This window comes from Amblyomma americanum, chromosome 7, assembly GCF_052857255.1.
Source record: "Amblyomma americanum isolate KBUSLIRL-KWMA chromosome 7, ASM5285725v1, whole genome shotgun sequence".
NCBI classification, from domain to species: domain Eukaryota; kingdom Metazoa; phylum Arthropoda; class Arachnida; order Ixodida; family Ixodidae; genus Amblyomma; species Amblyomma americanum.
Genome location: NC_135503.1, coordinates 105,379,131 through 105,451,219, shown reverse-complemented (window position 1 = coordinate 105,451,219; position 72,089 = coordinate 105,379,131). Strand labels below are relative to the sequence as shown.

Genomic DNA, 72,089 nt, shown 5'->3' with positions numbered 1-72,089 from the left:
GTGCTGTGGTGTGTTGTGTGTGCTGTATTAGTAGTGTGCTGTGTTCTTATGACACAGGCTTTAACCGAATGGCGCCACCACTGTTTTTCGTTCTATCGGACGCGCACTGTAATTGCCCGGTACATATTTTCAATGAAGCCTCATCCTTGTTCATAATAAGCGAGTATTCGTTAGAGCTGCGGTCGGTATCAGTGCCCTTTCTTTACCTCACGCTACACATTAAGCGAACATGAAGAAATTTGTAGAGAACCCATAAGCTCCACTTTAAGGTTATGGTGCGATTGGTTTTATGGGTTAACGCCCATATATGAGGAATTGGTTCTTCTAGATTTTGCACTCATAGATCCCTGAGGGCCCTCGCACCATTCGTGGCGCCGTGGTTTTCAGCGGTCAAGCGATGGCTCTGGGATGGCACACGCTGCCATTAGTGAGGCTTGAGCAATCCAGGTTGCTCCTCCTGGGCAACTTATCGCATCCAATCATTAATTTAACTGCCACGTGCCGCGGTGGTCTGTTTACAAACAATAATACAGTGGGCGCGCTGTAATGACGCCACAAGGTCACGTGAACTAGGTTGATTAGCCGGATTTGGTTAGCTCACAATGGTGACGACGCCAACGGCTATGACGTCGGATTTTCAGCGCAACGGGAGTCCTAACGCTATCGCGTAAAAAACTGGAAGGCGCATTTAAGCTTCCTTCGCCTTATGAGCATGACGCGATAGCGTAAGCGGTTTATATGTGGAATTTACATTCATATTGTTAAGATCGCAGTATCCTTACTCGAGGCTGGTTCACGCCAGGCGTACCAAGTCAGTTGCCGACAGCGTCTAGCCCAGCCAACTTCCACCGGGTGAGTTATGTTGTCCCGAGAGTGGCATGGCTTCAGACGAGCGACATGTGAGAGCTCAGTTTTCTCAGAACCGCGAACGGTTGTGGTGAGGCGAGATCTGATACGCGACGTCACTAATTCTGGCGACACCCACGTAAGGGCCGTCGTAGCGGGCCAACAACTTTCGATGCAAACTGCGGCGCCTGACTGGACTCTAAAGCCAGGCCATATCGCCCGGAGCGTAGACAACATGCCGGCGGTGACTATCGTAGTGGTCCTTGAAGCGATGTTGTGAAGCAATTGATCGCACGTGGGCAATCCAACGAGCTTCTACATCTAAAGACAAGATCTCGGCGATACAACGCATTTTCGGCCAGCAAAATCGCTCTTGGGCTCGATGGAGCGTGCTAGCCGATCACAGATTTCAGGAGGCTAGGTCGTACGTGCATGGCACGCAAAATGGAGGAGCTCAGATTCATTCTAACAAAGAGGAAGTATCGTAGGCCCGCAGGGGAGCAGTTATTTTTCCATAACAGGCCGTCGGGTACACAGAAAGAGCCTGTAACCCCCTGGTTACGCGCGGTGCCCACGTTGGCGCTGGCAAAGAGGGGATGTAGAGAGAGATATTTACGCTGCTTAGTTTTAAACACTCCAACATGAGGAAACTCTGGAACGATGGCATAAATGTATCGGTCAAAACTTCCGCTGTCACATTTTGGGGAAGTGGCATTCCCGAAAGACAGTCTGCTTCGGCGTGTCGCCGTGCACTCATGTTTAAGACATTAAAGCAAGCGAAGGGCCCAGCGCGCGCGGCGGCTGCATGAATCTTGAAGACTGGCGAGCTAGCAGAGGGAGTGATGAGGCTCTAGTGATGATCAGTCACAATGGTGAATGGGCGGCCATACCGGTGTGATCGGAACCTCTCCACGGCCAAGACCACAGCAGCGAGGCATTCTTGTCCGGTAGCAGTGTAGCTGCACTCCCACTTTCTCAGGGACCGAATCGCGTACCTAATAACGTGCTTCCGATCATCGTGGCGCTGAACCAGAAGAGCGCCGATGCCAGCACCACTAGCATTAGTACGAACTTCTGTTGGTGCTGAGCGTTCGAAAAGCAGTAGGACGGGATGTGATGTCAAGCGAAACTTCAGCTAGCCGAAGGAGGCTTCGCACTCAGGAGTCCATTCAAAGGAAGCTTCTTTGTGGTTAAAGCACGTCAGCGGATGATCAATGTCGGCAGCGCGGTGAATAAAGCGCCGGAAATAGGACCATGCCAACAAGAAACTGCGGGCCCCTTTGACTCTCCTTGGTGCTTGAAATGACTCCACAGCCACCGTTTTCTGAGGATCTGGCCGGGTACCCACAGGCTTCTTCAAATGGGTACAAGCCATTCCCCGTCCTGGTGCTCGGCTTCTCAGGGTGCATGGCCTGGGAAAGGAGCCCGCGCCTTCAAATCCCAGCACTGTGTCATGATTGATGATGATGACTTGAGGCTCAATGGCACATGCCCACGGCTGGGGTTTGGCCAGTGGTGCATTGCGGACGGGTGAGCCTGGAACAGGCACTCTTTCTACAACCTGTTCGCTCTGCCGTTGCAATATATCCCTTGTAGTCCTCATACCAGTCCTGGCGCAGTGGTGCACCAGGAGCGATACACCAACCGGTTGAGCGGTACACCACCGCACCAGCAGGTGGCCCTTTCAACGAAAGCCACGAGTGAGTCTTGTGAGAACCGGGTTGATCTTCCCGAGAAACCAGTCCCGATCACTCCTACATTTAACTGCCACCCGCCATGGTGGGCACTTCGCTCACAGTTCTCTCGGTGGATGGTAATTTAAAAATGTCAGGTGAACTACTTGACCTGCCTTTCACCTCAGTGGCTATCTAATTGGCCCAGCTAGATTGCTTTTCTATGGATTTTTTGCTTGTGCTGTCGACAATGACGACGACAACGACTCATGGTCTTCGCTCAAAAGGATTCCTAACGCTATCCAGATAAAAGCACTCTTTTTCTACTTGGATCTGGTATTGCGCAGTCTCATCTGAAGCTATAAATATTTCCGTCAGCCACCTCGTGACCTTGCCTACAATCTCATTTAATACAAAACAACTTAGAAGCCTCGATGTAGAGAAAACTGGGTAACCACCATCGTTTTGGGCATTCGAATTGGCTGGCGGGTAATGTAGTCGCGAGAACGGAGAAGTTTCATTGGCTGAAGGGACGTCATGTCTCCAGCGCGCAGAGATGACTTTGGCTAGAGGAACGTCACTTCACCGGGCTGGTACTGACGTCATAGGGCCAGAATCATCTACAGATTTGAAGTCACCAACTGCCAACTGTGGGGGGTCGCTAATGGTGCACGCATAGTGACTGGTTATGTTTTCAAAGTACCGCGTTCTTTGTCCCCGTACCGCTGTTCTTGGATGAAATATTCCTGCGGCGGCACAGAGTTTCGATAACAGCAAATGTAATGCTTTGCAGTGACCTCCCATAGAACGGCGGGTTACCACAGCCTCTGGAGTTTCCTTTAGGACCCGCATACGTGCAAAAGATATGGCTTCAAGGGGTTAAAAAAACTATTATTCACTTTTTATTCTGAGTGTCCGTTCAAGTTGTCTCCAAAGTTAGCTGTGCTAACTACGGAGGCGTTTAATTGGTCACTTATAGCGAAGGCAGACCCAGGGAACTGGGATGCGATTGCAGGGCTGGCAACGTCAGGCTGGGCCAGCGATGAAGCTTCCGAATTCGGCGGCCGGAAAAGGAGGTTCACGGTGCTCTGAAAACTTTCCCAGTGACTTTAGGGGTGCGAGAAGAGCTCGGTAACAGCGTTTGTCGGGAAGAGTAGCGTGGATCTCAGAAGGCCCAGAGGAACGCGAGGACGTCATCAGATCGGGCTCGTCTGTGTGACGCCTGCCAGCCATGGCATGGGACACGAAGCATGGAGCAAGAGCCTTGTACGGGAAAAACGATCACGAGTTGATTGCGGGTCGAGCTTGGTTGGCTCGGTCGGGATGACACAACCCACGCTATGTGCCCAACAAGTTTGCATCTGGCTGCGCGGAATGTGTGCACCACTCGGTGTCATTCGATAGCTTCGCTTGTCTGTTCCAGGCGCTACTGAACGTTTATCTGCGTGTCAGGGCAGTTCTCCCTAGATATTGCGCACACTGGCAAAAAATAACAGCGATGCGGCCTGTAATGCATAGTCCATAACAAGGAATGCCGCGCTACCTGGCTCTTTGCTCTCACTACCTCAAGTAATCATTACTCAAATGTTGCAGAAGTTTCTGAGCCTGTAATTTACTAGGATCACGCTACAGAGAACACAATTTCACAAAATTGCAGTTTTGATTTAGAGGCCAGCCTACACTGTTAATCTTAATTGGACCCTGACCACTCTCCCTGATTTAGCCGGAGGTGTTTCCGGAAGCTAGATGTTTCAATGTTTGATTTAGTGTTTTTACCTTTACAAAAAGCGGTTCTTCGTCACGTACAAACATGTCCTTCTACTAACACATTTATGTTTCTTGGTGACCGAAAATATCAGTTTTATAAAGCATCTGATTTCTGTGTTTTTCTCTTGCGCCCTGCTCTATGTTCAAGGTCATCTTTCTTCAAAACTTCAGCGGATATTAGAGCTCGAGAGATTACAGATGGATTTGCTGTTTGACCTGAGTGATTACGTTTCAAAGCGAAACTATCCACATTTAATGGAGGTCAGTACTTCTTCATATATATAAAAGCCATGGAAGATGCCTTTCAGGTTATCGCCTATAATGGAGTAAAGATCGGAATATAATATGAAACATAGGTGCGTCGAATTGCATATAATACTTTTTCCAGTAGTAGCCTGCTCGAAATGGGCATAAGACTGTTCAAAAAGGTTGAAATAAAACTTCGGACCGCGATGAAAGTTACACACAAAAAAATTTACTATAATAGCCTGGAAGAGCCCGCAGTGGATTAGGCAAAAACGCGAACTATTGACACTGGAATGAAATTAAGCGTAGAAATTGGACGTGATTAGGACATACAATCCTAAAAGCATATGAGAAATGAGAGTAAGGACAGCCGAATAATTTCTAGACATGGAAAGCACAGAAGGGAGTTGCAGATAGTCAAATGGGCAGGTTAAAGTGCAGTATCTCAAGGTTGCGTCGTCTCCTCTCGCACAGGACAAGGCTAGTTTGCACCTCACTGGACGCGGCCTTTGTTTAGACATAGAAGTAGCCGGGCTGATAAGTGAGCAGTGCAAGCTGCCTTCCTCTTTCCTGAGCAAAAAAGTAAAAGCATATGTTCCTCGTCACCGCGACCAAAATTCTTGCGAAGTAGTCCAAGCTTTTCAAATTAATTCTCTCACATAGGATAGAGGCGGCTGGAACACATGTTCGTTAAATCCGCAAGTTTAACCTTGTCGAAAAATAAGAAAATCACACACAAACCATATGGCGTGGATCGACAACCAGTAGCATTAGTTCCATGGCGCTACCAAAATGGACCTTCACTATCTCTGACCGGATCCAACGCAGATGGAGGAACGAATTTAAAAGGGCAGCAATCATGTACACTGCTTTCACACGTTGCCTATCTGTAAACTTAGTTCACTGTGCTTAGTATTTTGAGAGAAATCACGTTAACTGCTGCTACGTCATAAAATACAAAAATTTCGACTATTTATGATGCATTACAAGTGCGAACGACATAAGTTTATCAATATGGAGCACGTGAAAGCCAACGCCATGAGCTTTCAGATGTGTATCTTTGAAGTTCGATATTTCTAGCCACATTTCAGATAAATAATTTCGCTGTGTAATATTTCCCCTAACATTAGAAATAGGGAGTTTATTCTGTAATTATTTGTAAAATTATCTTGCTCAACAACGTAAATAATGTCCGCCTTGGTGCACAATGTGTATATGCCGGCCGCACCAAAATATCTCTCACGGTGTTTAAAACAGGAACTGAAAACTTTAGAAACAGTCACCGGGAAAACAAAACAAAACACAAAAGGATATCCCAGTCAAATAAATGTCTGCAATATAACTCCGCGTTTTTTTTTTACTGTATTGACTTACTTTATATTACTCACGAATGAATATTTTATGTTATAACTGCTTTCTATAATAGTGAATGAAAACAAACCAGGGCAAAAACAAGTTTCTAGCTCCATTAATAAGCATAAAAACAATGCTTAGATTGTACTTGCGTGTTTAAAATTATACGTGATGACCTTTGCACAATGGAAACGATGAGCCCTCCACGAAAGCCTTTTATTGGTGTAAGTTTGCTACTGATGCTTGGGCGAGTTGGTAACCTGTTTCAAAAAGGAACAGGGCGAGTGTCAGGGACGAAAGGAAAGACGAAAGGTTTGCTACCCGGCGAAAGAAAATTTAGAGTACTAGCATTTGATGAAATCTTCATTCATCAAGGTAGAGTAAGCTTGTAATAAGGAAGTAATTACTCATTGGAGTTAACCGAAGTGCAGCCAAAACGGACCTTTGGGAAAGCTAAGCAGCTTGCATAAAAACTTCTTTTTTAACGAAAAATTCGTCCAGACCAGATGTTCTCTGGAAGCTCTGTATACCCTAGCTTCAATTGTAGCCGCATGATGCGCTTGGGTGGATGCGAATGAGTAATTACTTCCTTATTTCAGGTATACCATTTCTGCCATCAAACTCATGATTACATGAATATCGTCCTCTTACTATTATTCAAAATCCTGATTGTTTTATTTGAGCACTGACTACATATCTGTTTATATCCTCAAACATAAGAAAATATGACACTTAGTAAAAGCGGCAGGTTCATGGTGTATGCAATGCATCCCTTCTCAATGAGCACAATTTTTCTAGGTGGTTTTTGTGACCTAATGTGCGTGTTCGAAGCTCGCATCACTACCTTGCGCTTTCTCGAGCAGGTAGCGGCCCTTTTCAAGGATACTATTGCCTTAATGGACATTTACAATGACAGCATCCTCGACTGCCTTACGGCAAGAAGGATACAGTACGACCCAGAGGAATGGAGCATCCCTTTCCTTTGGAACGTAGCCGGCAGCGGCGGCGAAAGGTGAATCAATGCCTGCGTCTCTTACGCTTCTGGCGTGGAAATGCTTTTAACACGAAAGCATTAAGAAGCTTGTGTCGCAGAAAATCCGGCGTCGTTGACTATGCGCCAAATATCCGCGAAAAATCTCCTCAGAGGCAACCAAGGAGGCAGGTGAGCGATCATGGTCACGTAACGCTCTGGCGTCGTCACAATCTGCCGACCGCACTGTGAGCAAACAGCGCATCATGGCAGGTGGGAGTTCAATCAGTGACTGGTAGCGAGAGGTTGAGCTTTTTTAAAAAGCTCAACCTGGGACCACAAGCCCGACCGACGGCAGCACCTGGCATTGCAGGGAGGTGGCACCGCGCTTAACCGCTGCATCACTGAGTCACATGCGGTACGCTCTAGGGTACTATGAGTGTTAAGTATATAAATAACAATTGTGCATATATGGGCATTAACCCATCACTACTAGAGCGCCAGGCCCTTAAAGCTGATCTTTAGTGCTGCCTACAATTTCTGTTTTCCCCTGCAATTTCAGAATAAGATTTAAACAATCAATATTTGCAGTCAGTGGTGCTTACCTGTCTTTTGGAGGAACCATGCCATGCAACGACACGCAAAAAAGTTTAGAATCAGTGGTAGACCACTACCGAGCAATATGTAGAGCTTTATGCAATATGCTCCCAACTAATACTCCCGTCAAACGTGCAAGAGTGCAAGTCCATTCAATAAATATACCTTTCATATGGACCTCGCGTAACCTTTATACATTAATCCTAGTTTCAAAAATTATTCATGTCCTAGTTATGCGAATTTACTCTGCACAGTAGCAACGATATTGAGCGTGTAACGTCACATCAATGTTTCATATTAAGTGCACGGAAATGCCACCAATCACTATGCATAAGCAATGAGTGTGTCCCAGGGACACTAGATTCCTTATATGCAGACCGAAGGCTTATGAAAGTTTGCTGCGACCGAATAGGTGACATACTGTGGAAGCATATATCCCGTCAACAAAGAGGAGCACCTCATAGGAGGAGGATTATTAAATATAACTGACAAGTTCTGCGCTTAATAATGGTAATAAGCAAGCGCTTTCACCGTACGATGCGAAGCCTCAGTCAATAAGGCTGTGAGTGGCCAAGCGCGAAGTTAATTTTCTTATTTTTACTGAGCAACATGCTCGAGACTGCAATCAACTTCAGTTGGCAGCTACAAGCAACTTGATCAAATCAAAATATCCAGATGCGTTGACTAATGCAAGCAGCAAAGCAAATAAGTTAAAGCCTTAAAACCTTTTTTAGACCCTATTGGGCTAAAATATGCAAAGACCTTATGCTGTGCGGAATGAGATTGATAAATTGTGCAAGAGAAAACAAGCACTGGCTCTTGCTAGTCAGAATGTCTACTCGTCCTCTTGGTGCGGCGACAGGTTTAAAAACAGTTTAAAAACAAATGTCATTGTAAGACGAAAACGTATCATTTGGACAGATATGCCCAAATTTTGTGCATTACTAGACATAAGCTAAAGCCAGTTGTGTTTACATTCTTTGAAGGAAAAAGATCCACTATACCTTCATGTACAGTCGTTGGGAGGGGAACACCAGTGGATGAAAACTTGAATGAGAATATTTGCAGCTTTGTTTGGCAAATAAAACAGACGGAATCATAGGAACGGTCCTAGAACCTGCATCGAACCTAACAATCGAGGGCAGAAGTGGCCAGGACGCCTGCCGACGCCTGCCCACCTACATCGCCGCATCAACACCCCAGCTAAGTGATGCGAGAATGGCGGGTTCCTATCGAGGGCAAAGTGGTGCTACTCTGGAAGTGATGGTGCTGCGTCCCTAGTGCTTCGTGCGATAAGAAGCCCACACGATGAATGGGCAAGCTGGCGCGCTTCCCGGCAAATGGCGCCAAAGGGGCAAAGCGCCGGCACGCTACATTTATTTCTACATTTTACCAGTACATCGCTTCTGCGGGTTGCCGGAGCGTTGCTTTACCACTCCGGAGATATAGTCGCACTGCTGCCCCTCTAGCAGTGATTAACATGGCGATAAAAAAAGAAGACATATCACCGCCAGCTACCTTTTTTTGCGCGGTTCCTTGTCCTGGGCACTTTTATCCGCAATAATACGTTATAAAGTAGGCTGTCTCTGGTGTTACTTGCGCCGCATTTAACGCTTCTGTGTAGTAATTTACTCAGTATCGCATATACTGAGTGAGAGCCGAGACGAACACTGCTCATTTGTACAGAGTATATGCGACCCTAGCTCGCAGGCTAGTTGGGATCGGTACACGTATCACACGGACAGGTAATACAATACCAACAACTGAAAGCAAGATTAAGTAACAAACCTTCCGTAGTAGCAAGATCATTTCGTTTTGTTATTAGTAACCATCAGTAGGGTCGAAAAATATGTGCGTTGATTCAGACGTCTTGACTGACCAATGTAAACTTTTCCACGTGAGAATTGCATTGCATAAATAATCCCTACCTTATACGCAACGTATCTGTCCTGAAGCTTCCTTTCGCGTTCTCTTTCTCTTGTTTTGCCTCCTTTAGGAAACTACCTTGAATATGAATATCCAGCAAAAGTCCTTGTAGGCACTTCCTTCGTGAGCAACTAAAATATACCTTGTCTCAGTAAAATCAACAGACGGCTTATAAGAAAGAATAAATAATGTGTAGATTTAGTTTTAACGCGAAATGTGCAAGATTATCTTAGGTCATTTTAAGAAGTCAAGAAGTGGAATAAATGGTTCTCAGTAGTACCATCAACTCTATTCTATGCTGCGTCCCATTTTTGATTTGTTGCCGTTGAAACATAGAAAGAATCGCAAGTACTTTTTTGGATGAAACGCAACGCCTTAAGCACACTGTTCTAGAGCGAAAGTACAACAGTTAATAAAAATATATAATACCCTCCATTTGAATTGTAAACTGTCTTAAATATCTGCTTTAATTTAGGCAGTAAACATCGTCGTGCAGTGATATTAATTGCAGGTGGATTCCAAATTTATTTACCTACGCTTACACAAACACATGTGTTTTAAGTCTAATTACATAGTTATGTCAGGCTCTGTCGGCATTTCTGAAGTAAATACTATGTAAAGTAACAGTATTGAGAACAATCGTTGTCAAAAATAACAGCCACTGGTTTGTTTATGCCAATGCAGTAATGCAAATTTTGCACCCACGGTGTTGGAAATGCTTAGAAGCCGACAAGAACTCGTCGCCGCTCCCTTTCATCGTATATTCATTAGACATGCATAATATATAACCTACGTGATGTGCTAAAAGTCGCTGTTCCCTTGAAGAACTGCGGGAGAAGTGGATGGAAAGGTATATATTTTTGCTTCCTTTATTTTTGCAGATCTCGCTTTTAAGTCCACCTTTTCGCTCCAGACACGCCTGACACGTTCAATATTACAGCGTGCATAAGTAGGCCAAATTTACCATAATTTGTATACGGCAGATTTCTTACCCCTATTTGACTCATTGTGTCTGCACCAGTACTGAGTTCGAATAAGTTGCAATAGGCATTGCCGGGCTAGTTCGTTCATGTACTGAAGAAGGGTGTCACCACGCGAAAAGGTTAGGACAACATGAAGGAACACACACGGCGCATAGAACCATTTCTCAGTGTTGTGCGTGTTCCTTCAAGTTGTCCTAACCATATCGCGCAGTTACACCCTTTTACAGAGTTCTTATCATTCTCTTTTGTATTTCAAAACGGTGCCGCCGACCACCCATAGAGAACTAAGCACTCGGGCTGCGAATATTTCTGCAGTTGTTGTTGTGATATAGTCGATGAGAGGAACATTTAAATCAGAGGGAGAAAGTTAGAGGCGGCTTAGAGGCTCATAATACTTACCCGCCGCTGTGGCTCATAGGTCAGGGCGCTCGGCTACTAAGCTGGAGTCCCGGGTAAAAACCCGGCCGTGGCGGCCCCGTGAGCTGTGCGATGTCAGGGCACCGTAAAGAGATGAAATTATTTCAGAGCCTTCCTCTACAGCACCTCTTTCTTCCCTCTTTGCCTCATTTACCCCTTTCCTTACAGCACGGTCCAGGTGCCCATCGAGATGTAGGAAAAATACTGCGCCATTTTTTTCCCTCAAAAGGTAATTTTCATTTTCATGTTTCCGCACTAAAACTATAAGACCACTCAATTCCAATGATGCGAAGGAAATGCGATAGCTTCGGTCTTGCACTCGACAATCTATTCCAAATCTGATTCTACATAATGCAATTATGAGTAGATGCCTTTTCATACCACAATATACTCCAGTTCTGACATTATTTCAATTTCGGCTATGGAACTACGAAAAATGTGGAACACAGTTAACCGCGCCTGGTCCTAATACTACTACCGGCGGAGTGGCACAGTTATTAAGCCATGCGTAACTGCACTGGCAGGGAGCCGTTTCAAACACTGCCACCGATGGGGCTTGTAAGACTCAGTTTGCTCTTCCTGAGGAGTGCGAAAAACAGCTTCCATAAGGGCTATTTTGGCGCCCATAATTCTTCGGGAAGATGTGTAATTTACAGTTAGGCCTGGTGTCATCGTAGTTATTTTCCGCTCGCCCATTTTCGTTTTTGCTTAGCCATTATTCCTCCCACGCTTATCGCCTCTCCCCCGCAAATGAAGAGAAGGACAGGAGATGGGCAGGGAGAGCGCGGGACAGTTTATTGGCGGCAGGTGGAGAGACGCCGAAAATACTTCCAGTTCCATGACGCTACTAAACTAAGGAACTGACCTCCTGATTCTCTGGCACGAAGAAACAATTAAAGGATGACGGGCTCTCCCTAGAGGATGGTGGAAGAATAAAAAGTGATGGATTCTCTAAGATGGAGTCATGGTGCTACTGGAGTGTTTGCTGACAATTTAATAACATATCAGGAATGCCCGAACTGAAAATCGGCGCTAGACAACAATTCCAGTATTTCGTATTTTCGTTGTTAGTATAGATAAAAACTTTAAAGCAGACTAGTGTTTTACAGCGCGGAAACATGGTGGAGCGGTACTGAACTGCACCTCCGACCACAGCTAAAATAATGCTATATCGGTTTTCAGTTGACCCATCAGAATCGGAAGAGACTACATGACCCCAAGGTCATATGCATCGCAACTGACAAAATTATTCTTGATTTCGTTTTCTTATTGCGGAACCTGGACAGTTTTTTCTGGGCCACACCTAATACTTTGGCCACATGACCTGAACGGTAATATAAATGCCCCACGTTGGAGACCGTAAGTAAAGGGATAACATACATACGAAGTACTCATTATTGACTGAAGCCACATCCTCGCCACATCCTCTGCGACCTTAATTTTGAAGTCGTTAACATCAAGCGGTGAGATATGTGGACGTCACTCCCTTTAAAAACGTCTTTTCATTTGCATGCAGAGACAGTAAGGCTTTGTTGCAGAATTTTGTGTTTCTTATAAGTGGTACGCCATTATTTACAGTTGAAAATTGTTCCTGTCGAGCGCTAAGCGGTTGGCTGTTTCGATGGAGTTCCTGCCGGAGCAATACCTCAAGTAAATAAATTACGCCAGATGAGCTATCCTCACACGACCACTATTCGCAGTTCTACCGGTCAAGCAGCGCCACGTCTGCCCAAAAAGCGCTTGTTTGTTTTTTTTCCAACAAATGCCTTTTTCATGGAACTTTTAAAACCAGCTGTCAATTTTTGTCTAGGTGCTCCTCTGGCCGAATTGGGTCCGAACACTATAAAGTAAAATCACCGTACACTGTACTGCGGGGCGACTTCAGTGCCAACGTAGGCAGAAAGCAGGCTGGCGACCAGGCGGTAGGCGACTATGGGATATGTTCAAGGAGTAGCAGGGGAGAGATTTTAGTAGACTTCGCAGAGAGAAAAGATTTACGGATCATGAATACATTCTTCCGCAAAACAGATATCAGAAAGTGGACGTGGAAGAGCCCCAATGGCGGCACTAAAAATTAGACATCATGCTATGCTTCATACTATGACGGGTGCAGCGATGGCGTAGAGGTAGAGCGTTCGCCTCGTGTGCAAGAGAACCGGTGCTTGAATCCCTGTGCCGCGCAATCCTACACCAGGTTTGAAAAAAAAAACTCCTCGTTTCGATGGAGTTGCTTAACCAGGCCTGGGGTGGGCCTGATCTCGGTGACCAGAACCGACAGGATTTGGCAAACCTGGTGTAGTATTTGGCCACAATCTTCTGTGAACAAACCCACTGACTCACGGCCCTCATTCCTCAGCGGCTGCCGAGCAACTGACTAAGGCGGCGGTCAGACCTGTGACGCAGCGGAGGGTGCTAAGAATCTCTGCCGCCAAACAGGCCGCCGTTGGAATCGGAACCTGGCAATGTTTAACGCTATAACCTTATCTAGCGAGGCTAGTCTAGCAGTGGTGTTCGAGGAATTAGCGGGAATTAAATAAAATATCATAGAGATCAGTGAAGTTAGGAGGACAGGTAAGGCGTATAGAGTGCTAAAGGAGGGGTACATAATATGTTTTCGCGGATTAGCGGATACACGAGGACTAGGTGTGGGATTCAATAGAATTAACGAGAGGGTGGCAGCTATCGCAATTAGGCTCAGTAGGAGGTACAAGCTGAAGGTGGTGCAGGCCTGCGCCCTGCATCCAGCCGTGATGACCAGGCCGTTGAAAGCTTCTATGAAGATGTGAAATCGGCAATGTACAGAGTACAATCACAGTACACTACTAATGGGAGACTCCAATGCGAAGGTGGGCAAGAAGCAGGTATCGACGAAGTAGTAGGCGCCTATAGGATAGATTTTAGGAATAGCAGGTGAATGTTATTAGTAGAGTTTTCAGATAGGACTAAATTACTGATCATGAATACCTTCTTCTCAAACGAGAGAACAGAAAATGGACCTGGAAGAACCCGAATGGTGACACTAAAAATGAAATCGACTTTATACTATGCGCCCAACCTAACATCATTTAGCATGTGGACGCCCTCCGAAAGATGCGCTGTAGCGACCAAATAATGGTAAGGTTTCGAATCAGCTTAAAACCTGAAGAGGGAACGGAAAAAGCTAGTGGAAAGGGAGGACATTAACGAGTTAGTGGTAAGAGGGCAAATAGACGAATTCAGGATATCGCTACAGAACAGATATTCAGCTTAAACAGAGGATGAAGATCTGAATGTTCATACAATGAACAATAAACTGACAGCAATCATTACGGAGTACGCAGCAGTAGAAGTAGGCGGTGGGGTGGTTCGACCGGATACCGGAAAGCTATCTCAAGAGAAGAAAGATATGATTAAGAAACGCCAAAGTATGAGGGAATCTAACCCTACAGCCACAATAAAATTGGCCGAGCTATCGAATTGAATAAATAAGCGAAAAGGTAGCCGACATCAGGAAGTTCAATATGGAGAGAATAGAGCATGCTCTAAAGAGCGGAGGCAGCCTAAAAGCGGTGAAGAGGAAACTAGCCAGAGGTAAAAACCAGATATACGCGTTAAGACACAAGGAGGGCAATGTCATTAGCAATATGGGTAACATAGTTAGAGTAGCCGGTAAGTTCTACACAAATTTGTACAGTAGCCAATGAGATCAGAACGTTAATGAGAGAGAGGGTAAGGCAGAAAAATTCAGAAAAACCAGAAGGGAAGGCAATCCCCTTCTGTGAAAGTAAAACAGTGGGCGTACTAACACATTCACTCTTGAGATTTAAAATCTTGGCTACTTGCATTATTTCGCGAGTCAGCTGATCATGGAATTTCTTTAGAATTGTGGTTTTTTTCAAACAAGGGGGCGCATTTTTCATCAGGGCCTAATTGTCCGTGCTGGCATTTCCTACACTGGAGAGGAAGGCTCGTAAGTGAAGTTCCAGATAAGTCCGTTCTATTTTCCATTGGCCGTTCGTTGATACATCGGCCTGTTTGGCCGATGTATTTGCCTTCCTATATGCCAGAGGAACATAATACACTACTCCCTCGGCACATGACACCAGCGACTCTTTGTTCGTGCCGTTTTTGATCCCGCTGATTGACACGTGCTTTAATTTCCCGAGTTTTTTTCCCGGTAGGCTGTGGCTCTGAAGGTATATATGTAAGGGTTTTGCATTTCTCCGAAATAAAGTTGCAGTTCAGCGGCCGTTTGTCTTTATCTGTGTCTCTTCGTCCGCGTCTTCTTGCGCTGGTAAAACACCATGGTATTCGCCTTCACGATAAAGACATCTGCAAGGACGTTGACAAAGCAGCGCCTCCTGACTGTTAGTTGAAGTTTGTGCCGCCAATGTACTGCCTGCATAATACCCCTCAAAAATAAACAGAAGTATACTCAAAACATTGCCATCGGCCGTTCCTTGTTTAGGCTTGGCCTCACAAATGTTTGCTGTATTCTACTGACCTATTGAAGATAGCTGTCAGTCTAGTTTGTTCTGGTTATGCGTAGGGTTTCGCGTAGTGGGGCCCCTCTAGCATTCGCGCAAGTACTGAGCTTTGCAGATGCGATTAAAAATCCTCTCTTAAAACATCCAAACTATTGACAAACGGAAATATACAGTCAGTATGACGACGAGATTCATCAGACGAACAGCCAACCACAGACTGGGCGCCAAGGAAAACGATCTTTGTCGTCCGGTTCAGGTGTTGGTTCTAAACAGAGTCCTATAATCTGTTGCCTACCTCCGCCCCGATGCAGCGGAGAAGAATAAAATGGATAGTATCATCAGACAAGCGTACAAGGCCGCGCTCGGCCTACCGCGTCACACGTCAACAGAGAATACACTGAACACACAAAAGCAAACATGTGCCAAAATTCGGAGACAAAAACCTTCTGCCGCGAACGGTTCAAATTAAGGAATCAACTTCTCATCTACACGGCCCCGGCTGCATTCCTATGAGTGCCCTTGTCATTTGGCAGCACGGCAACATGACACTCTTCATTGCTAAGTCAATGGCAAAATAACCTTTATTCAAGTTATAAGAAATTACAATTATAGTCGATCAACTCCGAATCGTTAGCACAAAATAAAGTAGCCTTTCCATCCCCGATTTTACACAACTAAAGAAGACGAATAAAAAAAACGGTTACTTAGAATGGCTACGCGGGGTGAAAGCTGACTCACCACCCACGTGTTGAAAGGATTAGACTTTTAGACGCGTCCGCCGGGGTCGCGCTCTGACTGATTGCCCTGCTGCCAAGGCTTGACAAAAAGCTACTGAAAAAAGCGATTCCTGATCGCCACTGTCATGTCCACAAACCCTAGACGCGCTCAGAAGGCCTTGGTACCGCATGCAAAGGCGAGAGCACACTGGGTAACATGCTGTGACCAGCGCGAGAAGCGACTCTTTGTTCTCGCCCGAAGCCCCAAAATCGGTCCTGCGCGCTTCCTGGAATACAGTGCCGCAAGTGAAGGACCCATCTTCTCAATTGCGTGCGCCAGACAAGCCTCTATGTCTGGTCTCCGTTGCACGATCCCTACGTTCGCATGCGCCGAGTGTCGCGAAGCCCACCGCCTTCTGATCTCTCGGGCCGGTTTGCCTGTTCTCGCTCCGGCTTTTTGTAGGGATAGATACACTACGCCAGCCACTTCGCGAAGTCAGCGTGGCTGCGCGCTGAGCCGTGGCACCACTGCTCCGCCAACTGTGCGCATGCGCGGAGTGACGCACAGCCCGTAACTGGTGTGCGCGCCGCGAGCCTCGGGCTGCGCCGACGGCGGAGCAGACACCGCCTGCCTCGTCGGTTGTGCCCATGCGCGGAGTGATGTCAGAACACGCACCCGGTGGGAGCCGCGCGCCTATATTCGCTAGCATTTCGAAACCGAGTGGGGGAGGAGTGGAGAGGGAAGAGAGTGAATCCACGTCCGAAGACCAAGATGAAGAAGGAACGACCAGCGAAACACAGCGGCGAAAAACTTACTTTGCAATTCGACTGAGCGAGTTCCACTCGGCCAGCTATAGCTATCGCGTCGCTCCAGGTTTAACCAGACCTACATCATAGCCATCTTTTCCACTAAAAACACTTCTAACAGTTCGTGCTCGTGCCTGTGAAATCCGCTGCATGCTAACGGTGTAAAACAAAGCTGAGCAGTTTTGGCGCACTTTCACATGTATGGCCAGGTTGCACCCTGTACTAGAATACAGCGTCCTGCCGTGTTCCTTCACGGTTCGTCGAAGCACTGCCCAGTCTGCCCTATCTAATTTTTTTCACAAGAGCTTGGTGTAGAATATACTTCCCTCACTGCAGACTGTGTAACCTTCGTTAGGTGCTTTATTTCCCAGGGCGGTTCTTGTTTAGAGCTGGAGATGCGGACGCAAAGACCGGAAAGCTTGGGGGGGGGGGGGGGGGGGGGGCAAAAACATTATAGTTCTGAGAAACTGTTTTCAGCCAATGCGACGTTCCATGTTAGTAGGGGATCACATGAAGTTTTTTGTCCTGTCTATTGAGTGGACGGTATTGGCAGGAGGCCTCTTCATTTTCCCCCTAAAGTTTCAGCGACCGCCAACAACGAGGAAGGAAAACCAGAAGCGTCTGTTCGGACCACCTGCTCGGCAAGACTGCTGCAGAGCGGGGGGGGGGGGGGGGGTGTAACTTTTTCTGAGCGCATCGAGAAAAACAGGTTGGCAATGCCACGTCTAACCAGCTTCGAATGAGCGGAAGCATAAGGCAAAAGCGCCTTTTGTGACCGAGAAGCAGATTTCCACCAAACGTGTGCGTCAGCAAAAATCCTGCGTTCTAAATCTTGAGACCTAATGGTGTTGTCAAAGGGTAAGATTGCTGTGCCAAACCATGTACTTGGAACAGGCATTAAAACATTTAAAACCTGGCCCGCCAAAGGGGTTATCTGGTCAGTTGATGATAAGTTTAAAATGATTAAAATCTATCCCCATATCTAAAAGCTTTTACACTACGCGTGTCGTGAATAGCTTCCAGCATCGACGAATCAAACTTGGCTAACGTGTTACACAACACAGGCGCTACTCTCAAACCTATGGAAATGTCTTGCTTTTGTGCAACATAGTTGCCAAAGTGCAGTACAATAGTGGTCCTTAGGTACACACTTTCCAGTGATAGGAAGGATTCGAGTGCTATTCCGAATCTGTTCTTGAAGGCAGCAATCTCTTTGGCCGCAATGAAATCGCGCAGTGCTTGTAGAAGCACATCCCGCGGTATTGAATAACACAAGTCCTCGATGTCGACCGAGAAATCAGCATTTGAGCTAGGAAAACCCTCGCTGAGGCTCTTCACCAGAAATGTCGAGCTCCGAACTTGAATAGGATCAGGCGGAACAAGTCCGTTGAAGTCACACTGCAAAAAAAAAAAAAAAAGTGGCACCATAATCTGCCAAGAGCCGTGTTCAGTAACAATGGCTCTAAACAGACTGCCCAACTTCTCCGTCTTTGCCGTGAAAAAGACACGCAAGACATTTTGTTCACATTTGCGTACCTCATTTTTCTGTCTAGCCAAATTGAGCTGGTTGAGCAGACGAAGAGCTAGAGCCATCGCCTTACGTAGTTTTTAAATGTGAAGGTTTAAAATTCTACTCGATCTCTTCGTTCGCCTCTTTCTCTCACAAGGAAGATAAAAGCATGACAAACTCACCTCTGTTATGGGCCTGTAGAAAACTGAGGTTGTTCTGTTTGAAGTGGGTAATCAAGGGCCGCACGTCTTCACTCCTCCTCTTGTTGCTTGCCCAAGTCTTCTCCAGGCATCCAACACCTTCCAACACGATGCGAGTCCTCCCTTGTGGTGCGCTCTCCTGGCGACGTTTAGCACAGCTGCTAAAAGCTCGTGTTTCTCTGCATGCGGTTCCAGGCTGGACTTCAGGCCCATCTTTATAATGTCATCAAAAGCTGGCGAAAGGAAGGAACCATGCAAGTAAGTAACCGGTGCGCAAGCTGCATATTTCCTGGATTCCCTGGGCAGACCTCGCCAAAGCTCGTTCCAGTACACCTCGATGAGTAAGGCAGAAAGGCGATGGTGCTCTCTTATCTTCCTTGAAGTCGCCCAGGGATGCTCGTACTGCTGGCAGAGATGGTGCAACCAGTTCTGTAGGTGCCTAGTTTGCCGATGAAGCTCAGACTTCAAAACCTTACGAGTAAACTTCCAGTGTCCTGTAGTAGGAAGAAGGGGCCGAAGAGCTGGTGAATGTCTAAAGGCTGAATGCCATTCTCGGGGCACTAGAACACGAAGAGTGTTCTAAAGTAGGCAGGGCGATGACGCTGTGCTACATCACGAGGCGTCCCTGGAAGAATACACATGTAGAAAGGAGCCCAGGGTACAATAAAAGTAGTTCAGAAATGTGAATTGCTGGGCGAGTTGGTACATGTTCAAGAGAAAAAAAAACAGTGAAAAAGGACGCGGGACCAGAAAAGACACACACAGACTGACGCCCGGCTTACAACTGATTTATTATTGGCTCAACGACGTATTTAAGGCCTCTTTTTTGCGAAAGCGCACATACACGCCACATTTGTCATTCTAGAAGTCATTACAGCGGGGATAAAAATTGCCATTTTTGTCAGGGATAATGATTTGTCAGTGGTTTTGCCTGATGCTTCCGCTCACTCGAAGCTGCTTAAAAGTGGCATTGCCAACCTTTGTTTCTCAAATGCACTGAGAAAACGTTTCCAGCATGCTAAGCACCAGAGCCTCGCCGAGGAGATGGTCCGACTAGAGACTTCTGGTTTTCTTTCCCCGTTGCTGTTGGCGGTCGCTGAAACTTTAGGGAAAAAATGAAGGTGCCTCCTGCCAATACCGCCCACTCAATACATAGGACAAGAAACTTCGCGTGATACCCTACTACCATAAAATTTCGCATGGGCCTAAAACAGTTTGTCAGAAAATTGGTGTGAATTTGGTGTTTTAGCCCCCCCCCCCCCCCCAGGCTTTCCGGTCTTTGCGTCCGCATCTCCGGCTCTCAGCGAGAACCTCATTGCAAAATAAAGCACTAACAAAGTTTACACACTGTGCAACGAGAGAAGTATATTCTATGCCTACATCTTGTGGAAAAATTTACATGCGGCAGACTGGGCAGTGCTTCTACGAAGCCTTAGGGAACACGGGAGAATGCTGCATTCTGGTAAAGGGAGCAACCTGGTCAAATGCGCACCTTTGCTTCACACCACTACCATTATCGGCAGCGGAAAGTCCAGGCACGAGCGCGAACTGTAAGAAGCGTTTTTAATGAAAAACAACGAAAGCTTTCGCATAAGTGACCCGTCGGTTATTATCACTGACTAAGAGTGGCATTTTTAACCGGGTTGTAATGACGTCGGCACTGGGGTAAATGTGGGATATATGTGCGCTCGCGCACGTAAGGAGCTTTAAATACGTGGTTGAACATATAATAAATCAGTTGTATATCCAGCGACAGTCTGCGTGTGTCTTCGCCTGATCCTACGTCCTTTTTCGCTGGTTTTTTTTTTCCCTCTTGATCATAACAAGACCGCAAGCCGTGGCTTCACGTGCCACAGCCAGCGCCGTCTTTATTTTCTTCCTCGTGTGGGAGCGCGTTGAACGTAGTTTAGGCGCAACCAATGGACGGAGCTAGATATTTAATGGAAAACACGCGGGCAATAATCGCCCGGAAAACAGCAGGTGCTGAAAAAGTTATGGTATTCCAAGGGGTTTCGATGCCTGTCAATCTGTGCATCGAGGTTAATAATCTCAGCTGCACCTCTCGAGAGCCTGCAAAAACCTTCAGTACACTTTCCAGAAACATCTTCTACCTGCGGCCTCAATTCCTGTCCCGGACAGAAAGAACCAAACTGGCAGGAAAGCGCAGTGAGATGTCTCACAAAAAAGGCGGGCGCCACCGTGAGGAAAACGCTGAAGTAACGAGCGTTAGCTGTTTGCTTTACTAGATGAAGAAAGCGAAGAATAACGCACCACTTCTGTCGAGAAACGGAATGTAGTACCCTTTGAAACGGCGAGGATTGCCACCATGCACGGCTACGCGTGCACGCACGCCGCCTAGCGGAACGATCGCCATCTAGCGCCATCTATCAGAGAAATTGCGATGCTCGTCTACCCATTGTCGAGTTGCACCCCGTCGATATACCTCCCAAACGGAATTTGTTTCGTTTGGGGGGTCAAGGTGGGCCTATAATATGGCTTGCGGTGCGATATGGTAACGCTTCAATTAGTAATTGCATGTATACAATGCTTTCCTATTATTTAATTGTGGTTTTATTTCTATACCACCACCCATAGGGTTTTGTTTAGCAACCAAATACGGTATATAACTGTCCCCATTTAATGGGGCCCGTAGTTGTCGGAGTGTATATAGCGGAACGAATCTATACAAGTATAGCCGCCCCATTACGGTAGAGTTTTCCTACCCGATTTAAGGGAGGAGGAGGGGATCAGAACTAACTTTTTTGTTTCTTGGCAAAAAGGGCTGAAATTGGGCACACATGCTGCACTATGCAGTCAAGAGACAAATATAAAATTTGATAAAGATATCTTCATTAGTTTTTGTTTTATAAGAATCTACAGGTTTGTTGCTTGTGGAAAGCCTGGCACAGTAACGAACCAAAATATTGTGCCGGGAATACATTGCATATTTGCCCAAATGTCTAATCTACACTAAGACAGTGTTGAAAATTTTTTTAGCGTGCTAATAATTTTTTTCTGGACGTGACATGCACGTGGCTGTGCTTCACTGCATAAAGCCATGAACTTATTGTGAAGTAATAAAATAATGAAAAAGTAAATAAACATTTCAAGACTGTTTTCATGTACAGCACAGTTTATAGATCACATCAAAACAAACTGGATCAAAAACGGTTCAGCCATTGTTGTGCTATGCATTCCACGAGCGAGGAGATCAACAAAAAAAACACAACTGAGAAAGCGGGCTTCAAAGTTTTGCAAGCGCTGCAGATTTATTAAAAAGCACCAGGGCTGTACAATTTTTTATCATTGCTGTCGGGCATCTTCTTGCACCTTTGCGTCTTTGCTTGGTGGGCTTTGGATGCTTTCTTCAGGCGTTCTTTGTCCTTTTCTTGAACCCTCTGGACGGCAAGGGCACCAGGATTTACACCCAAGGTGGCACACATTTCTGAGTAAGCTCTTTGGCTTCCTGAATTGTAATTTATGACTGCCTCATTCACTGCAGTCTCTACTGCAAAAAGTGAGGCGTGCTCGTCCTTTGAGAGTGCCGACCAAATAACAGAGTGCAGGCTCTCAGCTGCATTCTGGGTCCTTCCACCCTTGCAGCGCTCCAGCAAGTGGATGTCTGAAAGGCGTTGATACAGGGGCAGCATGGCTTGAGCAACTCTGCTCAAAAGCTTATATTTATGAGGAGGCCGTGCTTCATTTTTTGCTTCTGCTGCTCTCTGCTCACACCAGCTGAGAGGGCCAGGGGGCACAGCTCATGGTGAGGGTCACTGTCGCTAGATGTCACGTGCAAATAAGTGGCCATGACAGCTTTCTGCATTGCAGCAACATCATTGACATTCTTGCTGATAGCCAGGCCATAGTAGTTTGTGAGCTTTTTAATCAGCTGTTGGGTCAGCCCACCTTTGCCGCCCAGTGGCTCCCCTTTCTTGGCCTTGCTCACAATGGAGCGAAGACCCGCACCCATTCTTTTTTTTTACATGGTTTATGCAGTCTTCTTTTGTGACTGCTATAAACCCATATCGCTGCTCATGTTGCAACGCCTGGAAAACACGGCTGTCTCCATCAGCGATAACAGCTGTATATCGCAGGTCATTCTTGGCTAACGAACGGCCAAAAAGTTGCAAAGCGGCCTCCACTTCCATTCGGCCAGAGCCAACTTCAGTGTTTTTTTGACAGTGATGCTGCTGCCTCCACTGAAGGTAGGTGGGCTCACTCTCTGCTGGCCCCAGGCTGCATCCAAAGCAGAAGTTTGAAATAACAATGCTGTCCAGCACAAGCCCTGTGTGGAACTCAATAATACATCCTACCCCAATGTGGGAGCTATGACCGCGCGTGAGCCAGGTGCCATCACAAATAACGGTCACATTTTTAGTGAACCCAACCTCCATCTCGCTGTACACCTTCTTCACAGCAGCTACAGCATCCCTAAAGATGTTGTCGGCAGCCTCCTCTGCAGCAGGCTTCAAAAGGCCCTTCAAGTGGCCCTGGAATGTCTTGTGGTGTAAACCACGATGGGACACATTCATAGTGGCCCAGTAATCGTTCGGAGCTGTCTGCCCTTTCCCTATCACTTTGATAGCTTGCATTGAGCGAATGTTCACGTCAAACACCCTTGCACGTTCCTTCCCTTGGGAAGACCACTGGGACTCAATTGGGCCCCAAGTAGTGCACGAAAGCACCATTTCCACTGCCAGACCGAGCCTGGTATCGCAGTGCACACCGACGGAACGCTGTTGGCATCTTGGGCACAGAGTCTTGCCAATCAACGAGTTCACCACGGAAATCTGCACAATAATAAATTCACTGTCACAAGAGGCCGAAATTTGTTGGCCTTGTTGGTCCATCAAACCGAACTTCCATTCAGTTGCGGGCACTGCAAGAAGGGAATCGCGAACGCTGCGTGCCTGCTCTTCTGCCGTCGCTGCTGACACGAAACGCGGCTCGAGGTGCGCCTGAATGGTGCGACGTTCCGGCGATGAATCGTCCCGTAAATCTTCAGCTATCACATTGTAGCTCGTCGACGGCTGGGGCTGACTCGCAGGCTGCGTGCCCGTGTCGCACGATGCGGCAGAATCTGAACACTCCGTCTCTGCCGGCGATGGTGATCTTCGACCCGCGTCGCCTTCAACGATGCGATCTCGGCTACCGATAAGCGCGGCAGTACGCCGAGGTGCGAGAGTCTCCGTTGGCGCGTCTTCCGTCAACGTGGTTATCAGCATCGATCGCACAGGGCGACTGTCGGCTTCGCTGCTGAACTCGCAGGGTGCAACATAGCGCGGCACGTTATCCGCTTGTTCAGTGGGATGCTCCCCTTCTCCCGCTGGCCGCCGTCGTTTTCTCGCCGTAGGAGGCTTGCGCTTCCGTTTCCCGAAGGCGTGCTTCGTCGACACTTTCTTCTCAAACGAGCGACGATCCATTAATAACGTGAGCGCTGTGAGAAGAAATGAACGCCGGCGTGGTCTGCGAAGCAAACAGCGGTGCGCGGTGGTTGCCAGCTTCCCCACTGTCACGCAACAGCCAATGGGGAGGCGCCTTCCAAAGCGGCAGCCAATCGGAGGCCCGCTTTCATCAGGAGGGCCCGTGCGGCCGCCGCTGGCAGACCCGCGCTTCTTTTCTGTTTGTGCGACTCTTACAAGATGGCGACGACCAAAAAGTTCATAAACAAAACGGCGGAACTTCGAGCTTTCGAACGATACCAAGATGGCGGCGCTCGGTGGCGGGAAAGACGAGATATGGCTCCGCAAACTCCGGTGATTTTGCGCGTTTTATGGCTGTTTTCTCGCCGTGCGCACTCACAAATTAATTTTTTTCGGGCATTTATAGTGCGTTTTCAGCCAAACCATTTTGGTACAACGTCGATTAGGTGTTGCAGATACCGAAACGGATGGTTTCCAAAAATCGATTTTTTTACGCGATTTTCGCGATCTGTTCCCCGCGTCCCCCCCCAAGGTTAATAATCTCAGCTGCACCTCTCGAGAGCCTGCAAAAACCTTCAGTACACTTTCCGGAAATATCTTCTACCTGCGGCCTCAATTCCTGTCCCGGACAGAAAGAACCAAACTGGCAGGAAAGCGCAGTGAGATGTCTCACAAAAAAGGAGGGCGCCACCGTGAGGAAAACGTTGAAGTAACGAGCGTTAGCTGTTTGCTTTACTAGATGAAGAAAGCGAAGAAGAACGCACCACTCCTGCCGAGAAACGGAATGTAGTACCCTTTGAAACGGCGTGGATTGCCACCATGCTCGGCTACGCGTGCACGCACGCCGCCTAGCGGAACGATCGCCATCTAGCGCCATCTATCAGAGAAATTGCGATGCTCGTCTACCCATTGTCGAGTTGCACCCCATCGATATACCTCCCAAACGGAATATGTTTCGTTTGTGGGGTCAAGGTGGGCCTATAATATGGCTTGCTGTGCGATATGGTAACGCTTCAATTAGTAATTGCATGTATACAATGCTTACCTATTATTTAATTGTGGTTTTATTTCTATACCACCACCCATAGGGTTTTGTTTGCGAACCAAATACGGTGTACAACTGTCCCCATTTAATGGGGCCCGTAGTTGTCGGAGTGTATATAGCGGAATGAATCTATACAAGTATAGCCGCCCCATAACGGTAGAGTTTTCCTACCCGATTTAAGATGTTTTTTGGTGAGGGGATGAGAAAAGAATGAGAGGGAACAACTAATTTTAATAGCCGCCATCTTAGATTCAAGAAACCGAAACTATGCCGTCATTTCGTCCCCTGATGTCATACTCACGTAGTTCCACCTCTACCCACCATATTGGACCGTGACGTCATCATTGTTACGTCATCTGCAATGCTATTGTAGATTGCGCTATTAGTCTCAATGCGAGATGCGCTGTTTTCTAGTTGCAGCCACAGATGGCGCTTTGATCTCGGGGTGGCAGAATAAGGAAATTTGGGAGGCTATCGAACAACGACGGTTGGCATCACGGGAATACAGAGAAGCAAAGAGGGCGCAGTTATCTGAAGAGAATTAGGCCGAAAATGGGTATCTTATCGACAAAAGAAACAGCAAGTGCAGGTCTAAAATGAAGCAGTCCTCTGATCGCTGGCTGGCTGAAGTTCGCGATGCAACTAAAGGGGGGCCAAGAAAATTCTGGAGCCATATAAGCTAGCTGGGCAAAGCGAATCACAGAAAGCAGGAACAGATTCACGATGCCAAGGGAAAATGTTTAGATGGAGATGACGCTGTGAACTACATTTAATCAGTTACAGCTGAGTCATTTAGGAAAGACGATAGAGTAATCACCCCAAATGAGAGAGCAACATAGGACAGCACAATAGAAAACAGCGTGGAACTGATGAATCTGCACTCAAAAAAAGGCGGAAGCAAATATTCGAAGATCTTCGAAGATATTTGAAGACACATAATGGCGGAAACGAACTAGAAAGCTGGCCAGTAGGTTTGCCAGAGACAGGGAAGGAGAAAGAAAGAGCATTAAACGACAGGTTAAAAACGTCGAAGGTAAAAATTAGATAGATTCAATAGAAAAGAAGCATAGTTTAGAACTATATCTATGCTAGAAAAGGCAGATCAGGAAGGAAACGTTTTATGAAAACTCAAGAGGCAGTGCGCTACTCTTTGAAGCTAGGTCAGGGTGTCTTAGAACGCGCAGCTACAGCAAGAAATTTAACGAAGGAGATGACACATGTGCTGTGTGTGGTAAATCTGTAGAAACAATAGAACACGTCATTCTAAAATTGGATGGTATCCATCCCGATGTCGATGCAGGTACAGTCACTCTTTCTGAGGCATCTGGGTTTAGAGATAACAATAGTCATGTAAATAAATCTGCGGTGGAAATTAGCAAAAAGTGATTGAAGGATTGGTGGCTCAAAAGCAGAGGGGTGACATAAGTTTTAAAGTGTAGGAAGACGTATTTTAAAGAAAATGGCGAATTCAACTAACAACTTATAGCCGAGTTAAACAAAAATAAAGGAGAAAAACTGAGCATGGTGGCAACTACCACTGCCCCGTTTCAAAAAGAACGCTCCTACCTTCAATCCATCCGCTAGGAAACCTCATGAAATCTCGAAACGTGATGAGAATTTGGTGCCACAAATGGCGCTGTGATCAAGGGTTTTAGCAGACCCCACGAAATCTCGAGACGTGAGCAGTAAGAGCTAACGCTCTTAAAATAAAAAATCTCGTTTGCAGTGTGGATGTGGCCGTTCTGCCATCCAACTGATGCATTACAGGATAATATTGCATGTTAATGTAAATTTTTAGGCTATTAACTTTATAAAATGCATCTCAGGAAATTCAAAGTTAAGGGTTTCATTTATTACTGCCCTGCTCTCCCTCAGCATACGTTCTCATATGACAGGAATCATTAGATGCCACGTGTCTTCGTACGAGAACTAAAACCTGTATACTCTAATATCCCATGTACGACTTTCGTATGATTCGAATTTGAAGTTTTTTTTTTTACAGCAGTAGACCTCAGAACAAAGTACTCCTTTCGTCTTTTTTTTTGTTCCTCATTGAAAAGTATTAACGTTTTTGTGCTGTGCCACTTGAGAGCTCTTCCTGAGGGAGTAATTTCACGAACCTATTGCAGCTGCATGTGTAGTTCATAAACGCTTCTCTCATACGGGTACTGGTATTTATTGCTCTCGGATATAGTACAGCCTGGCTTCTTCCAATTTATGAACTCGCATTCAGTGTGTGCCGTCAAGTAGAGTGATATGTTCGCCCTTGAAGTCTGAGAACGTTGAGGGCTTGACTTTTGAAGGCCAATTTATTTTTTCCTTTTGCTTAAATTTCGGATTAAAAATACCAAGGCCATTAGACGTACGGCGATTGTTGGACTTCACTTTTATTGCGAAAGCTCTACTTCACGATCAGGCGAGCCGGTTTGTGCGAGGCTTGACCATGAGGGTGAATATGGGCAAATCATACATAAATCAATAAGAGAAACATTGCTGCGACTGGAATTTGAACCCGCGGCGACGCGAGCAGCTCAGCTTTGCTGGCTTCGGCCCTAGGGCGCTAGCTTAAAGAGCAGCACACACTCCTCTGCTGTTCTCCATAGTACTGTTCGCACTATCAGCTATGTGGCGTTAGTGGCAGATACGGGGCTGTTTACGTTGGCATGGACAACGTTGTGGCAGAAACACGACACTAGAGCAATACACGTTGGCGTTAAAATTGCCACACAAACGCGGAACTGGAGCATAGGCCGTCAAAGTACATTGGGTAAATTGCCACAGACGATGAAAAAGCTTAAAACACGCATATATGGCTCCCTGGGTTAGTAGACACCTCAATCGCGCTTTCAGAAAAGTGGCGGTGGTGTCCACCTGCAAAAAACTGCGCTTTCGAACAATATTTTGTGCTTAGCTGTACTAAACCGCGAGCCAATTTTATTCTCCTGACAATAGTTTTCCGCTTATCTCTGGCTCTGCTTATGCTTATTACTGGCTAGCAGAGCACCGCCAATTCTATCTGTTCGAAATGGAAAGAGTGTGTTCAATGATAAAGATAAAATAGCCCGTCTGGCCATGTGCAGTACGCATAACTTGCCGAGTTATAAACTATGCTGGAATGTGGTTTTTTGTGGCTGTTTACATTCAAAATTAAGGATGGCGCGTTCCCTTGTCTTTTTTGGTATGGCTGTTGCCACGCATTTTTTTTTTCTCGTGATTGCTGAAAGTGTCGATAGCAGACTGTAGAGGGCGCAGCATCAAAGTCTTGACTCTGGAGAGGTGAATAATTTCAGCCAGGAAGACAGGGAAAAGGACTTGTGAAACTTTTTATTCAGCTGACTCGCGCCCGTGAGGAACTGAATGACTCGACAGCGGCGAAAGCAACAAGCGCGTTCGGCGGTCGTCGAACAGAATGCCCACCGCTGTCGGCCGTGCTCAGTTTATGGCTGACAACGAAGGCGCGCAAGTAGCGACAGCAGTCTGGAAAAAGAAACGTAGAATCCGCCCCACCTGCGTGCTCGAGATAGATCTGGTCGCGTCTTGCAATACAAGCAAAGCGATTAAGCCGCGTGCCGGCAGTTTTGAAGACATGGCAAACAACCACTAGAAAGCTTTGCGTCAATCTCGACCAGCACAGTCGCCTATTCTCCAGGGCCCCTTCTTATACGTACGGGGTTGTCCACTCTTAGGGTGAACACGCGACCGCTTGCCCCTGCTCTTCGTAGAGCCAGTGCGTCCGTCGAAGCCGCACGTCAAAGTTAAAAGGCAGACGATGCGAAGCACAACCTCCAGGTCTCTCTTTGAATGCGTCAATCTGCATCCATGCGCTCTGCATCACGCGGTCGAGCACTGACGTGTTCACCCTAAGAGTCGACGACCCTGTACATGTACAGGGCGTCCCAGCTTACTTTTGCCAGGGTTCAAAAATATTCCGCGGCAATCTAAGAAGGCACGAATAAATGCATTTTGCTGGCTATTGTATAGGGCAAGTTGTGCGATTTTTGTATTCTGCATATATTTTACAATTTTTAAAGATTAATTAACCAACTTCTCTAGCAAGGAAGTTAGGCGAAAATTTAAAATGAGAAAGTTGTACAAGGGTCATAAATCCTCGGATTTAACAGTTTCTAATTTTCTATCTATTGCGTCCTCATTTTTTTTTTCGCTCGCTACAGATGTCCGAGAAAGGCAGAAAAATAAAAAATTCTACACGACATGACCCCTTGCGCGCCGTGATTGCAGCGATCTAAAACATACGGACAACAAACGAACAGCTCATTTAGCCGTGTGTGCTGCCCCTTAAAAGGTTTATGATCTACTCCAGCGCAAGCGATAAGCGCTGTGCCGGTTATATCTATCATGAATTGCCGCGAAAGAAGCATAGTGTTTATTTGAATCACACAGCCAGCTCCGGCGTACTTGCCCTGTCGCGTTTTAAGCGGCAGCGCAGCGGGCTAAATGATCTGTTTGTGTTTACGCTGAACATTTGAAAGCACTGCAATTTCTGCGCGTAAGCGGGCATGTCACGTGGTATATTTTTCTATTTCCCCAGCATCCACAGTGACCGGAATAAAAAAAATCCCCAATATGGAAAGTTAGGAACTGGTTTATGGTTTATGGGGGTTTAACATTCCAAAGCGACTCAAGCTGTGAGAGACACCGTAGTGAAGGGCTCCGGAAATTTCGACCACCTGGGGTTCTTTAACGTGCACTAAGATCCCACAGTGCACGGGCCCATAGCATTTCGCCTCCATCGAAATTCGACGCTGCGGTCGGGATCGAACACACGCCTTTCGGGTCAGCAGCCGAGCGCCATAACCACTGAGCCACAGCGGCGGCCGAAAGTTAGACACTTCATTAGGACGTTTTGCGGACCACTCTGCACCTTTCTCAAAGGGACTTATCGCCTAACTTGGTTGTTTGCCAATTTGATTAATTATTCTCTGCAAGTTACGCAATCAAGCACAATATAAATATAGTGCAACTTGCTCCCTACAACAAGCAGCTACATACATTTGGTCGCATCGTCTTAGAGTCTCACCATATTTTTAAATCCTGGCTAATGTTAGCTGGGACGCCGGGTACAATACGTTAGATTTGGAATAATGGTCTTTACTGCTCTGTCGGCTACTTCTGATGCTACGTGACGGTTAGTGCCAGGTTTGATTCAGCCGAAGCCATGCATCTAAAAGAAAGCACGCGCGCAGTATTGCCACAGAAGATAGCAAGTTCTGAAAAATTTATCGTATTCGAAGGAGTGTCGATGCTTGTCAGAGTGCGCTTGTAGGTAACAATCTAGATGTCTCTCGATAGCCAGTAAGAGCCTTCAGTACACTTTCTGCGATAATCATCTAGTTGCGGCCTCAATTTCTAGAAGAAGAAGAAGAAGAAGTGGTGGTGCCGAACGTTCTTTGTTTGAGCTCTTTCACTTTTCTGCAGTTTTTTGCTTTTGTGCGTGAACTGTATCCTCGTCATCCTTCGGGATGGCGGGAGTACAACCCCTGCGTCCACCCGTGGTCGCCGTTGACAAGACTGCGGCTCTACCAGGTGGCAACTCTAGTGCTGATGTGGAGCTTCCAAATTCGTCTGATGAATCCACGGTGACAGCGATGGATTCTGACAGCAGCAGCTTCACGCTTGTTGAGTCGCGCCGCCAGAAAAGGAAGTTGCGCCGGACATCGACAGCGGGTGAGATGCCTACGAGGAATGTTGACCAGCCAGGTGTCTTCTCAGTGGCCTTCGTTCCTACAACGCAGACGGCTAATCTGAACACCATTAACAGACAGCGGCTAACCCAGTTTTTCGACCGGGTTGTTCCGGGACAAGTCTGTGAAGTCAGAATTAATGCATGGAAGAATGTCCTGACAGTAGATGTTACATTTCAGGCATCAGTAGACAAACTGAAAGAAATTAGCGTCCTCGGTGGCATGGCGGTCCGCTCCTACGTTGCTTACGGGAAGCGGACAACCACTGGATTTATCACTGATGTTGACCCGGAGATAGCTGACAAGGACCTCTGGTCGCTGATTAAATCTACGGCCCGGATTGTTGACATTCATCGTTTCGGGCGCTCCAAGTGTGTCAAACTAGTTTTTGAAACTGACGCTCTGCCATCCCACGTCAAGGTGGGCTATGTGAGGCATCCTGTCCGCCTGTATGTTCCCAAAACTGTTCAGTGCCACAAGTGCAACAAGATAGGTCATGTGAGTGCTGTTTGCACGAATGAGGTATCCTGCCGTCGATGCGGCGGGATGCACCAGCATGACACCTGCACGAAGGAGACTATAAAGTGCGCCAACTGCTCGGGTGTCCATGAAGCCACAGCTAAGGACTGCCCTAAGCTGCAAAACGAAAGGCTCATCCTGAAAAAGATGGTGAAGGACAATTCGACCCACCAAGAAGCGGCGGCGTGTATTCGTTGCCGCAAACATCGTTCCCGGCGGAGTCGTCCGGTTCCACACAATTCTAGTCCACCTGCACCACAGCCGCAGGAAGTATCAGCTCAGCCGGCACAGCAGCATGAGCCTAACAACGATAACAAGACATCTGCGCCCGTGTCCCATGTTACCGCAGTAACTCAGTCTGATGCGTTTGTGTTACCTTCTTCCTCTGATGCTGAATGGCCTGCTCTGCCATCCAAAGAGATCGCCATGGCAAGACCAAGACCGGTTGCCACTCCAGCTGACACTGTTGGCATGCCCGAAGGTCAGGATGTGAGCATAATGTTTAAAAAGCTTGTGTGTTCAATGCGCGTGCTGCTTTCAGGCATTAACACGCCAACAGCAAAGATTGTTGAGCAGTTTTTGGATGAACTTGAGCCGCTCTTGGCGGCGTTGCAGTAATTCATTATGGCACAACCAAAACCCACCTCATCTGTGCCAATGCACGTGCGCCGTAGTGTAGTGGTGCAATGGAATGCCCGAGGCCTACGAGGTCGTCTGAGTGACTTCCGGCAACGCGTCCACAAGTACCGCTTCCCTCTGCTGGTTATATGTGAGCCCAACATGCCGTCGCCTTTCCGCCTTTCTGGATACGTGCTGCTGTGGTCTCGCACAGAAGACGAAACTAGCAAAGTGTTAGTTTGCATACGCCAAGACATTGCGCACGTCCGCCAAGTTCTACAGCCACACAACACAAACCATTACATCTGTTTGACAGTCACGCTAAAAGGACGGGTCTTTTCGATAATCGGTGCCTACATTCCACCTAGAGATGCCATTGATACTTCGTACCTATATTCAGCCATCCAGAGTTGTCCAGCTCCTCATATCATAGTGGGCGATTTTAATGCTCATCACCCTCAGTGGGGTAGTGCTGTTATGAATAACCGAGGCAGGAACCTGTTTGACTTTATGCACTCCCAGAACTTCATCAATATCAACGATGGTTCGCCTACGTTTCTGCGTGGCACGTCGTACAGCAGCTGCTTGGATCTGGCGTTTGTTTCAGCAAGTCTCCAGTTTTACGTCAGCTGGTGCAGTGACGTGGAAACACATGAAAGTGACCACATTCCAACGTAAGTTTGCGTCAAGTGGTACGCACCTACTACTCCGTCTCGCGTGTGATATACAGACTGGCCTGCCTTTAGGTCGTCCGTGGAGATTTCCTGTGTGGACCTCTCAACACCATCTAAAATAGAAGGCCTTATTACGTCCTCTCTCAGTGAGACCACGCTGTATATATGTGCGCCTACGCCAGGGTGTACTCTTGACGTGGAATTCGAAAGACTACGCGCAGTCCGTCGGCGCGCCTAAAGGAAATACAGAAGAACCAAATCCACGTATGATCTTGCCCGTTGTCGCCGAGCTCAACGACAAATAAAGCGCCACCTAGCGAGACTAGGGCGACAACGTTGGAGGCAGTTCTGTTCATCGCTGGACCTTCGCCAACCACTGTCGCGTATTTGGCATGTAGCCAGGAGTTTGCGTTCACCCCCGCAGGAACGCTATCCTTTCCATGCCCTGTCTTTACCAACGCCGTAATAATGTAGAGGTAGCAGAAGAATTCTGCAAAATGGTTGTGGGCACAACTATGGTACCATCAACCAGTTTGGAGGCTTTTGTACCACCTTCGCCAGATGACCACTACGACATGCTATTCACGATGCCTGAACTAGAAGCTGCTCTTTCCTCGTGTAGGCGTCCATCTACACCTGGTCCTGACGGGATTTCGTACGCGTCCCTCTCTCACCTTGGCATGGAAGGCCGAACTGTGCTGCTCAGTTACTACAATGATACATGGGCTTCCGGAATCGTTCCAGAACACTGGAAGATCAGCCGCCTGGTTGCACTTTTGAAGCCTGGCAAACGTCCTTATGAGCTTACCTCATACCGACCAGTTGCACTAGCAAGCTGCGTCGGCAAAGTTATGGAGCGAATGGTGCTGGCGCGGCTTGAATGGCTTTTAGAGCAGAATGCTCTCTATCCGGATATGATGACCGGGTTCCGGAGGGGACGTTCTTCGATTGACAGCGTAATCGACCTCATATCGACAGTGGAACATGAAAAACGTAGTCACCGACTCGTCGCTGCTGTCTTCTTGGACATCAAGGGGGCCTACGATAATGTACTTCATGACGCCATCCTTGATGCCCTTGACGACATTGGCGTTGGCGGCCGGATGTATTCGTGGATTGGGAGCTACCTCAACGGCCGGTCTGTATACATGTCTACGCCTGATGGGGAGACTACCCGTCATCAGGTTTGCCGCGGAGTTCCTCAGGGAGGAGTTCTTAGCCCGACCCTTTTTAACGTGGCATTGATTGGACTGGTGAATGAACTTCCCACTAACATTCACATCAGTGCCTATGCTGATGATATCTGCATCTGGGCGTCGGGTTCGACACGTCCGCAAATGCGTGCGTGATTGCAACGTGCCGTGTCATCTACTTCAAGGTACCTATGGCGTCAGGGTTTGCTCTTGGCAGCTGAAAAATGTGCTGTGGTCGCATTCCCACGAAAGTCTGTCTGCCACTACCCGGTAACTCTTCAAGGGGTTGCAATACCATACGTCTCCCACCACAGATTTTTGGGCGTTATCATTGACCGCGATCTGTCATGGTCGAGGCATATAAACATGCTGAAGAAAAGACTCACTCTTTTTTGCCATGTGCTTCGCTTTGTGGCAGGCATTAAATGGGGCCCAACGGAGCGCTCCTTGCTTCGACTTTACTATACCCTCATTATTGGCTGCATTCGTTACAGCCTTCCTGTACTCCCTAACATGAGTATTTCCTGCTTGCGGACATTAGAGAGTGTCCAAGCACAGGCGCTCAAGATATGCCTCGGATTACCACGTTGTGCCTCGAACAAAGGCACGATTGAGAAATCTCGTGCGTGCCCAATATCGGTCTACCTGTCACACGAACCACTTCCTGTATATTTACGTGCGCTTACACGGCACCGCTGTCACCCGCTGACGAAGATTTTTGATGAGCGACCGGACAGCAGTCTTGCACGCGCATTGCGCTTCCATCGCTCCGAATTGCCATCAGACTATGCCCTGCCGCATCATTCCTTGCAGCCCCCCTGGGTAATGGCTCAGCCTTCAGTCTGCCCGCATGTCCCTGGCATAATCAAGAAGTCTACGATGCCGGTTAGCGGACTGAAGCAACTCGCACTTGCCTACATCTGGTCAGAATACCACAAATGTGTGCACGTCTATACGGATGGATCTGCGTCTCCAAATGCATCAACAGCAGCTTTCGCAATCCCTGCACAACAGACTACCCGCAGATTCATTTTGTGACACAAGTCTACTTCAACCGCTGCAGAGCTTGTGGGCCTTCGGGAATCGATTCGCCACATCTGCGGAGAACCGCCTCAGGAGTGGTGCATTTTCACCGACTGTAAACCTGCGCTACACATTTTAGGATGCTCCCTACGCCACACAGCCTACCAAGCTCTGGCTCTTGATATCATTAGTCTCGTATCATTTGCTCAGGGAAACGGCCACCGTATAGTGTTTCAGTGGATCTCCGGACACTGCGGACTCGATGGAAATGAGACCGCCGACGCTGAAGCAAGGAGCGCCTTCAGCAGTGGCCTGCGTACAGCTGTACCGTTTGCGTTATCCGTAGACTACGTTTAAATGTGGCATTCACGAGCAAATACTTGCACTTAATAGGACAAGCGGACTCCCCGGAATGTACCACATGTGGCGTGCTAGAGACTGTAGAACATGTTTTAGTGGCGTGTCCAGCGTATGCACGTGAAAGACTCATTCTCGCATCTGCTCTGAAGCCTATGGACACATCGCTCCTCTCTGAGGATTTGATCCTCGGCGCTTGGCCAGATAGTTTTAGAACTGTAAAGGCAACACGAGCGCTCTCACGCTTTTTGAGCGACACGGACCTTGTCTCGCGTTTGTGATGTCAGAAAGTGTGCCTTGTTTTTTTTTAAGTAGTTTTTCATCTGCCTCCTCCCATCATCATCGTCCCCCATCGTGACCTTCTTTTATCTCCTCTTCCCGTCCCCCAGAGCAGAGTAGCAGGCCAGATATTTATTTTTCAGGCCAACCTCTCTTCCTTTCTTATCAATAAACCCTCTCTCTCTCTTCTATTCCTGACAGAAACAACCAAAGTGGCGGAAAGGCACAGTAAGACCTTGTGTAAAGATCATTCAAAAATATTGTTGCACCGATGACAGCGGTCATGGTATCAAGGTGACGTGCACGACACTAGTGGTAGGTAATTTAACCTTTCTTGACTATTTTCGCTTTAAAATGTATATTGGGCCTTTAGTTATTCCTGCCCTCCTTTTCTCTCCCACCACACGTGCTCATATAACACGTTTCTTCAAATGCCGCATCTTTTCTCACGAGAACTAAATAATGTATGCCGTAATTAAACATGTCCGACCTTCATGTGACTTGCATTTTACTAACCTTTTTGATAGGAATAGTCGTCACCACAACATACTCCATTCGTCTTTCTTGCAGCTTATTGCAATTTACCCTTTCAACCGTTGTGACTTCAACCACCCGCTATATCTCGATGAGTGAATAATTTCGGGAACCTAATACACGGGCATGTGTAGTGCATATGCGCTGCTCTGACCGGGGTGGTCGAATATATTCCTGGTTCATCTGGTACTGTCTCTCTATGTGTAATTTACAGACCCGTATTCAATGCCTTGCGACCAAAAGGGACATATGATCCCTCTTGAATGCATAGAGCTCTTAGATTTTGACATTTCAATGCCAATTTAATTTTTTATTTTTGCTTGAATTCTAGATTACAGAATAACAAGAACATAATATGTACTGTGAGTGCTAGACATCGCTTTCGCCCCTGACACAATTTTACGCTTGTCCCTGTCTTGTCGTGCACTAACAGCTGGCTGGCATTCCACCGACCATTCTATCTGCAGGCAATGGAGATTATGCGCACAATAAAAAGGATAAAATATCCTGTGCGTCCACGTGGGGATCGCATATTTCGCGCAGGTATAAAAGACCCTGGAAAAAGGTTTCTCGCCGCTAGTGACAGTCTGAATTAAGGATGATGCACGCTCCTGTCTTTCATGGTGTGGCTATTGCCATGCATTTTTTTCTCCTGAAAGCTGAATGTGCAGATAGCGGACCGGGCAACCTGCAGCATGAGGTTCCTGACTTTGGAGAGGTGAGTAATTTTCTATTCCACTTTGCATGAAGGAAACTTGCAGTTCAATGCAAACATTCGCGAAGATTAAATAGTCGTATTAGGAACAAAGCACGGTTTTTAGTGAAAATTCCTTGCGGGCCTCCTCAGTGTACTTTTATACCTATCAAATAAATTTTTTGTATGAATTCCAGAGATGAACGAAGTCTCGTCTGGTCTGGGGCAATCATATTAAAACGCAAAAATGGACGCCGAAACCAAAAATAAAAACAAATTCAAGAAACAAAAACGACGTTTCGGCTCCCATGCATTTGAGAAAGCTGTGTAAAGTTGCTCGCCTAAAGTATGTGAAATGCCTCTGCTCCCAAATTCGCTAAAAATGGTACTCCTGGAACAACAAAGAACATCCGTTTCTCGAATACATCGGCTAAACCTTGCGTGCATCTCAATTCTAAAGTAGATTGCTGTTCGTCTACCCTGCGACAGGCCCACTCTTGAACACTGCTTTGTTCCCGGGAGGAAGCCAAGAGCTCATATGCACCACTGGAGTCCAGCTGTAATGTGAAGTTTCTCAAGGTATCAAACCTGCAGCCAAGTCCACCGGAGTAAATTTATACCCATCAGTTATTATATCAGCAGACGTTACGCGTGCCAATGTTTGGGTAGTGCTTGGGAGCTGTCGTGAAACACATAACTTACAATGATCTCGACAGCAATGCACTGATCATATGGCTTTGAAAATTCCAGAATAACCTCACTGAATATCAGAAAGGTTCTACGTAGTCTTCAGATGACTACACCTTGATTGATGCTTCCTTCTCTCTTTGTGAAAGTATACACGAAGATTTTTTTAATTCACAAATTTTTATTTTAACAACTTGGAGAGGTACGTTGGTGCAGCCGCCGCAGATGGATTGTACAGTAAGAAGGAAAAATATCGCCACGGCAGAGATCAGTAATTCGACAAATAATAACTAAAATGAAGTGTCACAGTTTATTATTTAATGGAGCAAGGATAAACTGCAAAACTGCAGCCGGTTACCGTCTGCGTTAAGAACTGTTTTTTTATTTTTTTAGCAGTGTGGTTCGAAATATCAGACATCAAAACACGCATTTCAGAGCACCTTAAGTAGGCTTTTGCAAGTTGCATATTGATAACCTTGTGTCATCGTGCGTTGAATCATCGAATATCGAGTTAACCATTGCTGCGTCATAATATACAAAAACGGCTTTGGTTTATTGTGTATTTCAACTGCGAGTGACAAGTTTATCAACTTGGAACACAAGAAAGCTAACCCGACGAGCTTTAAAACATGTATTTGTGCAGGTAGATATATCTAAACACATCTCAACAAAAAATAGTAAAACCTAGGCTCACAGTCAGTGCTTACGGCCTGCAATATCGCTATATAATATTGGCACTATTTTCAAAAATAACAAGTCTATTATATAATTCAACATCTAATTATCGAGCTCAGTGAGGTACATAATGTCCGCCTTGCTGTACAATGCACATGCACGCACAGCACCGACAGCCTCCGCACAGCATCCGCAAACGCAAAACAAATTTCGCCTGGTATATCTAGCCAAGCGCGAAAGCATATGCTTATCAGAAAATGCTTGCAATACATTTCTGCATCTTCTTTCACACTAATGCCGCAATTTCTATTAGGAACGAATGGCAATTCCTTGCTATAAAAATATAAAAAGAACGCTTAACATACAGCTGTGAATTCAACATTGAACTGTAGTAACCTTGAAAGCAAAAAAGGTCATCCTTCCACGCAGGTTGTTTTTTTTTTTTTGCCTAGGTTTGCGACCTGGGGGAAGAATTTTGATTACTATTATCTATTGCGCCAAACTCGTGATTACAAAAAAAAATTGTCGACATGTTTCTAGTTGAAAACCTTGAACGACTAATTTTGAATTGCCACCACAGAGCAACTTATATCCTCAACCATAACAAGTAATGACATCTAGCAAAAGTTGCAGATTCCCTGTGAGTGCAATGCTGCAAATCTTGCCAATGAGCAAATTCCTCTTATGTGTTTTCCTCTGACCCGAAGTGCGTGTTCGAAGCTGGCTTCAATACGTGGCGATTTCCCGCACAGGTCGTGGCATTGTTCAAGGACAGCATTGCCTTAATGGATATTGACCGTGACAACATCCTCGACTGCCTGACGGCAAGACGAATACAGTACGACCCAAAAGAATGGAGCGCTACTTACCTTTGGAATGTGGCCGGCAGCAGCGGCGAAAGGTGAAGGAATGCCGAGATCTTTTATCCTACTAGTGTGCAAATGCCTCAAGTTTGCATTGGGAAGCTTTTCTTCCTTTAAATTAGGACTAAATCATCAAGATTTGCACTTTGCATCCATCTCGTGTCTTCCGAAAAAACAACGGCATGCTTGCCTGTAAAAGAAGTCAAGAAGCTGGGATACACCACGCCTGAGCACTCTTGGTAACTCTTCGGCAATACGCCGCCAACATATATTCTCGTCGATCGTATATAGCGCATGTCGATTTATTAACGGCGGCTGCTTGGAGTGTGTAGCTATTACACTGGCCGCCCGCACCCATCATGAAGCAAACCTAGCTTCAGTAGTTCTTCATGGTATAGTGGTTGGATTTTAATCTTCACGCTAGCAATGCTTGAGCGTTTAACGATATCGTAATGTTACTTACTACCAGCACGCAAATGCCACCAATTAATATGAATTAGCAATGACTGGGCCAGAGAAATGGCAGATTCGTGAGGTGAAGAGGCCAAGGCATTTGCAAGTTTACTACGACCGGCTAGGTGACATACTTCGAAAGCATCCATCCCGTCGACGAATAGCAAGAGCTATGAGAAGGAAACTTGATAAAACTAATGAGTTCTGCTCTTGACCATTGTACTAACCAAGTGCTTCCGCTGTACGATGCCCATCGGCAACCAATAAGGCTGTCTGCGGTCAGCACAAAATTTACGTTTGTTTAACAGAGTTTGCTGTAACTAAGGTTGTTAACTGAAGTATTAAACAACTTCTATTGGAAGCTATAAGCAACTTGATCAACTCAAAGAAACATATGCATTGACCAGCACTTGAAATATTGCAAATAAGGTTCAGATTTTTTCAGACCCTATTGGTATAAAATACGTAATGACCTGATACTGTGAAGAATAATATTTCGAAATCGTACAAGATAAATATTGGCTTAGTTTGGTTTGGTTTATGGGTGTTTGGTGTCCCTGAGCGACTCCGGCTATGAGGGACGCCATAGTAAAGGGATCCAGAAATTTCAAGCACCTGGGGCTCTTAAACTTGTACTAACGTCGTACAGTACACGGGGCTCTAGAATTTCGCCTCCATCGAAATTCGACCCCCGCGGTGCAAGATAAAAAACTGGCTCTTGCTGGTGGCAGTGTGCACATATGCTATTTTTGAGGTGAAAAGTTTCAACGTAACATCAATCTGCTGTTTTAAAACGAACACATATCTTCTTTAAAGAAATGCCTAAATTTTTTGTATTACTAGTGATGAACTAAAACAGCTGTGGTTACATCCTTTGAGGAAAAAACAACCAACTTCTGTTGATGTACAGTGGGCACAGAAAACAGAGCGCTGGAAAAACGCAGGATAAAGACGAGACGAGAAAAAATGTGACGCAGAACCACCTTGCCATCCCCTGTTCGACAAGTCAGTCATTTTTTATCGGCCCCATAACGACTTGATTAGAGAAATAAAGGAAGCATGTGAAATAGTACGGGCAGGGGGTCAATGCGTCGGAAGGCCGTCTGTGGCATTATCAAGGAGAGATCTCGATTTCATGATTTGACAGCGTGTGACACTTTTGCTATGTTTTTTCATCTTTCTATCGGCTGTATCAGTTGCGTATATATATATGCCCCTGGTCTCAATAAATCCGCTGTGGTGATAGCGCCTGTCCTGTCTCGTCTTTGTCCTGCGTTCTTCCCGCGCTATGTTAACTGTGTTACAATGAATTGCCAACCTCCTCAAGCCTATTTCATTCTGAGTTCTGTGGCAATACATGTAGCTTTGGTTCGCTAAAAAATCCAAACGATTTATAGAAGCGGTCCTGGCGGCTTCATCGGACGTAACTATCGGTTAAAGAACTGGCCGAGATGCACCGCCGCTGGCCTAAAATCATCGCTGCATCACCAACTTTGCTTAGTGTTCCAAGAATGACACGTTCATTTCGAGCGTTATGGGGTGCTCCTTCGGAACCGACGGCTCCACCGCCCTTGTTCCTGGTGCGTGGTGCAGCCCACGTAATGATTCTACCAGCAGGCGCGCTTCTCGGCGCGTGCCGTTACTGTAATAAAGCACTGTCGGCAAGCTGCATTTCCATTTGAATTTTATCATTAGATCGCTTTTGCGGGCTGCTGGTGCATTGCTTCGAATAACAAGCTAAAATATTGGAACAGCGTTGCAAGGAAATCATTGAATGGCCACCACTCTTCCCGAAATGGACCCGAAGAAACAAAACATCACCATAAGCGACGTTATTTTGCGCGCTCACTCGTCCTGGGCAATGCTGTTCCCAAGTAGTACTCTAGGCTCCCTGTATTATTTTTGACACAGATGGTAGCGCTTTTGCGAACTACAGTCAGGACGAACATAGTCCTCATTTGTACACAGGACCTGGATACCTATAGTCGGGTACAACTTTAGAAGACAGGAGAGGCCCCGCCCAGATGACTGAAGCGTAGCAGGCACTTGCATCGACGACTAAAGAAATAGTCCCGTCCAAAAAAATGTGATTGCTTCTAAAACGTGTATTTCTCGGTATAAATAAGATTTGTGTATCTTGATGAGTGGTTTGGTAAAACTATCATGATGGAAATGCTACAGCACAGTCCGGATCACGAGAGAAAAATAACTCCGTGCCTTCTGCAACGCTGTGCGTCGCCTGCTGCGGAGCAAGATCGACGGCATCGAACGACACTCGAACGAAGCCCGGCTCGACGCTCAGTTATCTTATCATACTGCTGCCAACGATCGATCGTTTGCGCGCTGAGCTGTTTCCTGGGGTCCTGTTTCCAGACGAAGCGCAGCGCAGCGTCACCGATGTTCGCTGTAATCTTTTTTCGTCGGCTCACGGCTCAGAACAAACGCACGCGGTACAAATTGTGCATCGTAAGCTCGCAATAATATTTCAGGCATGACAGACGCCGACAAATAACTTGAATTCATTCTGACGAAGGGAGACGCACGCCGCTGATGCGACTCGGCCCAGTTCGAAGCGAGGGTGGCCATGTTAGGCATGTTCTCCGTCGGCGGGGTCACCGGCTGTCCGGCTCATGATGTCACCTGAAGTGCGCGTCTATTGTCGGAGGCTCGTGTGCATCCGCCTTTCAGGGGCAAAGGGCGCTGCCTTCTAAAGTTGTACCCGACTATAGCTTGCAATTAACTTTAGGATCTGTGCAGGTATTGGAAATTCAATATGTATAACAGACAGCAACAGCACGTAAAATAGTTTCTGTAGTAGAAGGAAACCTAACATCCTGTTGTAATAGTATGCGTTCAGTAGGGTAGAAGGATATGTGCGTTGCTTTATAGCAGAGTAGAATGCGCTGAACATTAGTTCCGAAATGTGCACTATTTTTTGTTAAGATTTCCGCTGATATTGGTAAGGCGCTTGCTTCTTTTTGACGTGTTGTCTTTTTTTGTCAAGATATAAATCAAGATGACAGTAAAAAAACTATGGCGATTGGAAGTCTCTACAAATAAGTTTTGTAGTAGGGCCGTAAAAATTAACAAAGTGACCTAGAGGGCTGTGAAATAAGTACATTGTTATTGAACTACCCGCCGCGGTGGCTCAGTGCTTAGGGCGCTCGGCTACTGATGCGGAGATCCCGCGCTCGACCGCGGCGGCTGTGTTTTTATGGAGGCAAAACGCTAAGGCGCCCGTGTGCTGTGCGATGTCAGTGCGCGTTACAGATCCCCAGGCGGTCGAAATTATTTCCGAAGATCTCCACTACGGCACCTCCTCCTTCTTTCACTCCCTCCTTTATCCCTTTCCTTACGGCGCGGTTCAGGTGTCCAACGATATATAAGACAGATACTACGCCATTTCCTTTCACCAAAACCAATTAATAGTATTATTATGTTCTTGAAGTAACCACACAGAAGCAGCAGTGATAGCTGAGGCATTCCATCCACTTGTGTACGCTGTACATTATACGCAGCCACTCCACAAAACACGTACTCCAGAGCTATGCGAAATATATCACCACACTTCCCAGGTGAATAGAGCTACAGTTTCTCGCTAAATTTAGACAATCGGCAGTAGAAAGGTCCCCTAAACCATTACCAGCTTTGGGAGCTCGTTCCTAGTTAGTTTAAGCGTTATGCCCGTTAAGTGCCGTTTCTCTACCACCGTGCCTGCGTCTCCTATGGCATTCAGGTGGCGATCACAAAGCGCATATGAAATTTGGCCTTCTCCACTACCCGCCGCAGTGGATCAGTGGTTAAGGAGCTCGGCTTCTGATCCGGAGTACCTGGGTTCGAGCCCGACCGCGTCGGCTGCGTTTTTATGGAGGCAAAATGCTAAGGCGCCCGTGTGCTGTGCGATGTCAGTGCACGTTAAAGATCCCCAGGTGGTCGAAATTATTCCGGAGCCCTCCACTACGCCACCTCTCCCTTTCTTCTTTCACTCCCTCCTTTATCCCTTCTCCTACGGCGCGGTTCAGGTGCCCACCGATATGTGAGAAAAATACTGCGCCACTCCTTTTGCCAAAAACCAGTTTTAAACCAATTTTCTTTTCTCCGCCAGAGCGGTAGCCTGCTGACCAGAACGACGCCGGATAAAAGCGCGACCGTGGCGTCTGTGCTTCCATGGAGGCGAAATGCTAAACACGCGCGTGTGCTCTGTAGGAGGAGTGCTCAGTAAAGAACCCCAGCGTGTTAACATTACGACCAACCTTCCGCAACTGCGCATTTTTGTCATTGTTTCTAAAATATCCTAAATGCCATTATCGGTTGCTGAAGTCGAGAACGCAGGTTCTATCCCTGCAGCGGAGGTCGAGTTTTGATAAAGGTGAAATGCAAATGTCGCCCGTGTGCTTTTCGATGTCAATACATTTTGACACCCCAGGAAGATCCCGTCCGAGAAAAAATCAGGGCGACGGTTGTTCCCTACATATACAGGGTTTCTCATATCTTGAAGAACGTAGCTAATCGCTACGGCGTGCCGGTGGTATTTTCTGCCCCGTGCAAATTGGCCTCTGCCCTCGGATTGCTGCCCGAGAAAGGAGCGTGCGAGGTTGCAAGAAGTGTCACGCCACTGAGTTCGTCAGGAGCTCGGAGGGGGTTGTTTACGAGCTCCCCCTGATATGTCGGAAAGCTTACATCGGTCAAACGGGCCGATGTGTAAACGACCGGCTGAGGGAACACCAGCTTTCAATTAAGACGGAAAAGGATCTAATCAGCCCTTACATTGTAGCGCATGCCCTTCGGCTACGCGTGACAACCCATGTCTGCCTTTGCTGTCGAGAACGAGGATTTTGAGGCACAGCCGTGACCAGATGGCACGTGAACTTGCTGAGGCTTTTTTCATTAGGAACAAAAGAGATGATTGCGTGAGTGATACCTCGATAAGAGTTTATTAGTCAGAATGCAGATTTCTGGATTGCGCTTAGTGACTGACATGGTGGTGTGGAAGTTATAAGTATGCGTTGTTGTTCTGAATAAACCCAGCCGAGAGTCTGCGCCCGACCTTGTGCACTTCTCGTCCATGTTTGTATTATTTTTGCGCAGTACCTTTACTCAACATTTTGTAGAACCGCGGACGGTTCTGCTAATGCCTTTCTTCCTGCCCGCTTTCCTTGTGGCAAGGGCAGGGATACTTTATTTTTCGTTCTTTTTATCGTTCCACAATAAGCTTTGTCCTCTTTCCTTCACTCTCTCGCTGAGTGCTTTCACTCACAGCGCGGTTGACATGTCGGCTCAGCAGTTTGACAGCGCCTAGAATACGAAGGTGAGAATAAAAGAAAATGATAGGATTTTAACGGATCTAAACTGACCATACGTGCGAAAGCGTGCGTTTAGTCCTTTTAGCCCATGGATGGTTTTGCTTGGCTAAGTCGTCGGCACGTCTGGCGAGAATATCAGGCTCGGGTTAAACTCTGATCGAGGTTAGGCTGATATGATCGGTTGGCGCGTAGACGGAAATTATTTCAAACGACGATGTGCAGTGCACAGCGCGAAAGTGTTTTGCAGTAACTCCAGGAGTTATCGGCTGGTGCGATACCATAGTGATCTCGATCACTGGTCTGAGAAGCGGATCTGTTCGCGCCGCCGTGGGTTGCAATCCCACTCTTGGCACTATTTATTTTATTTATTTGTTCATGGTCAATATCAAGGCTACAGCGAAGACCTAGATTTTGCAGCTTCGGTCCTTAAGTAGAGCTTTCGCTCCCAAACATTGAGAAACAGATGCCATAGTTGACGAATCAAGAATGCATATTGACCACCTGCGTATCATTAACGTGCACTGACATCGTACAGCACACGGGTGTTGTTTCCTTTCGCGTTCATCGACGCTTGGCTAAACAATAAAGACGCCCGTGTGCTGAGCGATGTGATTGCAGGTTAATAATTCCCAGTTGGCCGAAATTCATCCCAGATCCCTTCATTATGCCACCTGCATTTAATCATAAGCGCGTCTCTCGTCGTATACAGCTCTTCCTAGTCGCCACCTGCACTCAATCGGCATACAGCGTTAGGTCAGTCCAGGCATCGGCCAGCGCATTTTAATCGGGGATGTGATGGACCTGATAAGCTCCAGTTGGTCTTGCTGGCAGTGTTTCATTATAGGTTAAGTGTACCTTGACCTTCCTGTCTTTTTGTGCAAAATGATATTGGTCTCATAACCTGGAAAATGCCGTTGCGTGCTGAAGCCTCTGAAGTTAGTCACGTGATGCGTGAATTGGCTAGAAGTAAACGTGATTTGAACGAGGGTTACCTTGGCCAACCTAGACAAAAAATTACTGGATTGCACCTGAGCCTGTTCAGGGAGAAAATAGGAAAGCTTTTCCCTCTCCTATTTTTCCTCCGGGTTTTATTTTCATACTCAGCATTCCTTCTTCCAAATTTCAATCATTTTTCATCGCATCAGTCACTCAAAACCTGATTCAAACACAGCGTTTATTTTCATTGATTCAATTTTATTAATTGACCAATTGCAATTCCTCAACCATACTTCTCCGATTTCAAGGCCTACTCACGCACCGTCTAACACAAGGAAAATCTTGCACATCTACCTGCACTAAACGACATCATGTTGTGGACAAACGCTGTGGACACATTGCGCGGGCGCGATATAACCATATAATGCTTTTGCGTTAATAAAATAAATTTTGCAGCGGAAGGGTTTTCTGCGGCGCCGCGAAAAGATCAGCTTCGGTGGACACTGCACGACACCACTATCTCATCGCCGCAGCCGATCGCGCCTCGCGTTAAACTGCAACACGCTCTCCCTCCGTCCATTCCACATCGTCATCCTCATCAACTTCCATCTGTGCTCAGGTCATGGAAGGAAAGGAAGCGCGCTTTCAATCCCGTTTTCAGGTACACGGCGTTGTCGTCCACCTGCAAAAGCCTACTTTCACACAATATTTTGTGGTTAGCAGAGATAAAGTACCAGCAATTTCTTTCTAAATCATCCACTCTCTGCTTATCCCTTCATTCACAATCTGGAAGAGGTGTTCGTCGTTCACAGTTACACGCCACTTTTGTTTCTTGAATAAGGATTTCAACAAACGCGCATCCCCTGTGTTTCTTTGCGAAGGAGAGCTGCTGCCTCAACCCTCCATGTTTTGTACAGTATGAAGAAAAACAAAAGATAACCTCCGCATAGCCATACAATATGCGGCGGCCGTGGACAGTGTCCGTCCAGGAAAACTGAAAAATACGCGATTTGAAAAGCTCCTTGAATAAGAGAACCTTGAAGATGAATATCGTGAAAATTTCTTGGTGGCCACCTGCGTCCTGGCTTTACGAAAACATACCTAGGAGTAGCGAAATCAATAGCGATCTTAAAAAATTGTCTGTGGTTTAGCTCTGGTTAACCCAATCCAAATTGCGAAAGCTTCGTTTCCTCGGCACGTCGTCTACGCAGCGTCTCATTCCGACGCTCTCGAGAATTCTTCCGCAGTTGAAGAGTCACTAAGGGAGGTTCATTTCTTCTAGCCGCATCTGCGTTACGACGCTTCTCGAGTCTTGCGGCGCGTTCTTCTGGCGTCTCTTGAGCGCGTTGTCTCTTGCTCGCTTCGTTCTGTCGTTGTTGCGTCTCTTTCGCGCTCTCCGTAATGACTACAATATGCACGCCGTTTAGCTAAACGCTGTTCCCGCTCTTCATCCGTTTCTTGCGCACACCGCCGCTTATTAGCTGCAGCACATCGTTGCAGCTTCACCTTATACACATCGTCCTACATACCGTGGAGGATTCGCTGGGACGACTGCGACGAGCCGTGTTGGGGGGCCGCTCTTCCACAGCTGGCATGACTTCACGTAGAGCGAGCGCCTCCCCCACGGCAGCGGCGCGTGGAGGATTCGCTGGGACGATCGCGACGAGCCGAGTGGGGGGGGGGGGGGGCGCTTCTCCACAGCTGGCATGCCGTTACGTACAGCGAGCGCCCCTCGCGGCAGTGGCGCGCAGCTGCAGCATGGAGGATTCGCTGGGACGATCGCGACGAGCCGAGTTGGGGTCCCGTTTCTACACAGCTGCTATGACGTCACACATAGGTCACGCGAAAGGTCAATGGTGGATTCTCCGGGACGACGGCCAAGAGCGGAAACCTCGAGCAGTATTGCTTTCGCAATAAAAAACAAAATGAGATGGAGATTAAGTTTGACCCTGAAATGTGCAAGATTATCTCCGGCTATTTTAAAGGGAAGCTGAAGCACTTTTCGAAAAGACTGAGTTCCATGCGGCATTTTATAGTTTTTAGTCCACTGAAAAAGAATATCGCATTCGAAAAGGGCGGAAATAAACGCATGACGCTGTTTTTTGGAAGAAAACGGGCACCAGCGTCTCAGGGCGCAGAGCGAACGCCACCAATAACCGGGATCATCGTGACGTCATCTACGGGGATCTCCGGCCAGCACCGACTGTGTTGCTGCATAGCGCGTTGCTTCAGCTGGCTTGAGAACTGCGTTTTGCAAATTATGGATCCGTTGTCCACCAAAGCGCGGGCCCAAAAACAGCAAAGCAGGACGGTCAGCAGACTACCCGTGAATGGCGTCGCTTCCGCCAGTTCCGTCCCCCCATTCAGCGCTTCCGGAAGCGAAGAGGACGTGTCGGCGGCGGGTTTTTAACAACCGATCGCGGCTCATTTTGCCAACACAATCAAGAAAAAAATTACACACATGATTTTCAAAGTCCCTTTTTCCCAAACACAGCGTTTCATGCAATTAGAAAACCGTTTCAGCTCCGCTTTAAGCAATGAAAGTGTGACGTTCCTTGTGGAGTGTGACTTTCCTTGTGTGTGCTACGAGGTTCCGCGTTCGACGGCGCGGCCTAGACGGAGACCCAGATGACAGCGGCATCATCAATTACCCAGCCATGCTCTTTGAGAGTGACGACCAGAACGAAGGGGTTTAAGCCCAACCGGACCCAACCGGACCCGCCGCCGCCGGCGCGGGGAAACGGGCTTTATCCTCCCCAATTGCCGTGGCGGTTCCAGGAGAGGCCTCCCGAGCACATCCCAGGACAAGGGACCACTTTCCCGGCCGGTGACCCGCGGGAACTGTCAGCGGTCCAGAGCGCGCCTTACCTTGAGGAGCGAGTGTCAGTTGATGGATGGAGAGCGGAGGCCGGTGACCCGCGGGAACTGTCAGCGGGCCAGAGCGCGCCTTACCAGAGCCGACGCTATGCGCTACCTCGAAGACAACCTTCTTTCCCTCGGACTCAACACGTGAGGGGGGCGAGACCATAAGTTCGGTGGTATGTTTGTGCGCCCAAGTGAAAGCCCTAGCCCCCCTCCTTCCCCTCCGGCGTGGGCGTCCTCACCCTAGGGAGTGTGGAGAAGAGGATATAAAAATCGACAAGCAGTACGGAAGGAGGACGCTCAGGACGACATCGTTCGCCAAGAGGGCCTTCAGCGCCGAAGCCCGACGGCGTGCAGCTTCTGCCAGCAACCGCTCGAGCCCAACTCCGGAGCCACTCCATCACCCCCATGAAGTCGTCGGCACGTAAGCTCGGACGCCCCAGCCTCTGAATCTTAATCATGTATAATTATTGAATATATCTGTTTGTTTAAACTGAGTCATACGGTGTCTCTTTGCCTCTCCGTCCCGTGTGGACCTGCGCATTGTGGGGGTCATCACAAAAGCATAGAATGAATTGTTGTCACAACTACAAAGAAATCAATTTTATGGTGCCTCCTAGTCTTGACTTGCTGCCGCTCAAACTCTAGAAGAACTGCAAATATTTTTTTGGATCCCAAGTTGTTACTTTCAAACGCTCCTCTGGTGAAGTACGACCGCGAACAGAGACCATCTGTATAAATTTTGAACTCTTTCTCCATGGGCTGCTTTATTTTCTGCAGCAAACGTTGTCATGCAATTGTTTAATGTAGGTGCATTCCAAATTTATGCTCGGAAACTGCCACTAATGCAGTTTTTGTACCTATATTTTGAATTTTATTTTAGGCTCTTTCGGTACATATGAAATAATTACTATGTATAGCAAGTAATTTCGGAACAGGTTTGTCATAAATAACCGCGACTGGTTTTTTTATCGGCGGAGCAGTGTTGGAAGTTTTAAACCGTGTTTAAAATGATTTGAAGCTGAAAATAACTCGCTGCCACTCCCTTTCGATGCATGTTTATGAGAAATATGTAGCATATCACCGACTTGACAAGATTAAAACAGCGTTTTACTTGAACAGCATCACAAGTGGCTGAAATAGTAAATATTTCTCATGCTTTGTTTTGCAGAATCCACTTTCCAGTTTACCTTTCTGCTGGAGACACACCTGACACCTTTAATATTACCACAAGCATAAGTAAGTAAATTTTGCTGTAAGATACACTCCACAGATTTGTTAGGCCACATTCACTCATTGCTGCCTGCACTAGATGATGTTCTTATCATTAACCCTTGCATTTCCTAGCGGTATCGTCAAAAACACATAACGAACTAAGCACTGGTGTCGCGAATATTTGTGTACCGACGTTACAGCGCCGTAGTACACGACATAAATATTTAAAACGCCCACAGAAAGTACTGATCACAAGATATTTCAAGGGACAAAGATTGCATTGACCCGTGGGAATGCCTTTAAGGCACTGAGTTTCAAACAAAAATGCCCAAACTTTTGCGCGGACGAGTGCCACTCCAAAAATTTGCTACATTCGGACATACCATTTCGTGCATACCAGTGCATGCTACTCCCTCTCGCAGAAGAATTTCTTCATGAGTTTTGTCTAAGCGGAAATTGGCAATGGTTGCAACCACTCAAATGTTTCGGTTCAGTCCCTCGTGCTTTCCCAGAAACGCGGCGGCGGTTACAGTTTGAAGCAAAGCATCAACGCCTCAATCATTATGTTAACTATCAGCCTGTCATACAGAAGCCTTCCCCGTTGCTCTGCATTTATTTCCGTCTTGTACAAACGCTAGGCGAACGTTTCTCCGCAATATTGGTTATGTGAGCCACCCATCTGATTCGCTGCGAGCCATCTTGCGAACTTCTCTCCTAATTCACTCCGTTGCTTCTGAAAGGCCGTAGACAACCCTTTGATCAAACATTTTCTGTACGCGCGCGGCTGTCACGAATTTTCTCTCGAAAGAGCGGGCAGCTGTTTCGAAAAATAACAGCATTAACACACGCTGAATCAAGAAATTTCGACACGATTTCTTAGGCCGCTCCGTCTCCCGTTTTGTCTGTCACATACAGTGGGGGACAAGCCTGAGCAAAGTGAATTACATATTGTTCCCCGCGTTCAGAGAAAGTCATGGGTTATTATATATATCTAACCCTCCACGCCATGTTTTTTTTGTTTTTTTTTACTTCCTGGCGTATTAACTGCGACTCTTCATTTCCCTTGTTGCCCCTCTGTCGTCTCGAGACATCCCCTTAGGTTCATCTCGTTAAGCGGTAAAGGCGATTGCAATATTGGAATGAGGGAGCACGGAAACAAAAATGCAGCTCTATGCAAGACTGTAGCACTTCGTGATGTTTGACATGGGAAGAGGGGTACACAGCGATTAATTCATAATCTTCTGAAAAGCCTCACTACGCAGAGGCCGAAATCGAACACACCGAGGGAGCACAATATACGCTTTTTGTCCCGAATTAAATGAGACAACAAATAGGAGTGCGAGAAAATAGCAAACAACGACACGTCGCTCACAATTCACCCATAATTCAGAAAGACGGAACAATTAAGTGCAGTATCACTGTGCCTACACAGCCAAGCATTCGGTGGTAGTGGTCAGTTGAGGGCATAGAATTTGCCAAATGAATACACCAAAGTGCTATGATTGAATTTCAGCCACTTTTCAGTCTGCACCTATGTGTATTATTTTGCACAGTTCACCATAACAGCCTAGCCTGCGCACTGGGATTTTTAATTTCAAAAGGCTCGAAAATGTCTTAAGGGCATTAACGGACCATCGTTTAACTTCGCTTCAAATTACATTGCCTTCGCGTGCCGATTTCTTTAGAAATATCACTCCAACACGAATTATATACAATAAGCACATGAAACAGCGCACCTGATTCGCCGGGAGAAGGTATAAGGAGGAAAGTATTAAGCAGCCTGTGACGTATGCAGCTATCCTCATATTGGCATAGGCAAAACTAACATGCGAGAAAATGAATTTGCGATTTCGCAATAATGGTTGTCGTAACAAATTTGTGCTTTCGTTTATTCTTTGTTGTTACCGCTTTTGGTGAGTTCGTATCAGAAAATTAAGATTTGTCTCTTACTCCCCACCCACTTTCCCAGGTTTTTTAAAGCATATAGGCCTTTAAGAATGTGCAAAAAGTTTTTTGAGCACGCCGCAGCCATCACAACGCTCATGATAGAGGTCGTAGTGGGGACAAAACGCAAATATTCCTGCGATAACGAAAGGGGAAGTGGAATAGATATAACAAGCAATATGAACGGTAGGGACGGCAGTTCGGGATACAGCAAATAGAGTTGGCTTCAAAGAAGGTGGAAGTTGAGCGCTACAGAAAGTTATCCTAATGCTGACGCAGTGCCTCAAGATCTGGACCTGACTACAGGCATAACTAGGGCAGCTGTAATTTTGCAATTCATATGAAGGAGGGAACGTATGAACATTCAGAAGCAAGATTTGATTAACTGCAAGTATAAACACTATGTACTTTATAATTCTCGGCTGAATCGTTGGAGCTTTAGTCGTTATTAAGCCAAGCAGAATGCTACTTCTCGGAAATTTGACTCGATAATTGACCATGATCACACCATCAGTTCGGAAAGCAGAAAGTTTTTTTTAGCACAAAAATAATGTTAAAGGATATCTGTAAGGCCATCGGAATGTTTGTATAGAGCGTTTTACGGGAAAATAACAATTGTGATAAATAAAAGGGAAGATCCGAAAATCTCTACTTCTTCTCCACCGCTGTTTCACTGAGGGTATTCTAATAGGAGGGACGAGCGAGGCATAAATGTGAACGAGACGTAGCAGTTGTCTCCCATTTGCTGATAAGAATGTAATAACATGTAATTCATGCCTAGTATTGCATTGCATAAATATAATCAAAATTATCTTAAGTGAACAAGGCGATTAAAGTTCTTGTGGAAACAACTTGCATAAATATCAAATTATCCCGTACGTGTGGAGCAGTTAACGATAGGCAGGGATGTTGGAAGTGATAAGGGGACAGCTCCCTGTAGGCCATGGCGTGGGTGCTAAAATATGCAATTCAGCTATGACAATGACACGAGTGCAATGCACTTAACAGGCACTTTTAAGTTAAGATATGTAGCCTAAAATGTCACATGAGCGGAATGAATATTTTACTAGTGTTTTGTTTTTATTCAAAATATGCAGCAGAAACTCTCAGGTTAACAAAAAGGCTCGAGATAAATTTGGAAACGTGTGAATTCGGATTACAAAACGCTGTGACTAACAATGATAGGTAAAAGCATGGAGGTCTTCATAACCACAATCTCAAAGAAGCAAATGCGGTAGCATTTGGTCGCCTGCTATGTCGTCTGCAATGACTTTCTATTCTTGAGCATTTACCGCCAAAAGTCCGGCTGAAACCGGTCGCAATTCCCTTAGATATTAACAAATGAAATTACATTAATCCGACCCACTAATGAATCTCAATCGGCCAACTCAACATAATCCACCTTTATTCATTTCTATGATGGGTCTACTCCCAATATTTTGGGGGTCATTTGAAAATTTTGGAGATGGGCCAAAAATGGAAATTGGTTTTGAAGAAAGAGCCCCACCGCGGTGGCTCAGTGGTTAGGGCGCTCGACTACTGATCCGGAGTTCACAGGTTCGAACCCGACCGCGGCTGCTGCGTTTTTATGGAGGAAAAACGCTAAGGCGCCCGTGTGCTGTGCGATGTCAGTGCGCGTTAAAGATCCCCAGGTGGTCGAAATTATTCCGGAGCCCTCCACTACGGCACCCCTTTCTTCCTTTCTTCTTTCACTCCCTCCCTTATCCCTTCCCTTACGGCGCGGTTCAGGTGTCCAAAGATAAATGAGACAGATACTGCGCCATTTCCTTTCCCCCAAAACCAATTATTATTATTATTATTATTATTATTATTATTATTATTATTATTATTATTATTATTATTATTATTATTGATGAAAGAAAATTACGCAGTAACTGTCTCACAATCTCCGTGGACACCACAACAGCGCGGCAAGAGAAGGGATAAAGAATGGAGCGAAAGAATAAAAAAGAAAGATATACCGCAGTGAAGATCTCTGGAATAATTTCGATCACCTGGGGATCTTTAACGTGCACTGACATCCCACAGCACACAGATGCCTTTAGCGTTTAACCTCCATCGAAACACTGCCGCCGTGGTCGGTTTCGCACCCGGGTACTCCGGCTCAGTAGGCAACTTACAAATTTTGCGGGTCGTCGGACTTTCAAATTTCACTGCGCCCTATGATTGGGCCATTCTTGATCTATTGGTGCTAATTACGTCAAGACCCTTTCAAACAGACTCACAGATAGCTGGGAGTCCCCATACCATTAATATCAGGGTGGTGCAGCTGTTAAAGGGGTTATGAATTACCTTCCGAGGAAAGCACATCAACTCGCTTAATGACTGCATTGTGTTGTCTTGAAAACCTGAGCCAAATAATACACTTCTACACGCCGCAGAGGACCCACAATCATGCGTGACAGTTGACCAGCCCTTCCCGGAGACTTTTTCCCTCTCGCACCCTCCTCCGTCGCTCACATCTACGTGTACATGTTGGGAGGTGGTTACTGGTTAGATTCTTTACGACGTCAGGCAGCTACCAAGGCCGCGGCCAATTAGCCACGTATCTCCGGCGGGCCAGGAAGCTCTCCCCCGGACGTGCAGCCGGCGGAGGAGCGCTGACCTTCCAGAGTGGAAAAAGTGACGAGAGGAGAGAGAAAAGCGCAAAGACGCTGAAATTCATATCTTGACTGCAGATAACTTAGTTTCTACAAAGCGCATTAGAAAATTTGTTCCTGGACAGTATTCGTGAAAAGGCGTGCTTTAACATCCCAGCCATACTGCGACTTTATTAGAGCCCATTTCTGAGCCCCTTTAAGGTGTGCGCCACTGCCCCGTCTGGCAGTTATTGCGAACACAGCCACCGGTGGGTCTTGTGAAACAAAGGATGCTCTTCCCGAGCTTCCGTAAGGAGCATATTCTGCGCCACGGTTAGCAGGTGGCAAATGGTATTTAATTTATTTGAATTAATTTTACCGCCGTGTGCCAAGGGGCATTTCGCTCACAAGCGGATGGGCAGGTTGCCACGTGTCATGTTTGCTGAGCTGTAACCACGTCGCACGATCATTCTACCTCACTACATCATTCTTTAGTTTGGCCGCCATCTGCCATGGCGGGCAGTTTGTAATGGCGTCACAAGACCCCGTGACCTTTCTAAATCAAACAGGAAGTTTCGTAACAAAAATGACGGCAACATTTTCTTAGAAAAAAAATCGCGCTGCTATTAAATTATTGCTGTCCCCGCTCAAACAAGCGAGGAAATCAGGCGCCAGCAATGCAGTTATTGTGAAGAACTGATAAGTGATAGTCGTTTATCGGAAGGGAGAGGATTGCAAGAGAGTGTTATTTCACAGCGGTCGGCCGTGTGAGTTTGGGAGATGAGACTGCGATGCTTCAAAGGATAGGGGGTTGGCCGCATCACTGACAGCCTGATAATACCGTCATGGCCAAATCAGGCTACAGAGACTGCCTGATGTCCTTGACAGCTGTCTGTAAAAGACCTCAGCGCTAATGGTAATCAGTGAAAGTGGTTTTACCCTGCAGATAAAGAGGTACACTACTTTGGAAAGACTAGTAGACTGCTGCAAAATCAAATAGTGCACAACTGTCCTCAAGCCCCTTTCATGTGCAAAAAACCCAAGGGAAATTACATAGCGCTGAGGCTGCAATGAATGAATACCGTACAGGGCACATTTAATCAACCTGTTCATCACGGAGATGCCGTTAATTGTGTCCGAACTCTAAGCATGTTCTTTTTGCTTAACTACAACCAAAGGCAATACGGTTTTTCTTTTCCTGAGAACAGTCCTCTATGCACGTATGCTGACTCCACCACGACACTTTCAAGCCTGTGGAGCATAGTTTTGTGCGCTTCGCCGTGGCTCTTCTTGAAAACAATCCTATTAAGGGACATCAGTAACACGGCGAGTTGAGCGAGTTGGTACATACTTGAACAAAAACAGTGCAGGAACAGGGACAAGAAAGAAGACGGACAAGCTCTGACTATAAACTGAAGGTTTATTAAAAGGAACACGTCAAATATGCTCTCTTTACAACCAAGAGCACGCATGAGCTGTACCAACAGCACTGATAAGCTGACAACTTCACTCATAGAGATCTAGATACAATACGTTCACGTGAGCACAGCACTTCTTAGGAAGCGGCCCCTTCCCCAAGCTTAGCCCTGCACTACAAAGAATGTCGTCGTAACGCCTCGAGGCCTAATGAGAAACCATGTACTATACTTTTTAACAATACCAAGATCTTGTGCAATCACAAAGAAAAACTAACTAGAGAAATCAGCGAAGGATTTCATGTCCACAAAAACCACGACACATGCGTAAACACTCCATGGGTCCTCGTTCATGACTGTGAACTACTGTATCTAGATCCAAATGAGTGAAGTTGTCAGCTTATCAGTGCTGTTGGTACTGCTCACGCACAATCTTGGTTGTAAAGAGAGTGTATTTTACGAGTTTCTTTTGAATGAACTTTCAGTTGCTAGTCAGCGCTTGTCCCGTCTTCTTCTTTCTTGGCTCTTGAGGAACGTTACATTACTTATTTCCTTCAGACTTTCACGGCTGATGATATTTGATCGCCGTCACCGTCTACAATTTCCTACAAAGCTGGAGCGCCAAAGGCGGCACGATCCGATTGGGCAGGCTACAAACAGCACGTGACCGGGCTGGCTAGCGAGGCATACCGTATGACTGGCATTCAAAATTGTGAAAGCACTCCCATTGGTAGAACACCCTCCGCTTTCACGTGTTTCGATTTTTAAAGGGCTGTCCATATCGAGCAGTCCAAGCTTCTGCTTTCAACCTAGCCGCTTTGCCCAGTAAACACACAAGCACGCATTAATACACCTTTATAGCCCGTTCGGCGCGCACTTGGTCACCGGTTAACTGCAGTTTTAATAGCGCCTCTTTATGGGTTTTCTTGGTGTGGTGGTTTCTGGGTAACGGGAGCCCCTCAAGATATTTTTGGTCGCCGCGCTGTCTGGAAGCGCCCTTTCTTCAGCACTGAAAGCTAATACAATCCACTTCCTTGCACGGTTTAACCGAGGGTTACGCCACCGCTATTCGTTTTAAATGACACGCGCTGCCATTGGAACATTTTTTACTTTCACAGCATCATCGCCTCCAATCTTAATAACAAGCGTTTGTTAGAGCTTCGGTCTTTATAGGCGCGCATTTTCTAATTTATGCACCCCATTAAACGTACGAGAAACAACTGGACGAGACACTTAAGCTCAGCCTTGTAAGAGCATGACGGGTCGCCGTTAATGGGTGCTTGCTGATATATTCGGTATTGGTAATTATCTACATTACTTTCATAGAAAACAGAGACTTTATGCCATTTGTGGTGCAGCGGTGCAGCGGGTGAGCGATGCAACGCTGCCCTCCAATATCAGGTGTTGCCACAGGTGAGGCTTCTGATACCAAGGCTGCTGTTCCTGTGCCAACCAATCGCGACCTCCCACGCCGGGCAGTTTGTCCACAATATCTTTGGCAGGATGGGATGACATCACATGGTCGCGTGGTCCAGCGGACACACCTGTCACTTTGGTAGGCCACCAGGCTCCCAACCTAGGTTGCTTCTCTGGATTTTCGTTTCTGCCGCCGCTACCTACGATGACGATGACGTCGCCCCGTTTTCAGCTTAACGGGAACCTTCCCTATCGAATTGGAATCGCGGCTCTCTTCTTGGATGTTTTATTGCTGAGGCTTGTCAAGGTTGTTTTCTGGGTCAGGCAGCTCTTGTCTTTAGCTGCAAGCTCCTTTAATATCTTTAATATGTAATAAAAAAAGAAGCCTCGATGCAGTCCGGCTCTTGGGCATCCGGATTGGCTTGAGGGTAGTGACGTCAACAGTGACTTAACGAGAGCTGAAAAATTTCATTGGCTAAAGGAATGTGACATCAGCAAACCGGCAATGAGTCGTCACCACAAAAAATCCTATTAGCTTGAAGGACCTCACTTCACAGGCCGGCACTTACATCACCAGGACATATTCACTCTCTAAAGGCAGCTCCTTCCAAGCGCGGCAGGGCGCAGATGGTGCACGGTAACAGCTCAAGAAGAGTAAACTGGGCCTCACAAGGCCCAGCAGACGGGGTACGACGTCACCAGACGAGGTTCATTTATGTGGCATCCCCAAACCATGGCAGGGGGCAGGTGGTATCCAGGAAGAGCATTGCGCGGGATGAGCAACGGCGAGTAGAGCACGCGATGAGCATTCGCGGGCCCGGGATTGACGTCACACCCTTCGTGACGTCAATCAATGCGAACCTGCGCTAGTATTTTTTTCTTCATGTGAGGCTTAACTTGTCTCTGCGTATCTGAGCAGTTCAACGCAGTCATGATTACACATAATATTGTGGTGTGTAATATCAGTCTATTGGCTCGGGAAGCGGTAAAACCAAAATTTATCCTCTAGCATTAGCACACATAATCTGCGCTGAGATGTCCCAGAACATTCTGATCCTGTAATTTACGGCAGTCACGCTAAAAAAAGCTGCATTTCACAAAAGAGCAGTTTTTCTTCGATCTGGCTTTATTTTCTGAAGTCTAGCGGCTCGTTGAGTACTCTCCCGATATTCGCGGTAGCTGGTCTTAGAAGCTAGGTTTTTCATTCTTTCATTCAGGCCTCTAATTTTTGGACAAACTAGTTTTCCTTTGTGTTGAAAAATATCTTTTCATGTGCCTTTTTATGCTTAGCGTGAGCAAAAGCGTTATTTTTAAAAACGTCCCAATTGTGTCTCTTTGTTTTCGCGTCTCGTTTTACGTTCGAGGTCAACTTCGAATGGTCGGCGTACCTTAAGATCACAAGAACGATTAGATAGATAGGTCCTTTCAGTCTCACCCCTTTATTCACCAAACTGGCCTTACCTTTACCTTACTTTAACGCGAAGGGTGACTTTCAGAAAGGTTACTGAAAGTGAAAGGTAAGGGAAAAGCCAAGCGCCCTTACCCACAGAAGTAAGGGGTGCGGTAGCAAGGCTAAAGAATTATTAATGCTTGCCGCATCAGTGAATGTATTGATAACTTGTTTTGTATACTATAGAAAGCAGTTAAACATACACAGGAGCTGTCATAATCATTCAGTAGACGAAATTAACTAGCCTGACTCAAATTTTTAGCATGTTTCCTCTTAGTCTAGCCACAATGGTAGGCAGCCGTCTCTACAAGAAGCTTTGTTGAGTCGGCGTCGGTGTTTGTTTATTTTCGTGTGCCTCGATCGTGGCATGTTCTGCTTTTGCGCGTTTGTTGTTTCGCGCTGAACGTCAGAGATGTACCTTTTCTGAGGATTGTTGGCCAATGCAGAGATGCTGGTAGAAGTGAGAACTGTGATACAAGGAAATTTCAACCCATAGCCGCTTTTCTGCTGCTGCCTTGTGCGGCTCGGCCTTGGCTTAATTCTACAAGGTCCACTGCATAAGGCGTCACGAAAATCTGGCATATCTTTATTTTATTATGGGACGGGTTCGCAGTGAAGGGGTGACGAGAGTAGTATTTTTATTATAGCGCTGGCCAATTCCGAAGCGCCCTCGGCTGCGGCATCGATGCGGAACCAGCTAGGCTTAGTAACGAACAGGGCAGCCAGGGAGCAGTGTAGTCCGTCGCCCGACGCTCCCGCAGGCGGCGTCGCTGCGGAAAGCTGGGCTCTTGTGAAGACTGTCATTGCTCGAATATAGGAGACAGACTTTCTGATAGCATGGCTGTTTTGCTTTTTCTGGTGTGAACGTTAAGTACACCAAGCCAGATGAAGTTTAGCGCAAGTCCTGTGTGCCTCTGTCTTGTGTTCGTCTTGGTCGCGCTACAGTTTCTTTTGTTACAGTATGCACCATCTAGCCCAACAAAAAGTTCTTCTAAATGCACCAAGCCAGCAGGCCGGCCGGCCAACCTGTGTCCCGTGCTCCGGCGTCATAAAAATGTGCTGAAGATTGTTCTTGACGTAATTAATAAAACTTGGTTTACAAAAATGTCAAAAATATATCATTTTTGTGGAGTACTGGCCAATACTGAATTGCTGGTAAAAGTTACAACTGTGATACGAGCAAATTTCTTGCGAGAATCGCCTCGCAGCTTCCGTTGGCCCGCCGTTGCGGTCCGGCTCGTCGGCGTCCGCCAGCTGCGGTGCCCAACGCGTCGCGCAAATCGACCATATTTTTAGTTTATTTTGAGATGATGCTTTTATTGGCAGCAAAGTGATATCAACAGTGCGCCATTTATTATAGCGCAGGCGTCTTCCGAAGCGCTGTCCGCTGCTGCATCGATGCGAAACAGGCTATAGGCCTAGCGACGACCAGGGAAGTCGGGCGCAGTTAGTCGCGCGGCGCACCCGCGGGCGGTGCAGTAGCCGAAAGCTTGCTCAGACCTGCTTTCTCGCTGCTCGAGGATAGCGGGCGGTCTTTCTGATAACATCGCTCTTTTGTATTTTCTGGTGTGAACTTCAAAGCGTGACACCGGCCGTGGGCGGAGTTGGACTCGAGCTGCGCATTGATGCTTGCCGCTCGGTGTGTCCCTGCTTGCAGTGGGGCGGCAGTCCGCAAGCGGCGACCAATGCGGCGCGCCGATGAAGCTTTCGCACATGTATCTCCTGCCTTAGTTTGTGCATATCTTCGGCCTTAGGAAATTGACCACTGCGGGAAACTGTTTCTGCGATGACGGCGGATACAGACGATACCACTGACAAGGATACATCGACAGGGTAGCAGGTGACAACTCGGAAGGTTCCCGCACTGTAAAAGCGAAGGGCGATAAGCAGTCGCCGCGGAGGCGGCACGGGGCAACCTCGTCCGTTAGGGAAGCGGTGCAGTGGCATCACAGAAAAGAGTTCCAGCACGGCAGGCTTCGAAAAGCGGTAAATCGCGAGAAGCTCGACGTCGAACAGCTCCATCGGGTACTGGCGATCCCTCAGCACTCGCCGTGCCGGCTTCGCACGACGGGGCACCTGATCAATTTCTTACATTACCTCTGTGAACTTGATAAATCGGAAAACCGTTCGTCGATCATACTCGTTTGCCATGTTGGATTGACGAAAGGAGCTGCTAAAGGTAGGCCAGGGGCTAGCTTTGTGAACGCGCCCTTTCCGAGGCCGAAAGGGCGGCTAAAGGTGCAGTTTAAGGGTATGGTTGGTTTCTGAAACCCGCAAAGGAGCCGCAGAGGTCAAGACCTCGAAAGGGAAGGTAAAGGTTGGTTTGTGAATACGGGGGCCAGGGTTTTAAAAGAAAGCGGCCCGAAGCGAGCAGAGGTCAGCACATCTGCCCGTATACAAGTAATGGGAGATATCATTCAGCTTCCTTGCCTGCAGTACAGTAAAGATCGGAATAAAAAGAAACAGCGATGAAGTGGAATACATAACCCGCTTTTCCAGTTACCGCCTAAACGGGCAAAATGAAAGGCTGCCGGAAAAGGGTTAAAAATGCTTTCAGATCACGGTGCGACTTACACAGAACCTTTAGGGGTGATAAATTGTATTCATGCGGAGGAAATGTAAAAGCACCGATCTTTAACTCACCAGTCTCTTCCAATTATGATTCTGTTAAGTACATTTCGCAGAACAAGAACATTCTGTCCCCCAGTATGCTAAAAATTCTAATTCTCTTCTAATTCCAACTATGGAACTACGCAAACTGAGTCGCACCGTTGGATCGTCGTGAGCCCTCATATCACTACTGTCACTGGGGTGTAGCGAGTAAGAAGTGCACCGCTGCACTAGCAGGTGGTTGTTTTTGAAACAGCCAACTCTCGGGCTTGTGAGACTCGGGTTGCTCTTCCGGGCGGTGTGTGCTGGAGAAACTTCTACAAGTCTCATTTTAAGAGCGTTAGCTCTTAAGATTTCGCGGGGTGTGCTACCGAAGAATGAATGGATGGATAAGGCTGAACCCTTTAAATCGGGCCAGCCATGACTTATGAAATTTTACTCCTGTCTTGATTTTAGCCACCAATCAGATAACCTTCGCTTGGTTACTTCTACCCGCTTAAAACCTACTTTCCCTCCACTGTCCTTAAACACCAATGCCTTGGATAAATCAGCCCCGCTGCTTTCCACTGTAGGGTGAAGCCCTTTACAGAAAAGTATCAAGTGTTCAGCCGTTTCCTCCTCCTTTCCGCACGCAACGCACAACGGGTCAATCTCGTGGTACCTGACTCTATATATGTTTTAGTTCGCAAAACTCCCGTCCTGGCCTTGAACAACAACTACAATTATCATAGATATTTTCTTTGGCAATTTCCGGCTTAAAGATCCTGTATGTTCCCAGTGCCGATTTCGTCAGCATCCGTATTTTCCACAGAGCCCTCCCTGCTTCTTTAACCTTTTTCTTAATTTTCTTAACCGATAATTGCTTATTTTCCCCCTACCTCTGTCCAGATACTTGCTTGTGAATTTTCTAGTTCGCTTCCTTCATTTCGTGTTAACATTCCATACATAGGTACCTGAAAACTTTCCTAGCCCACTGCTTTTCCCCCATTTTTCTCAATAGCTGCTCAAATGCTATCTTACTGCTAGCTTCTCTGCTCTCGAACGACGCCCGTCCGATATTACCCTGAGATCACAGCGCCAGCCTGATCACAGCGCTAACCAACCTGGGATCACAGCGCCATCTGTGGCAGCAACTAGAAAACAGCATATCGCATGAAGACTTGTAGCGCCATCTACAATAGCATTGCTGAAACAACCACCTTCCGCGTGCCAATGATGACGCATTGGTGCAGTATGGTGGATAGGGGTGGAACTCTTCGATAATGACGTCAGGTGACGAAATGGTGGCATAGTTTCGGTTCCTCGAATCTGAGATGGCGGCCATTAAAATTGGTTGCGCCCTCCCATCCCTCCCCCTTCACCCCACAAATATATCCTACAACGGGACGAAAACTGACCAATTACGGGACCGCTATATATGTGTACATTCGTTCCCCTATGACAACAAGGGGCACACATCCGGGGACAGTTGCGTAACGAATTTGGTAGGCAAATAAAACCTATGGGTTTTGGTATAGAAATAAAACCACAATTAAAGAATAGGTAACCATTGTATGCACGCAATTACTAATTGAAGCATTACCATATCGCGCCGCAAGCCGAATTCTAGGCCCACCTTGACCCCCCAAACGAAGCAAGTTCCATTTGGGACGTATCTTGAGGGGGTGTAACTGGACAACGGTCGCCTTCTTATGCGCTTTTTTCGTCTAGTAAACCAATCAGCAAACGTTTGTTACTTCAACGTCTTCCAGACCGCGTCGGCTTTTTTCACTTTTTTTTGCAATCATGGTCCTTCGAGAGGCTTTGTATTTTGCCGGTAGGACTACTCTTGTTCGAAATAATTTCTTCGTCATTTTCGTCTTTGCTGAGATATTACTCATCTCCCTCATCTGCACTACAAGCGGAGAGGGGAAGGAAGAAATAGGCAGCGGGAGAGGGGGACGTTTTAGAGGTGGCAGGTGGAGAGATGCTAATACTACTAAACACGACCGAGAAGGTTGAGACTCCGCGCAGGCGCCGACACCGACACTGTCGCACGTTTTTCACCATCACGGTCGTCCTAATGCTATAGTATTGAAACGAATAACTTTGCTATTAGACACAGGAAAGGCCCTAGTGGCGTTTGCAAAATCGCGAGTTGTAGTTGCTCAAAATAAACTGACGTACAGAAATGGACATGGAAAGAAAAATGCAATCCTGAGAGCAAATACGCAGTGATAAGAATGGTAGCAGTGAAATTTCAAAGACGGTAAGCTCTGAACGGTGTCGCAACGAGTCAGATGGGCAGCCGAAAATTTAAAATCTCCGAGACAGGACAAACACCACGGCCATAGGATATGGCAAATAGCCGCCCACAGGATGCTGTCTCTGTTCACATATGGAAGTAGCCGGACTTATAATAATAAAGCGACAAACACCAGCGGTCTACCCGTTTCTGAACACAACAATGAAAAAATATGTTCCTCACAAAGCACAACGTAAATCATTGAGGAGTAGCTTAAGCTTTCGCAAAAAAAAAAAATATCTGCGAGCGGCGTTTATAGGCTGGTTTTAGTAGTGTCGTCTTTAGCTATCACTATGAATACTTCCTAATGTGCTCTCTGAGCACATATTCAGTAAAACCACAACTTTAACATTGTAGAAAGATAAAAAGATTACTCTCAAGTGACATCGCACGCTGCAAGCACCAATAGTGTCACTTCCATAATAGTACCTGGCTAGCGGAATTAAGCTCCAGAATCTTGCAGGAACAAAAGCCTAAAGCATGCTGAGCTCGCGTTACAATATGGTGGAAGGAATTTAAACAATGATGGATCCTGTAGAACGGAATCATGGTTCTACTGTAGCTTGTGCTGCCAACTTGAAATAATGGTACTTAACAACACCAGGAATACGCCACGCTAACAAATCAAAACTGCGAAACAGTTACAACATTTCATATTTAACATTGTTTTAGGGTCCAGTATGAGGAAATTCCTGCGATTAACATTTCTTCTTTTGTATACAGCTCTAGCTCAAAAAACTTTAAAATGAACCATTTTACAGTAGCGGCGGAACATGTTAAGGAGGAAATTAATTTGTGTTGCGTATAATTGCCTGCTTGAGATCAAACCATTCACAGCTGCAACGAAGCTGCATCGCTTCAGAGCTGACTCTCCACAGGGGAAAGTGAATACAAGTGTTCATGGTCATAGACTTCATAACCTATAAAATAGCGGTTCATTTCATTCTTCTCATTGCAGAACCTGGCCACTTTTTTACCGGTCATGCATATTACTTTGACCACAAGACCTGCACGGTAATAAATATGCCTCACATTGGAGATCGTAAGTAAATGTACCAGATACATATGAAACATTATTGATTGTTTAAAGCCACATCTTTTCTTTGGATAATTTCGATGCCGATACCTTCGAGATGTAAAATGTGCTTATATCGTTTCATTCTGAAACTACATTTCATTGGTATGCGGAGAAAGTAAGGAATTGGTAAAACCTTTCCTTTATCAAATACTTAAATCAGCTTAAATTCCTTAAATACTAAAATTCCTTTACCAAGTACTTATATATTGTTCAATATTTTTCCCGGCTATTTTATCACGTTCGTTCTGGCTGAAACCGACGAATAAACATTTCCTATCGGGGCGGTCACTTATTCCGCAACAAACAAGGGAGTGCACAATAAAAAAATCCTTCGGCGAACTAAGGTGTTGCATTCCTTCAAGATTTATAGAGAAAATAAACGGTATTAGAGCAGTTTAATCCGAGAACGTGAAGAGTCCAGTGCTCACTTTTAGGCGGAGCATACCAAAGCTTAGGGCAATGATTTCCTTTCCAGTACCTTCATTTATACTTCCGTAGGCTTGACGTAGCAACCTGGCAATGTGACGAGATCCGCTTAACTAGCGTCACGTGACTAGATCCGCTTAACCTGCTCAAGCATTGGTCACCAGCAGCCGAGCTGAGAGAGAATCTTTAGGCTCTACCAAAACTTTACACTTAACTGGCCCTTTCTCTGAGATGCAATGACACAACGCCAACGCTCATCTGTTCCATGCTAACAATACAAACGCTTTCAAAACACTTTCAGAAGATGTGCAAAGTGTCATTACCTGCCAAAAAAAAACTTCAAGAGATATTGGAGCGTAATCTAGCTATAATCTTCTTTTTTTCAGAGTGTACTCTGTGGGTTACCAAAGAATCCAAGGACTCAATACCAGATGAATGTATCGAACAATTTGCGAAAATTTGTGGCAATGGCATTACCCTTCACGACGAAGACATCTGCAAAAACGTTGACAAAGCGGCCTTTCCTGATTCGCCGTATGACGCTTAACTAAAGTATAATATGGCGATTTAGGCTTATGCTTGAGCAGCTAGCAAATTAAGATGGCACACATTCAGGGATGGAGCCATCAAGATCGTGGCTGCATAGAATTCTTCAAAAAATAAACGAAAATCTACTCATAACACTGCCAACAGCTTCTCCTTGTTTGGGCTGCGTCTTACACCTGGTCGCAGTAATGTACTGACCTAAAGAAGATGGCTTCCAAGATTACCCCTGTCCTGGTTTCGCGTCAGTTTCCGTCGCAGGTTCTTTCTAGTATCTGAGCAAGTGCTGAGATTTGAAGCGGCATAAAGGAGAATTTCAATCCCGCTCAATGAACGTTGAATGCTCGCGATCCATAACGACTCGTATTTATTTATTTTCAACAAGCTGCCAGCCACTACAGGCGTTTTTCATGAGTGCACAAGCAGACATTGACACATAATTACGGTTCTAATCCTGACTGCTTATTGGAGCCAAAATGGAGCAGTTTGGAAGACACACGAAAACGCAATATCATCAACGCTAAATAAAATCTTAGACTTCCTTCTCGGAAAGCTGAACAAATTTATCAGAATTTTTTCTCTGCAGTAATATATCCAAGCACGTTCCATCTGCGGTTAGATTGCAGAAAATACAAAAAAACTTATTGTTGCAGCAAAATTATTCTCATCTTTTTGGGTAGATGTTTCGAATCTGACAAGCGCACATAAAGTTTATAAATTTGAGTATGTTAGCTTAAAATTTCTGTGCAGTAGAAGATGAAAAACCTCTTAGGCCGTAGTTTCTCTGGACTAGCCAGAATTCCTGCACGTTCTAAAAGTCCAGTGGGTGAAGCGGCACGCTCGTAATCATTGTAAAGAAAAATCAGAGCTGTTTCTCGAATCATTTCGAGCATGTTGATGTTACTTTTCGTATGCGAAAACCAAATTATATATTTTTGTATATTATAATAATGTGTAATATAATTCATGAAGCACACTACTCAGGATCGCTACTAATAGAAACTTTATAAATGCAATACTGAGAGGCAGGTTACGTTGAAAGTAGACTAACACATAGCCAACAGCAAACAGTACCTCACAAACAGGCAGCTCTGAAAAGAGTGCACTGAAATTCAACACTAAATTTAACAGCAGGTCGTTACTGTTGCGCTTCTTGTCCAGTGCCCGAAGTTGCCTTTCAAGGCCACATGCATGCTGGAGGCTGCAACACTTAACAGTTTTCGCTAACTCTACAGCTTGTAAGGCACCATTACATCCATATTGTGATGGACTTGAAGGCGATGAAGTGGGCAGTGGCGCGGGCACCAGCGCTCGTGCTAGGCCCGCAGCCTTTAAATTACATCATCGCCATCTGTGATCACGTCTAGTTCTTTGATGTGCCGTTAATGCATATAGGCATTCAAGAATGTGCAACAAGTTTTTTGTGCACGCTGCAGCCATCACAACGCTCATGATAGAGATCGTAGTGGGGACAAAACACAAATAATCCTGCGGTAACGAAAGCGGGAGTGGAATAGATATAACAATACGAACGCTAGGGACAGCAGTTCTTGATACAGCAAATAGAGGTGACTTCAAAGAAGGTGGAAGTTGAGCGCTACAGAAACTTATCCTAATGCTGACGCAACGCCTCAAGATCTGGAGCTGACTACAGGCATAAATAGAGCAGGTATAGTTTGGTAATTCATATGAAGGGAGAAGGTATGAACTCTCAAAAGCAAGATTTGATTAACTGCACGTATAAACACTATGTACTGCATAATTCTCGGCTGAATCCTTGGAGCTTTAGTCGTTATTAAGCCAAGCAAAATGCTGGTTATCGGAAATTTGACTCGATAATTGACCATGATCACACCATCAGTTCGGAAAGCAGAAAGTTTTTTTTAGCACGAAAATAATGTTAAAGGATATCTTCAAGGCCATCGGGATGTTTGTATAGAGCGTTTTACGGGAAAATAACACTTGTGATAAATAAAAGGGAAGATCCGAAAATCTCTACTTCTTCTCCACCGCTGTTTCACGGAGGGTATTCTAATAGGAGGGACGAGCGAGGCATAAATGTGAACGAGACGTAGCAGTTGTCTCCCATTAGCTGATAACATTGTAATAACATGTAATTTATGCCTAGTATTGCATTGCATAAATATAATCAAAATTATCTTATGTGAACAAGGCGATTAAAATTCTTGTGGAAACAACTTCCATAAATATCAAATTATCCCGTACGTGCAGAGAAGTTAACGATAGGCAGAGATGTTGGAAATGATAAGGGGACAGCTCCCTGTAGGCCATGACGTGGGTGCTAAAATATGCAATTCAGCTATGACAATGACACGAGCGCAATGCACTTAACAGGCACTTTTAAGTGAAGAAATGCAGCCTAAAATGTTACATGAGCGGAATGATCATTTTACTAGTGTTTTGTCTTTACCCAAAATATTGTTACGGTGTGGGATGCCACGGGGTGGCCACGGGCCCGCCCAGAGAAATATAGCAGCAGTACGGAGGAGAGCCGGCGAAGCACGACCGGCGGCGGCCAAGCTTTCTCGTTCTATCTCCCTCGTGCTAGAGCCGCGCGCTCGCCGCTCGCGCTCGCTCTCCGCCTCTTCTTTTATTCCCGTATCACCTTTCCACCGGGGGGGGGGGGGGGGGGGGGGGGGGGGGGGGCGGAGAAGTCAGACCGTGCTTTGATGCAGGGTTTCCTGGGGCGATGCAATGTGGGCTCGCAGATAGGAAACGGTCACACTCTTCGTTGAATTCGAAGTGTGTGAGCTGGGCGAAGGTGTCTGCAGTCGCCGAAGAAGGTCCCACACCGGTTAGGCTAACTTCAGGGAGTTTTATGCATATTGAGCGGCGATCCGTTTATGGGACTGCATTGCGTGGGGAAGGCATGGAGCCAGCAGGCGACGACGGCACTGATGAGGACCCGGTAGCTAAGTCGGAGTCACCGCAGGCGCCGAGACATATCGCTTCATGTTTGAAACATGCTCTGGGAAAATGTGGTGCACACCGCATGGTCGATGCTCTGGCAGGTCTTCGAGGCGGTATGTCACGGGGCCGAGTCGGGCAACGACACGGTAAGGGCCGCGGTATCGGGGCAAGGGCTTTGCGGCACGGCCAGTCGCACGGATGGTGCGGCGAACGAGGACCAAGTCACCGGGCCGGAAGGGGGGATGTGGTGGTGCTGCCGCGTTGGCCGCTTGCACACGCGCGTGAGCCGTGAGGAGGTTGCGCTGGGCGTCGAGGCGGGCGGAATGAAGTCGTTGAGCAGATTCAGTTGGTGACGCAGTAGGATGGGGAAGGCCCAACTGCGCGTCGAGAGGGATGGAGGGCGTTCTGCCATAGACGACTGAGAACGGCGTCACATGCGTTGTTTCTTGCGCTGCAGTGTTGACTGCAAAAGTTGCAGCAGAAACAAAACGATCCCAGTTTGTGTGGGACGGAGCGACGTAGGATGCGAGTATATCCGTGAGGGTACGGTTAACACGCTCCACGAGGCCATTGCACTGCGGATGATTGACGGATGTAGTGGAATGCGCAATGCCGAAGGAGCGGAGGGCTCGCTCGAATTCATGGGACATAAAGCAGCTCCCACGGTCCGTGATGAGGCGCCGGGGAACACCGTGCCGAAGAACGAGATGCTGTTTCACAAACGCGACGGCATGAGCGGACGACGTGTCTGGAACGGGCAGTGCTTCGACCCACTTGGAGAAGTAGTCGATCGCAACCAGAACATACCGGTTGCCGGCACGCGTCTTCGGAAACGGGCCCAAATGATCCAGTCCAACCAGCTCGAAAGGTCAACTTGGTGGCGAAAAAGCCTGCGGGGGTGGCTTGGTTACACCTGTGGACGGTTTTCTGTACTGGCATGTCTGGCAGGACGCCACGTGTTCCTTGACATCTCTGGACATATTAGGCCACCAAAACCGCTCCGACACTCGTGCGTAGGTCTTGCCGCGACCAAGGTGACCAGCCGTGGGAGCGTCGTGTAAGCCGCGCAAGATTTGCGACCGCAGTGTTGCCGGCACAACTGGCAACCAGGCGGGTGGTCGACCACGGAGCCGCTTCACATGACACAAGAGGTCGTCCTTCATTCGACAGACCCGGCGTAGTTGGCGGAGGCCTGCGCCGGCGGCGGTGCCAAGGGAGTGGATTATGGCAGCAATGGCGGGATCTTGCGTTTGTGCAGTCCTCAGGTCCGTCAAAGCCGTCACGGAACAAGGGTGGCGAGAAAGGAAATCGGCATCTTGATGGGCAGAGCCGCGCCGATGCACTATTGTGAAATTGTACTCTTGAAGTTGCAGGGACCAGCGTGCAATCTTGGCATTCAAATGTTTGGCGGACTGCAGCCAAGTGAGAGCGCTATTGTCCGTGACTATGGTGAAGTGACGGCCGTACAGGTAGGGACGGAACTTCTCGACGGCCTAGACAACGGCGAGGCACTCGAGTTCGGAAGAGTGGCGGCGGCGCTCAACGTCGGAAAGCTGGCGGCTGGCATAAGCTAGGACTTTGTGGTCACCAGACTCGTCTTCTTGCAGGAGGACAGCGCCGAGCCCATCTTGGCTGGCATCCGTGTGGAGGACGATGGGGGCCGATTCGTCGTAATGGGCCAATGTAGGAGGCTCGAGGAGGGCGTGCTTGACGTCAAGAAACGCGAGCTGCTGGGCCTGCGTCCAACTCCACGGTGCATTCTTCTTCAGCAGGGCGGTCAATGGAGCGCTGCGCTTGGCAAAGTCCGGAATGAAACGACGGAAATACGAAGCAAATCCAAGGAAACTTTTGAGCTCCTTGGCGGTGGTGGGAGCTTCGTAAGCTGTAAGCGCTTTTAGCTTTTCAGGTTCGTGACGGATGCCATGCCGGCTCACAACGTGACCCAAGTACGTCACCTCCGCGAAACCGAAGAAACATTTTTTTGGTTTTAAGCGAAGCCCAGCAGAGGTAAGGGCTTCGAGGACGAGTTTGAGGCGTCTCTGGTGTTCTTCAAATGTAGCCGCGTAGACAATTACGTCATCCAGGTAGACCAACGCCATAGTCCACTTCAAATGGACTAAGACTCGGTCCATGAGACGCTGGAAGGTGGCTGGAGCGTTCGAGAGACCGAAGGGCATACGGTTGAACTGGTAAAGGCCGTCGGGAGTCACGAAAGCCGTCTTTTCCGCATCATCGGGGTGAACAGGCACCTGCCAGTAGCCCGAGAGCAGATCTAGCGTGGAAAAATAACGGGCCCCCTTCAGGCGGTCAAGCGCATCGTCGAGGCGAGGCAGCGGGTACACGTCGCAATTAGTAATAGCATTTAGCTTCCGATAGTCAACGCAGAAGCGGAGTGTTCCATCCTTCTTGCGCACAAGGACGACAGGGGAGGACCAAGGGCTACAAGAAGGGGCAATGATTCCCTGGTCAAGCATGTCGCACACGTGCTGCTGGATGACTCTCCGTTCGGCTGGCGCTACACGGCGAGGTTGGTGATGAACGGGCCCGCGGTTTTCGGTGTTGATCCGGTGTTGAGCCCAGGAAGTGCACCTGAGGTCACCGGCGCTGAGAGCAAGGCAACTGCGATGCTCGAGCAGCAAGGTCTTCAGAGAGGCGAGCTCCGCGCAGGTCAGGCTGGGTCCAAAGTTAAATTCTTCCCATGATAGGATCGCCGGCGCTGGAGGGTGGCGAGGCGGGGCTTCAGGTTGCAGAGACGCCACTGGTGACCCGGGGTCCAAAACTGAAGCTGTACCCAATTGCGTGCCGGGAGTCAGCGCGAGAGGTACGCTGCTGATGTTGAGTATAAATACGTGGGCCTCTCCTTTGAGCACAGGCAGAAGGCTTCGAGGGGAGGTCATCTGACGGGCTGGAGCTGAACACCGGATGGGTTCGAACAGCACGTCTGCTGTGACCGGACTGGTAAGCTTGGCATACACCCACGTTGCCGCACCCGGTGGCAGGGTCACGGCGGACGCCACAGTCACGGTAGTGACGTCGAACGGCTTGACTCGACACGGCCACTTCGTCGCGAGGTCACGCAGAGATGCTGAGGCACGCTTGGTCGCCGACACCAGGGACTGCACAGGGCGACACCGAGGCTGGAACCCGGCTAAGCCAGCCCGGCCCACAGAGAGTTCGGCTCGCCCGTGGTTTGGTTCTAGTAAAATTAAGGACGACTCCGGCTTGCTGGCACCACCCGCACCCGAGGACCACTGACCAAATAGGGCTGTCTGCGACAACAAACTCGGTGGAGATGGTATTTCCGAGTGCTGTCAGGTTGACGACGACACGTCCGACTTGCTCCACAGGGGTGCCGTTAAAAGCTAAGAGCCGGGTTTGGCGGCTGGCAGAAGCAGGTGGGGCGCGTTAGCAACAAACGATTTGTGCAGTACATTGACAGCCGCTCCAGTGTCAACCAAGGCCTTTACGTGCCGGTCAAGCAGGGCGACGTCGACGAGCGCGTAAGGAGCATCAGTGGTAATCGGAGCCGACGAAAGGAGGGGACGCGGAGAACGAAGGAGTGTGGGGACGGAACGATGCCCCCGGAGTTCCGCCAAATCGTTTCCCCGACGTTGGAGGGCCGGCACAGTCCCTCGCGTAGTGTCCCCGCAGGCCGCAGCGGAAGCAGGGTCATGCGGACGTCCGTTACGCAGGCGTCGGATAGAGGCCGCAGTTGGGGCTGCGGACCGAGGAGCCTGCACTCGGACGCTGCGCTCGGCAGACGGTGGCGACCCCCGCGTGGCCAGCAAAGTCAATTCCGCCTCGATGGCGGAGCGCCATGGCGGCGCGGACGGAAATCAGGACGGCCAGAGCGGACCAAG

At 47.2% G+C, this 72,089-nt stretch overlaps 1 protein-coding gene across 1 annotated transcript; it reads left to right on the top strand.

Moving 5' to 3' along the window:
- The first annotated feature begins 36,405 nt into the window (after positions 1–36,405).
- LOC144097368 (uncharacterized) lies at positions 36,406–65,455 on the top strand. The gene is made up of 5 exons (XM_077630105.1): positions 36,406–36,562; positions 38,653–38,801; positions 49,489–49,556; positions 64,210–64,293; positions 65,142–65,455. The coding sequence occupies exons 1-5, from the start codon at positions 36,443–36,445 to the stop codon at positions 65,300–65,302; spliced, it is 582 nt and encodes a 193-aa protein (XP_077486231.1). The 5' UTR covers positions 36,406–36,442; the 3' UTR covers positions 65,303–65,455.
- Positions 65,456–72,089: the final 6,634 nt, after the last annotated feature.

What these genes read in the sequence shown, in the direction of transcription:
- LOC144097368 (XM_077630105.1), top strand. Translation starts at nt 36,443, where the DNA reads ATGATGCACGCTCCTGTCTTTCATGGTGTGGCTATTGCCATGCATTTT. An exon ending in AGGTTCCTGACTTTGGAGAG is followed by an intron (nt 36,563 to 38,652) that starts GTGAGTAATTTT and finishes TTTCCCGCACAG; the next exon opens with GTCGTGGCATTGTTCAAGGA. An exon ending in TAATATTACCACAAGCATAA is followed by an intron (nt 49,557 to 64,209) that starts GTAAGTAAATTT and finishes TTCTCATTGCAG; the next exon opens with AACCTGGCCACTTTTTTACC.